At 41.0% G+C, this 72,089-nt stretch overlaps 1 protein-coding gene and 1 pseudogene across 2 annotated transcripts; one reads left to right on the top strand and one right to left on the bottom strand.

Moving 5' to 3' along the window:
* Positions 1-28,229: 28,229 nt before the first annotated feature.
* Positions 28,230-65,350, top strand: LOC114261210 (SWR1-complex protein 4). Of its 2 annotated transcripts, none has more exons than XM_028201444.2 (17): positions 28,230-28,836; positions 28,936-29,025; positions 32,004-32,069; positions 32,163-32,222; positions 32,366-32,422; positions 36,470-36,599; positions 36,766-36,833; positions 36,989-37,081; positions 37,251-37,298; positions 38,110-38,286; positions 38,561-38,671; positions 39,744-39,839; positions 64,113-64,184; positions 64,343-64,379; positions 64,526-64,560; positions 64,672-64,763; positions 65,022-65,350. In XM_028201444.2, exons 1-16 carry the CDS (start codon positions 28,723-28,725, stop codon positions 64,753-64,755), a joined length of 1,338 nt encoding a protein of 445 aa, XP_028057245.2. In that variant the 5' UTR covers positions 28,230-28,722; the 3' UTR covers positions 64,756-64,763; positions 65,022-65,350. The 2 variants fall into 2 exon arrangements, with proteins under 2 accessions (XP_028057245.2, XP_028057244.2); XM_028201443.2 differs by having other exon boundaries at positions 64,319-64,379.
* LOC114319782 (acyl carrier protein 1, chloroplastic pseudogene) lies at positions 35,360-35,954 on the bottom strand (annotated as a pseudogene).
* Positions 65,351-72,089: the final 6,739 nt, after the last annotated feature.

The following is a 72,089-nucleotide window of genomic DNA, read 5'->3' as shown; positions in this document are numbered from 1 at the left end:
GCTTATCTGTAGCCCAGAACTCTGTGAGTAACAATGTTGTAAAGATATGCTCGAAAATGAATATTTTCTGAATGATCAACTTGTCACGACCCAAACCCGCCCCTATGGGTTTAGCACCGTAACCGGCCAGTAATCCAAGATTGCCGAAGGCCTACTTAACAGTAATACAGAAATACAGAGTACAGGGGCTGGCGGAAGCCAATACATTAAATAAACAATGTACAATAAGCTGTGACAGTCTGTATGCAAAAAGACTTTCATTCAAATATATACAGTCAGACAAAACAGTATGTACATATATACAATCATTCAGTTCAGGGATCTAATCCCTATTAAACAGTGCCGTAACAGTCTATACAGTCGCACAAAACAGATACAGAAACTGACGGGGAAATTAAAAACACCCCTAAGCCGTAGCTCGACAGGCTCGGAACTTCGCAGTGAGGCACAACGGTTGGCTTGACAAAATTGGAGTTTACCCCGACGCTTCTAGCTGCGGTCTGGTGCCTGTACACCTACATATATATATGAGCAGTGAGCTAAAGCCCAGTGAATAACACAATGCGTAAAGGGGTTAAGAATGAATGTCCTTACAGTAAGAAAAATAATTCATTAAATCAGTATTTCAGTCGTTCAATCGATACAGTCATATGTGGTACATCCATTAGCATAACAGTACAGTAAACAGTAGGTCTTAAAAGACCGAACAGTAAATGATGGCCATCAATCAGTAACAGTAGTGGTTCCAACAAGGGAACCGACAGAGATCTCTGTAACAGTATCAGTAAACAGTAGGTGCTAAGGATGCCACAATACAGTTCAGAATATAGGACATACATTCATTTAGTTAACAGTAATCAGTTCGGAAAGCAGTACAGTTCAGTTGTTCAGAAGATAATCATTTTGAACATATCTTTACACAGTTGTTACTCACAGAGTTCTGGACTACAGTAAAGCTAGAGCGCGTCCCCAGTCGCCAACCCTACACAGTTACAGATTGAACACGCACTAAGCTACACAGTTGGGAAAGATAATAACTTAATCCCCAAATTGCCTCGGTGTGTTCTACATCTATATCCTCGTTAAGATGCCTTAAACTAGGCCTAATAATGCCTAGGATGAGATAAGGATGCAAAGATGTACTTTAAAAGCATTTTCAGAATTTTCAGAAAACAGGAGTCACGCTCGAGTGTATGTTACTCCGCTCGAGCGGACATGCAGACAAAGGTTTCCGCTCGAGCGTAGACTTACCCGCTCGAGCGTTCTGCAAAACAGTCAAAAGTGCTAGATAGGTGAAAATCACGCTCGATTGGGTGCTCGACACCCGCTCAAGCATGAGACACAATGTCCCGGTCGAGAGTCAATTATTCCGCTCGAGCGGAATTCAAAACAGAACAAAATACTGGGAGCACGATTTCCACGCTCGAGCGCCAGTCACCCCGCTCGAGCGTGAGTCCAAATTCTGGAAATTCCAGATTTGAACCTCAAGCTCAAAACCAAGTTTTAAACCATAAATTTCGATCCTCTTGGGCCAATTTTCCAGAAAACATCCCAAAACTCATACTTTAACATGATTCAAAGCTCAATTTGTAAAATCGAAGCCCAAGGGTATTTCAAACAAATCCAATTCAAACCAATTTCCATGAATATGAGGAATATGCAAACATGCATGAATCTAACCAATTCAAAGCTTTAAATACAAGCTCAAATGAGCTAACTCTTACAAAAACATGATGAATTCATGGTCTAATGTAAAATTATAAGCATGCATGTGGCAAATTTATGAAGACCAAGCTCTAAAATGCAAGAGTATGCCATGCATACAACAATTAAGCTTCAATTCAACAACATTGAACCAATTCTTGACTTAGCTCCTTAAACTACCATGATCCATGCTAGGAGGAACTCAAATACACAATTAAGAGGGTGGAATTCATACCTAGGTTCTCAATTGCAAGTTTAGAGGCTCAATTATACACTTAAGCTTCAATTCCTTAAGACTCAAGCCAATTCTCTATGTTGAATTCACTACTCTCACTTTCTTTCTCTCTTTGGTCGATTATGAACACAAGAATGGCTGAAGAATTTGTTTTGTCTGAGTGTATAAGGCTCAAAGATGTCCTAGGTAGTGGCCCACTCACAATGGCAATTTGGTAGGTAAGGCAACTTATGTGTTTTACATTATTTAATCTAGTTTAATCATACAAAATCAATTTTCAATTAAATACACCATAAAATCATATAAATTCTAATGATTCTAAATTATCAATCAATTTCCGGTTCGGCCGCCGATAAGGCCTTTAATTGCAGTTTAAACACAAAAATATGAACAGATAGTCAAACAGTCAAACAGATAGAAACGTATTTAAACAGATACAGTTAATCAATCAGTTTCAGATTTCAGTCAGTCAGTTCAGTGGTTTATTCAGTTCACTTATCAGTCATAATCAGTTTCAGTTTAACGGTAATCAGTGGTTATTCGGTAAAAAGTGACGAGGGTTGTTACACAACTGAACTGTTTACCGTTAACTGAATGAATGTTTGTCCTCTATTCTGAACTGTATTATGGCATCCTTAGCAACTACTATTACTGTTACTGCTACTGTTACAGAGATCTCTGTCAGTTCCTATTTTGGAACTTCTGTTTACTGTTATGATGGCCATCATTGACTGTTCGGTCTTTCAAGACCTACTATTTACTGTACTGTTCTGCTAATGGATGTACCACATATGACTGTTATGACTGAATGACTGATAAACTGGATCAATTGACTGTTTTCAATACTGAAAGGACATTCATTCTTAACCTCTTTACGCATTATGTTATTCACTGGGCTTTAGCTCACTGCTCATATATATATGTAGGTGTTCAGGCACCAGACCGGAGCTAGGAGCGTGGGTTAGACTCCCTTTTGTCAAAGCCAACCATTGTGCCTCACTGCGAGGTTCCAAGCCTGTCAAGCTAGGGCTTTTGGGGTGTTTTAGTTTCCCCTTTTTTGTATCTATTTTGTAATTACCGTATAGACTGACTGATGTTGTACTGTACTGTTCTAATAGGGATTAAGTCCCTGTCCTGAATGATTGTATATATTGTACATACTATCTTGGTACTGATTGTATATATGTATATATGAAAAGTCTTTTTGCATACAGACTGTCACAGCTCATTGGACATCTTTTAATTACTGTTTGGCTTCCGCCAGCCCCTGTACTTTGTATTACTATATTACTGTTAAGCAGGCCTTCGGTAATCTCGGCTTACTGGCTGGTTACGGTGCTAAACTCGTAGGGGCGGGTTTGGGTCGTGACAGATTTGCTTGGAAAATTGAAGAGTGGATTGTGTAATTGAGCTTCTAAACCTGAAATTGAAGACATAAGGTAGAGAATTCATCTTCTCCATTGTGATTTTGAGTTACTTCTTGCATGGTTCATGGTGAACTAGAGTTTAGACTCAAGTTTTGGTTCTAAATGTTGAATTGAGTAGGAATTCTTGCATGCATGTGTACATTGTTGAGTTTTGAGGTTGTTTTCATGAAAACTTCCACATGCATGTTCATATTATGGTTCTAGTTCATGATTTCCTCATGTTTTTTAAAGGATTGGCCCATTTGATCTTGTGTTTGGAGCTTTAGATTCATTTAAGCTCATGTTTGTTGCATGTACATCATGTTCTTGAAAGTATTGTTGAAATTGTGTTCAATTGACTTACCTTTAGGCTTGATTTTACAAATTGATCTTCAAAACATGTCATATTATGAGTTTACAAGAGTTTTCCAGAAAATTAGCCCAAAATGATCGAATTTGATGCATTAAAGTTGAGTTTTGAGCTTGAGGTTCAAATCTGGAAATTCCAGATTTTGGACTCACGCTCGAGCGTGCTCGAGCGTACACACTGAGTTCATGTAGTCCGCTCGAGCGGGAAAAGTGACGCTCGAGCGGGAAATGCGTGTATCTAGTACTTTGCATGTGTTTACAGTCGCTCGAGCGGGGTAATGCACGCTCGAGCGAGGCCTTGTGTCTCATGCTTGAGCGGGTATCGAGCGCCCATCGAGCGTGAATTTCATGCATCCAGTACTTTTACTGTAGCTTGCAGTTCGCTCGAGCGGAGTAATCCACGCTCGAGCAGATTCCTTTTGTCTGTATGTCCGCTCGAGCGTAGAAAGCCACGCTCGAGCGGGACCCCTGTTTCAGCAAAATTTTGAAAAGTGTCTTAAAGTGCATCTTTGCATCCTCATTCCATCCTAGGCATTCCTAGGCCATGTTTAAGACTCTATAGTGAGGGTAAGAGATTAGAAACACAGTAAGAGCCAATAAAATAAGTTTTGTACAATTAGAACATGTGTTTTAAGTGTGCATCTGCTATGTGTTGTGTAGGTCACGTGCCATGTACCGTTTGACCAAGTTTACGTCATCTATCTGACTCAAGGCCCACTGTGAGTAATAACTCTGTAAAGTTATGTTTAACCTAAGTATTTTCTGACTGGTATAATCTGTTTTCTGAAATGCTATCTTACTATTGATGAATGAATGTCCAATTTTCTGAAAAGTATTTGTGGCACCCTTAGTTCACGTGGCCCTCGCCCGGGGGTAATAATACCGCGGCCAATCTGTATGTGGCCCTCGCCTGGGGGTAACAATACCACGGTTAATCTGCACGTGGCCCTTGCTTGGTGGTAACAATACCATGGCTACTTGCGCGCAAGATATGAACCTTTATGGTCGTTGGTACCAACTATGTATGTGGGTCTCTGGACCAATCTGATCTGATAGCTAATGGGTGTACCACGTATGATCTTATGCAAAATTTGAATATGAAAATGTATATGAATCTGTTTCTGTTCGAAGTCTGATTATGCTCTGATTTAAATGTTGAATTCTAACTTGTGCTGGACATCATTCATATAACCCCTTTACTCTGTTATTATTCACTGGGCTTTCGCTCACAGTTTATATTATGTATGTAGGTGAGCCGGCACATGACCAGGGCCAGAGTTGACGGCCTTTTGTACTGTTTTTGTCAGCCAACCGTTGTGCCTCCCGAGGAGGTTCCGATCGAAGTCTAATGCCATGGCTGTTCTTGTTTTTGTATTTCATGCTAGTCTCTGTAACTGTTGTAAAGTCAGATCTTGGGAAGTTCACTTCTGTAATAGTTTGTAAATATTGGTGTCCTTGACTGGCATATTTATATACCTATAAGTAAGTTTTGAAATGTTCTGTCCCATGTATGTTATCACAGCTCATTGAACCTTGTCTATTTTGTATTATTGCTTCCGCAGCCCCTTATTATTTGCTAATCTGTTCAGAGGCCTTTGGTAATCCACGGGTTACTGGCCGGTTACGGTGCTAAACCTACAGGGGCGGGTTTGGGTCGTGACATGGACGTTCCCGCAACCTTTAATTTACTCCTGGGGCGGCCGTGGTTGCACCAAGTGAAGGCGGTCTCTTCCACCCTGCATCAGATACTGAAGTACCCCCATGGGAAGGGGGTGGCTATTGTTTTTGGGAATTCGTTAATCCATCCGCCGCCAGAGGTGTCTACACCAGTTTTGGAAATCGAGCATGGCACGGAGGATGTGTCCCTATCAGGATTTACCCTAGCTGAGGCCCGGGTCGTTCAGAACATCTTGGCTGTTGATAAGGGGTTGTATGTCAGCGCACAGTTAGTGTACCTCATGAACAAGCTCTAGCACATCCCTGGGATGGGACTAGGAAAAAGTGGCCGAAAGGGCATTACTGTATCGGCCGAAGTGCCGCATAACCCGCATACCTTTGGCTTAGGCTATCTGCCTACCAAAGAGGACTGGGTGAGGAAAGGCAAAGAAATGGTTGGGAGAGCCAGAGCCAAGCAGACCGGGAGGCATTTTGAGTTGATGCATCGGCCTATCCAAGGCACCCTGAAAGGACGCTTTGTCCGGGAGGGGGAAGACTTTCCATTCAGCGGCTTCCCAGAGCCATGGCTAAACGCAGAGAAGAGGCACCTGCCGGGATTCGAGATATTCTTTGACTTACAGTTGACCGGGGATGATGTTGTCGAGGAGCAGACAAACCCATCAGCTGAGGTTGGGAAGTGTAAGGAAGTGGATTCCGAGAGCACCGAGATTGAAATGGGGGTAGCACTGGCTTGTTTACTTTCAGATCCTCCGATCGTACATGAGTGCTTGGGGGATGACCTCTCAGTGTCTATGATCGGGAGTGAAACGACTGCGAGCCCACTTTCAAACATTCTGGATGCGTTCGTCGCATCCTCCCTCGTCTGGCAGTACGGGGAGGGATTCTTATCGAGCAGCACCGGGTTAGGTAGTGAGCCAGAATCTGATTCCACCGAGTCTGTAGAGTCGGAATCAGGTTCCAACTCGTCTGAGTCTAAGTCCTGTATTCCTGGGGGTGACAACCCGGATGCCACAGTCCTGTCTAGGTCGTCTTTTTCTTTTTCCTTTGAGTCTGTTATAACAGAGGAATCAGGCGACTTGGAAGTGATTAATGAGAACGGAATGGCTGTGGCTTTCGATTACTTTTCTGTGCCTTTGATTTATTGCATTAATTCAGACTTTCAAAACTTCGATGAAAACAACAAGGAAGAAATTCCTCCGATTTTGAAATATTTGCTAGATCAAGAGCATGAGAGGTTTGTAAAACCGCTGGTTGATGAAATCATCCAAATTAATGTTGGTACTGAAAAGGACCCGCGACTGGTCCAGATTGGATCCACGTTGTCTTCGGAGGAGCGCGAGCGCTTAGTCGCTTTATTAAAAGATTTCAAAGATGTTTTCGCATGGTTCTACGAAGACATGCCTGGAATCGATCCTGAGATTGTACAGCACCAGATCCCTCTTGACCCCGAGGCCCGACCTGTTAAGCAGAAACTCAGAAGGATACGCCCGGACTGGGCTATCAATATCAAAGAAGAGGTCACCAAGCAAATTGACTCAGGGTTCCTGCTGGTATCTGAATACCCAACTTAGTTGGCCAACATAGTTCCAGTGCCGAAGAAGGACGGCAAAATTTGGGTATGTATGGACTTCATGGATTTGAACAAAGCCAGTCCAAAGGACGACTTTCCTTTGCCGCAAATTGATGAATTAGTAGACTTCACCGCGGGGCATGCATTGCTTTCATTCATGGATGACTTCTCAGGCTACAATCAGATTGTAATGGCACCCGAAGACCGGGAGAAGACTGTTTTTACCACCCTGTGGGAGACCTATTGTTATAGGGTGATGCCGTTTGGGCTGAAGAATGCTGGAGCTACATATCAATGGGCTGCGACCATAATTTTGCATGACATGATCCACAAAGAGGTTGAGGTGTACGTGGACGACATGATTGTCAAGTCCAAGGAAAGAGAGGGCCACTATATCGCCTTGCAAAAGTTCTTCCAAAGGATCAAAGAATTTCGGTTGCGGCTGAATCCTCAGAAGTGTACGTTTGGTGTTACAGCAGGAAAAATGATGGGGTTCTTGATTACACAAAGGGGATCGAAGTTGACCCTTCCAAAATCAATGCCATCTTAGAAATGCCACAACCAAGGACTGAAAAGGAGGTGTGAGGCTTTTTGGATAAAGGGCAATTCATAAGACGGTTTATTGCAAAATTAACCTTGACTTGTGAACCACTCTTTGGTCTCCTGAAGAAAGGAAAGAAATTCCAATGGGATGGCTGATGCCAAGCTGCTTTTGAACAGATCAAGCAATATTTACAAAACCCACCCGTGTTGTCACCGCCTGAGCCGGGGAAACCGTTGATTTTGTACCTTTCAGTGACTGAAACTACAATGGGCTGCATGCTTGCACAGGAGTCTGAGGACAACGTGGAAAGAGCTATCTACTACCTGAGCAAGAAAATGCTGGATTACGAGACCCGCTACACTCCGTTAGAGAAGGCTTGTCTGGCCTTGGTATGGGCTACTAGGAAGCTGCGGCACTACCTGTTAGCTCACTCTGTAATACTGGTTTTGAGATTAGATCTCATCCAATATCTCTTCGAGAAATCGGCACTAACGGGTAGGCTAGCCCGTTGGTTGCTTCTGCTTTCCGAATTAGATCTAAAGTATGTGATGCGTAAGTCAGTGAAGGGAAGAGCGGTAGCGGAGTTCCTAGCCGATCACCCAGTGGAAGGGGATGAAGCAGTTGAGTACTTATTCCCAGACATGGCCATTCTACTCGTCAAAGAAGAGTTTTGGATGATGTACTTTGACGGAGCGTCAAACCAATACGGGTATGGGATAGGGGTGTTGCTGATAGCACCTGACAATTCCCGTATACCTCTAACATTCAAACTCCGGTTCAAAGTATCGAACAATCAAGCAGAGTATGAGGCGTGTATTGTTGGACTAGAAGCAGCTTTAGAACTAGGGGCAAAACGGTTGGACGTCATCGGGGACTCGAACCTTGTTGTATCTCAAGCTAAAGGAGATTGGAAAGTCAAAGAAGAAAAGATGAGAATCTACCACCAGACCTTGGATTTGCTGATTCCTTGGTTTGAGAAATTGAATTTCGCTTATCTGTTAAGAGAGAACAACAGGTTCACTGATTCACTAGCAACTCTATCTTCTATGATAGACATCCATTTTGGAGTCCGAATGCGTCCGATCATCATCGAACAGAAATTTACGCCGGCCTACGAGCTGATTGCTGCCATAGACAAGGTACAAGATGAGAACCCCTGGTATTACGATGTCTAGAACTTCTTAGAAAAAAAGGCGTATCCACCAGGGGCAAATGCCAAAGATAAAAAGGCAATTCGAAGAATGGCTGCTCAGTTCATCGTCTGCGGGGGAAAGCTGTATAAGAGAGGTCATCTCAGGATGCATAAGCTGTGTGTTGATGCCGAAGAATCGAAGCGTCTGATGGAGGCCATCCATGGAGGAGAGTGCGGAGTGCACATGAACGGGATGATGCTAGCCCGGAAAATTCTCAGACAAGGTTACTACTGGTCCACCATGGAGGAGGATTGGATTGGCTTTGTCTGGCGATGCCACAAATGTCAGATCCATGCAAACCGCATGAACATTCCGCCGTCGAAGCTGTACAACATGACTTCGCCATAGCCATTTTCAGTCTGGGGGATTGATGTGATCGGAGCTGTCACTCCGAAGGGGTCCAATGGGCATGAGTTCATTCTGGTCGCGATAGACTATTTTACAAAGTGGGTTGAGGCCCAATCTTATGCGGTGTTGAAGGCATCACATGTTGCAAAGTTCATCAGGAACAACATCATTTGTCGCTACGGGGTCCCAAACGAGATTATTTCAGATAATGGTTCCCACTTCAAGAAAGAAGTGATTGACTTGTTGGAGAAGTACAACGTGGCTTTTCATAAGTCATCTACATATCGGCCGCAAACCAACGGAGTAGTTGAGGCCGCCAACAAGAACATCAAGCGTATTTTGCAGAAGATGATGGAAACCTACCGGGACTGGCCAGATAAGCTGTCATTTGCTCTGTGGGGCTACCGAACTTCAATTCGAACTTCTACTAGGGCGACTCCGTATTCTTTGGTCTATGGGATGGAGGCCGTTCTGCCTATCGAAATTGAGGTTTCGTCATTACGAGTACTGGCTGAGTGTCAGATAGCCGAGGCAGATTGGCAGCAAAACAGGTTCGAAGAACTCATGCTCTTTGATGAAAGAGGGCTGAAAGCACTGTACCATGTTTAGGGTTACCAACGACGAATTTCCAGGGTTTTTAACAAGAAGGTTAAGTCCAGAAATTTAAAGAAAGGAGATTTAGTGCTCAAAGACAATCGAGCTCCTATCCATGACCCTAGGGGCAAGTTCAGACCTAATTGGACTGGTCCTTACATCATCAAGTCTATCTGGTCGGGTGGAGCTATCGTTCTGATGGACCTTGATGGCCTAGAGTTCTCCTAACCAATCAACATGGACAAATTGAAGAAATACTTTCCCTGAGAGGCTCGCTGGGTCGAAAACCCGAAAGGGCGACCTAGACAAAAGTTAGAGCACTGAAAATTTGAAATAATAAAAACTGAGCTCGCAAGGTTGAAAACCCAGAAAGGGCGGCTTTGACAAAAGTTAGAGCGCAAAAGGAGAGAGTTAATACACGAGTGAACCCAAGCCGAACTACGTAAGGCTTGATTCCCATCTTTGGGATAAATAGGCAACTTCATCTTGAAGTCCAGCCATAAACACTTCCCCGATCAACTTTGTCCATGTGATCATGTTTGGTCATCTTTGTCTATTCCGCATTCAGGAGCTCGGTTGTGATCTCCGGTACATTGCTATTTAGATTAGGGGCAACTATCTCAGTGATAGATCTCAGGCGTGTCCAGTTCTGATCCATATCGAAAATGGCTTTGAAAAGTTTTAATAAAAGTTGATTTTGCTCAAATTAATCTTTTTACAACTTAGACCATCTTTGGACCAAACGGAAAATTTTCAGTACCCACAACCTTCAAATACATTGATTTCAATACAGAGTTCTCATACTCTTGGATACAAATTGAAGTTGCTTTTCATTACATTCATAAAGAAAACTTGAAAGTTCTGATTAAAAGCAAATAAATCCGGGCATAGTCAGGTGTTCCTGTGTCCCCTCCCCAAGCTGGTAGAAGCCTCTGATGCCAAAGTGGGCCCTACCTGTGCCACTTCATTGAGCCAATCTATGCACTCATCAGAGAGGGTGCAACTGAAAGTGGGAGCGGGGGCCAGAAGCTCTCTCGTCCTCCATCCTGCGGCATACTAAGCTAGCTGTGTGCCTCGGACCTGAAATACAACCGGGTACTCTATCCCCTCTTCCGGACAAGTCTGATCATGTCCGAACTGGCACCGGATCCGGAACGAAAAGTAAAAGACACAGTGTGTCAAGCCAATCAACTGAATCCCGAGCTGGCGGGTCATGCTGTAGCTCATCGCCGGCAGATTAAGCCAAGGGCAGTGCCAAGCAATGTGGTCCGTGGACAAACTGCATATCTAGTTGTACCACCATCCCTCACCAGGGGCATCAACTAGACGTTGTCGGAAGAAATAGCTGCGAGCTGAATATGCCGGGCATGAGTCCACCACTCTCAATTTATCCATCAACCACACCTGAAGAGGGATGAAAAATGAGAGATTAAAGAATAGAGAGGTGTACGTTGAGAGAAAAGTGAGAAAAAAGGTTTTGAGAGAAAAATCGAGCCTGAAGGCCGAGTGATGTGAGCAATATGTATGAGATGGGATGGGAAACATTACCTGCAATAGTAGTGGACTCCCCGCAAACCTAGTCGTCTCCCGGCGATGAAAAGCGTCCAAACCCATCAACGTCTTAGCTAGTGTTATGGCGATGCAGCTCTTGCCCTCTTTTAAGCCCTCGGCAACTTCAATCAAACAGGTGCTAAACCCTCAAGAGCCTGGGGCAAACAAGAAATGAGACAGCATGCACAAGCAAAGCGCATGTCGCCGATAACCCTGCCAATGATGATCGCCGCAATCACCAGCATCAGAAAACCGACAAACCAAGCTCGAAATGTCCAGCTCTCTGTTGTGAATCAATGACCGAGCGTCGTGCAAAGTAAGGCCGCACATCCATACTAAGGCTTGGACGCGGCCGAACCGGAGCTAAGAAAAGACTTATTCATCGCGTTCGGATTCCATCAAAGCTTGGAAATCCTCAAAAGTAGGACACATCTCTTGTCCACCAAAGCTAAAGACATGTGTCACCAGATTCCAAAACCCTGCCGCGGCATGGAGAAATGAAAAATGCAGCGGGGTGCGACTCAAAGTGAATAGTGCATTTATGCTGAAGCCTTGGAAATTCAGCTTTTTCGAGCCATCCAAGTTGGCAATCCAATTAGTGAGATTTTGGACAAGAAACTCTTCCATTTGGTGCAAATCAAAGCTGAAATGAGGAAAACTACGAAGCTAAGGCTTTTGTAGAAGACAAGGTGATGAGTGAAAGACAGGTGTCAGCATTCTGGAGGTGCTTGACATTTTTGGCCGATCGGCCAAAAAGAGTGCTGACTGACCATCTTTTTTGGCCGATCGGCTAATAATGTTGGCCGATGGCCTCTCCCATTGTTCTCTGAGCTGTATATGTGTTGAATATGCTGAGAACTTGTGACTGGTTCCACTTCCAATGCCTTCCGGTGATGATTTTGCGAAGTCGCGCCTGTGTTACTGTAATTTGTTTATCGAGTTGTTGTACTTTTGCTTATCGAGTTGTATTTTGCTTTCTTTAAGTCTTTGTTTTGCTTATCGAGTTGTATTTACATTGGGTTAGCTTGTCAAGTTCTTTGTTTTACTTATCGAGTTGTTTTGTCGTTAGTTGGCTCACTACCTGATTAATTGCAATTCGATTGTTTAGTTTTCAAAACAAAGTTCAATCTCATTTACATTGTTATGTAATGTGATGCGATGCGATGCGATGCGATGCATAGAATGTACAAATGTAACACTTTTTGAACAAAACAGCTATTTCATTTCATCATATTTCTTTTGCAAAAGTACATAGTTTTGAAGAAAATAAAACCTGCCTGAAGCAGTACAATGTGCAAAACTACCAGTAAAAAGAAAAATGAAGCAAAAAAGTGAAGAAAAAGAAGAGCAGCATTTGAATCAATGTCTTGATCAGCATTAGTCGTCTCAAGTGCGGGAGTCCGTCCTGGTCCTCTTCCTGGACGAAGGTCCAGGATCGCCGCCGTCACCTCTATTGTCTGAGTCATCTCCGGCCTCACCCTGGGACAACTCTGCCTCCGCATTGGACTCATCATCATCAGGGGAAGGCTCTCGTGAGCTACTCTCAACACGAGCTCACCTGTGTCTGCCTCGGCTGTGGATCGTCATCTCCCGCCTGGCTCCCCCAGTTGCTCTGGCAGGCGCTGAAGGTCCTGCTGGAGCACCCCCTACGGCCGGTATCTGAAATGAGGCCTGAAAAGAACAAATGGCAAATGCATCAGTTATGATATGATGTGAGTAGAGTATAAATACCGAATACGGTGTATGAGTACAGTGTATGAATGTCGTGGGCAATGTTGTGAGCAGTGTATGAATATCAAATGCAGTGTATGAGTACGGTATATGAATGCCAAGTGTAGCGTATGAATGCTATGAGTACTGTATCAGTGCCGTGAGTGATATGTCAATGTAGTGTATCAAGTGCCGTGTTGATAATACGATGTATCAGATCTGTATGGAACAGATTATGCAAAGTCTTGAGACCGAGGTTGAAAGAACTCACCGGGATACCGTAGATGGTTAACAGGTCTATGCTCCTCTGAAGCATCCCCATCACTAAGGCTGTCAGCTCCAGAGACTGACTAGTGTACTTGATAGAAGCCTACAAAAGTGTTGAAATCATTAGTATTCTGCGGGATATTAAATGAAATGAAATGACTGTACAGAATGCAAAGTATGGTATATACTGGAGTCGAGCCGCGAACCCCGACAAGCTCATGATCAGCCGGAGGAGGAGCGATGGGTATCTGGTAAGTCTCTCCACCCTGTCCTCGGCATGTCATCATAGTAGGCAGGGCTGGCCACTCTACTCCCTGTCCCCTCCAGGACCCACTCCTGCTACGGGCCTAAGCCGCCCTCGATGCTCCCGCTCCTCTCACAGGCGTTGTAGGCCTCTCTCTCTCGACTCGGTGAGTACCGATCAGAGTCCGCATGAGATAAGCCTGGATGAACTCGGTGTAGTCGCCCTTATCTCTGAAGGGGTCTAAGTCTCAGCCAATCGTGTAGTCTATCATCTTCTCTAGGGTGTACCTCTTGGTGTGCCTCATATGGATGAGAGGTGGCGCCGGGACTATCTGCTCCGGTAAGCCCAAGGTCTGGCGCAGGAAGCTCTCACCCAGGTACCAAACCCGACAGATCGGGCCCTCCAGCAAAATCCTAAACCGAGCAGTCTCTCGAGTGCCCGCATACTGATCCCTCACTACCTCAGGCAACGGAGCCCAGGGCTGCCAAGTGATCTGCAAATAATGGGATATACAGTTTGTTATCTACTGTTGAAAGTACAGTGTAAAAGGAAGCTTAAATGAACTGTAAAGTTTGAAATACCTCTGCAGCGGTGATGGTGTCGAAGTATCTGCGGAAAAACAGGAACGACTCCCGTGGCCTCTGCTCGCATCTCACGTCATAGTGATAAGAATAGGGAACGCCGAGGGGGATCTCCACATCCAGCACTGGGGCAAGCCTCGAAAAGTAGGCATACACCCACAACTGCAGAGTGTAACAGGGCAAATATGAGTATGCTTATCAGATAAAGCAGAATGTAGATAAAGCAGAAATCAGAGAATGGTATACAGTGTATTGTGCAGCATGTGAAGTGTATTGTATAGTGTGTGCAGTGTACAACTGGTGTAAAGTAGATTGCGTGTGCGCAGTGTGTGTGGTGTACAGATAGTGTAAAGTAGAACTGTAAAACAGAAAGAGAAGGTATACCTCCCAGGCCCGCCAGTAGCCTCCAAGTAGATGTCCGCTGTGGCAGGAGGATGAGCTCATATATCCGTAGAGTGTGGCCAAGCCTGCGCCACCCCAGTCGTAGCGGCGGATCCGCATCACGTCCACCAATGCGCTCAGCAGATAAAGGGCAACAATGTTCGCCCGGTCGGCGAAAGTGGTGGTCCCGAGCAAGAATATGATGAATCCACGAGCGTACTGCTCCTCCTCCTCCCGGGTCGTAGATGCTTGTACCCTAAAGTGGTCCTCGAACCAAGAGTACCTTACGAACCCTGGCCGGGAGAGAGGTGGCCAAGCGCCGAGCAAAAACATCTGGGCGGCGTCCCACTCATCCATATCAGTGTCAAAGGGAATCAGATCACCCCCTACCCCGATGCCGGTGAGCATCGAGAAGTCGAAGGGAGTCATCGTCATCTCCCCTATAGCAGAAAGGTGGAAGGAATCGGTGGTGTCCCACCACCTCTCCACCAGAGCACTAAGAAGGGGTCTACTCGCAGTGAGGTGCGAAAGTCCCATGCAGAAGGTGCCGAAGCCAGCCTGATCAATGATATGGCGGACCGCATCGGACAACTCCATGTACCACCCTCGGGCAATGGTATTCTCATACCCTCGAAAGGCATGGGAATCTCCCTATGTTCAAAGACAAACAAATGCGAAGCAGCATTAGATATACAATGTTTGAATGCATTCAGTGTTGATGAATATGCAGTGTGTGTACATGTGTTCAAGTTTAAACAGATATCGCGTGTGGATGTGCTCACGGTGAACTACGCATATGATGTATCAGTGTGTTTGGGTTATTCAGTTACAGAGCAGTATCGGCTATCGAAGATATCTGAATCTACATTGCGGAAAATGAAAGAGATGGGAGAATGTACCTCAGCGGTGCCAAAGGATAGATGCGACTCTGGCTCGCATAGCAAGAGCTCCAATGGCGCACCTCGCGCGTAGCTCCGGAACTGACAGATGCTATCAGGAGGTAGTATGTGAATCGCCCGCCGGTATGTCGCCGGGTCGAATGGTCGAATGCTAAGAGGTAGGAGCTCGACCTTAAGGTCCATATCCATTTCCAGAGGAGTCCCACCTCGTGGAATGTCGTCCGCCATCTCGTGAAAGGTGCAAAAATGGCCGAGGGTGCGGAAAATAGGCAAGAATGCCAGAAGTCAACCCAAAAGTCAACCCCAAGGGGTGAAAAATGAAAAAAGAGGTCGGAGTGTGGGAAAAGGCACGAAGACCGAGGGTAACTCAGGGGAAACAAACCCTAAGTGGTGGAAATCGAGAATGTGGCACCGAAATCAAGTTTTGTTCGGTTCAAAGTGTCTAAAACGAAGAGGGTTTCGCAAATCGAACGATGTAAAAGGCTTGAAAACGGGAGAAAAGCAAGGATTGAAGGGAGAGAAATGATCTAGAGAGGTAGGGAAATGTTTTTTGAGCTTGAGGAAGTGAGGAAATGGGGTTTGAGGCCCTATATTTAAAGTCCCGAGGTGAATGGACAAAACTGCCCCGAAATTGCCATTTTTGGCCGATCGGCCAAATTGTTAGCCAATCGGCTAAATATTTGGCCGATTATCTCTTTTTGCGACCGATGGATGGCCGATGGCCTCCCCTTGTGGTCGATGCACCTCCAATGTTCTTGTTTGGGTTAGTTGTTTTAATTGGTACCCTTATCTCTCAAGGAAGTGCAAGAAAATACACTTTTGAAGCTTAACCAGCCTTCGTGTTGACCTCGAACCGTGTCTTCCGTGTGCGGCATTCGATATGCGCGAGGCGTATCCTTCTTCGTATCCTTTTGTATGTTATGAGATTCAAAAATCGCCTTGAATATGTCACATTACAATGTTTTGTCATGTTTGTAATAAGCGCGCTTGTTATATGTCTTTTCGCTCTTGCATTAAGCGTGCCTCGTCTCGTATTGAAGTTGCATCTCAACATCGCGAATAAAATGCCTCCGTCATGCTTGCATTGTCATGCACATCTCTTTCACATTGTTATGCACATACTATATGCGTTGTCACGCACGTCATGCTTGCATTGTCATGCACATCTCTATTGCATTGTTTTGCACATCTAACTTGCGCTGTCACGCACGTTACTTGCATTGTTTTGTACATCTATCTTGCGCTGTCACGCACTGTACTCGCATTGTTTTGCACCTCTTTAACTTGCGCTGTCACGCACGTTACTTGCATTGTTTTGCACATCTATCTTGCGTTGTCACACACGTTACTTGCATTGTTTTGCACATCTATCTTGCGCTGTCACGCACGTTACTCGCATTGTTTTGCACCTCTTTAACTTGAGCTGTCACGCACGTTACTGTAGACGGGCCCGAACGTCCCGGGAAAATCCCGTTTTGTTCATTTGGGCTTACAACAGTTCGGACTCAAATGTCACGGTTCTGAATCTAATCTTGCAAAGTGCAATGCAAGACTGATAAATCACCAAAGAGTCCAAATCCAGCAAATCGTTTTGGAAAACTGATTTTTATAAAAAAGTGTCAAACATGGACTGCTTTGCCAAATACAGAGTCGCCACCTAAATATTTTGTTTTGAGAAAAATTTAGAAAACCCTGACTCATGCCTAAGGCCACGTGTCCGTCATCACCAAAATTGCCTCGGCTCGGGAACTTGGGTACGAGAGGGAAAGGTCATACAATGAGCACCCCCGCTCGCCCGATCAAAGGATCGGCCTGTACTAAACATGATATCTTGTTTTTGAAAACACATGCGCTCTTATTCCGGTTATTAAGCCTAGAATTACTATGTGATGCGCACAACATACAAGTATAGACTAGATCGCCTAAGTTGGAACAAAACATTGCATATTTGTTTGTTTGAAAACAGTTTGAAGTTTGCTACTCACAAGTAGGCTAAATCGAGGATTTCAATGAATTGTTCTAATTCAAGTAATCCAACCTTCACCCACAGGCATTCAGGCAGTTATATCAAATAAGCAGTTAGCCTCATGGCAAGCATGCTATCATGGCAACACTTACACTCATGCAAGATGCTAAAGCATAAACACTCACAGTGTACTCCGAGCCAAAACAGAGAACTAGTTAGAAATCATGCATGACCCTAGTTCATGTTAAGATGGCTAATGCAACGCATACAAAAATGCATCTAAAATAGGCTCGACTATTCTAAGATGGCATGTGAAATACGACTTGATAATCATGTATTCAAGTAGGGATTGAAATACAATGCAGTTAGTATGATGCGCCGAGCCCGGTGCATACAATACAAATGAATGGATGCAAACATGCGAGCATAAGGATGCTAATTGAAACATGCGAGCATAAGGATGCTAATTGAAACATGCCCTAAAACTAACCACTGAAAGCAGATAAGTAAAAGGGAGAAAGAAATGGGGGTTGGAAGACATGCATCGCACACACGCACGCTTATTATAACAATACGCCCTCTCGACGGAGGGTCCGAATGAATATGTTAAGCTAGCTATGCTAAGCTAATCAACCAATCTAATAATCTAATTAGACTAATTATTACACAACCAAATTGAATAACTAGCTACAACTAATTATTACAAAACTTTAACTAATCAAACGAATTAATTAAATTACAACACTAAATGCTAATTAACAAGTAAAGCACTAGATCAGGCTGCCTCAGCTCTGCCTTGAACAAGGAATGATGCATGCTCTCAATTCCCGTCCCGAAAAGCTCTCCAAATGCTATTTTAGAGGCTCTGTCTGCAGGGTGTCCTTGAGAATTAGCTGCTGAATCTTACCAAAACAGTGCTGAGTGCACCAGTGGCCTACCGGCCATGAGGAGCTGCTGCCGACCCCTCTACCGACCAAGAGTGCATACTGTCGGCCACAAATGAAGATCTGCCGGCTAAAGATGGGAGGGTGCCGGCCACTGGTGTGCTGTGACACCAAGCTGCAGCAGAGCACAAAATAGAGAAAATGGAGGGTCTCCCAACGGTACGTACACACTATGCCACCCCATATCACCTCAAAACACCAAGGGAGAGGCATAATCAGATCCAAGACCATCAATCACGCGTCTCGATGCATGATGGCCAAAGATCCAACTTGTGCAAATCAATGTAGAATGAATGCACAAGAAACACATAAAGCCTAAAACTCTATCATGCGTCATTAAGAGTGTCGGCGACCGAGAATTGAGGCACGTTTCATCACTTGAAGTATGAAACGTCCCTCGTTTCTTGTGCTCGGATTAATACTTAATCCAAACAACAATGCAACACAAGCATGGCAAACACAATGCAATGTAATATGATTAACTTAACAAAGCTAATGATATGCGAACAATGTTAATGCATGCATGCACAATGCAATGCTACAAGGATAAATTAGCAACGTTTGGGACATGCATACTTAATGCAAAGCAAAATAAGCATACAAGCAACATGCAAGTGAACATACCAAATGGACTTAAACCAAAAGGGGTAAACCTCAGTCATGCCCCAGATCAGTGGCCATTAGTGCTAAAAAGATGGTATGAAAAACATGAAAAGGCAAGGCAAACATGCATGCCAATTGGCTCAAGGATCAAAGCACAAAGATGCGACTTTTAAGCACACTTAAAGAGTGACAAGCATGGATATGTGACAGCACCATAAGTTCTGAAAACATGCATGGAATGGTGCCAAACCACCCTAGTAAGACAAACAAAGCATGCAAGAAAGCTCAAAGCTCGAAACTAGTAAAGGGACTTAAACCATGGCCATGCAAAACAAGCCTCAAAGGGGCAAGGGAATCAAAAACAGTCCCAAGGCAGGTCAAGGTGAGTCTAAAAACATGCTTGAACCTAGCCATTACAAGTTAGAACAAAAGGCCAAAAACATGGAGCATGCAAGGCTACAAAAGGGGTATTACACTACACCTATTAAAACCAAACATGGCATGACTTGGACAACATAAAACAGAGTTACATCATGTCAAAATAAGCCCAAAAACCTACTGAGATGGCATCCCAAAGACCTAAGCGTAGAGGCATGCACAATGATCCATTCGTGAGGCATAAAACACCGACTCTTTAAGGCATTGAAAGCATGACAAAGGCGAGTGTATGACCATGAAATATGCACTGATATAACACTTCAAATGATGCCAAAGCATGCAAACGTCACAAGTATAGCATGGTAGGGGCCTCAAAACTCAAGACTAGCCAAAGCATTTGCACTATAGCTATACAAAACATGAGTGATATGCCCATGGCAGCCCAAAACAGTCCTAGAACAGCCCAAAATATGAATAAAATCATGCTGGAGCATAGCCAAAATATGCTAGAATGATGAGCCAAAACATCATGCATACAAGACTAGTAAGCAAGATTTACACTACAAGTACATGGAGCATGCAAGAGGTGACCACACCAGCCCAAATCAGAGTTATGAGATGTCAAATTATGGCCAAAAACCTGCTGAAATGGAGCCAACACATGCAAGGAAGACATGCTACTTTGATGAGCCACAAATGGGATTATACTACACATACAAGATGCATGCACAAGGTGACCAAACCAACTATGGACAGAGTCAAGGCAGGCCCTACAAGTCACAAAAAAGTATCTGAACCAGGCCTCGAAAATATAGAGATACATGCTCATTTGATAAGCCAATAACTCAAGCAAACAAAACAAAGAGAGAGGGGGTTACCCCCCTCTGATTTTAGGCCTCAAAACCACATGCCTACCACTGAAAATCCACTGGATTTCAGTGGCTAAAAGGCCAAACAAAGACTAACTCAAAGGCCTTAAAGCATGACACAAAACAAGGCCAAACAAGGCACACAAGAGGGTAGAACACCCTAAACACCAAAGAGGCCTTAAACAATCAACAAAAGCACTTAAATATAGAACTTTTTTCAGTTGAAAGAAAGGCCTAAAACAATATGCAAGAATGGCCAAAATGAGATACAATAAATGCTAAAAAGGGGAATATACTCACTCTTGAAGCTCAACTTCGAAACCAGCAACCTCAGGGGTTAAAAACCAATTTTCAGAGCTCAAACAACACTCCTAAGAACCTCAGTCCAAAGGTGGTGGTGTATCACTATGTGTTGTAGTGCAAAAGTGAGAGGAAAATAGACTTGAAGGCACAAAACCAACAACAATATAGAGAGAGAATGAAAAATATAGAGAGAGAGAGAGAGAGATATATCTCTTCAAAATGTGCTGAACCTCTGTAAAGGAGGGAGAGCCTCTCCTTATATAGAGGAATGAAAAGCCAAGCTTGTTAAACAAGCTTGGAAAGGGCCTCATCCCTCCATACACATGTATGGAGGAGGGATAAGTGAAAACCAGCTGGCTCAAAAGATCTGGCATGAAATCTACTGAGACAAAGGGTTCTGCCGGCCATCAATTGTGGCCGGTAGTGTCTCACTGATGGCTAGCAGGCATCATCAGTAGCAGGTAGGGGAAAGTGCATGGCCAGTAGTGCCAAACAGTGGCCGGCAGTGCCTCACAAGAAACAAGCAGAAAAGACCAACACCTGGTCCAAAAAAGGGACAGAAATGATACAGGGTTTGGAAACTCAAACCTGTGACGTTCCGCCGTGAAAGTCGAGTACTCAACGAGCAATCGAACTTGTGGCTGGATGTACCTGCAAGCACAACCAAGTCTTCAGGACGGTAAAAAATGAGATGTCTACAGTTACTTGCATTGTTTTGCACATTTTTAACCTGCGCTGTCACGCACGTTACTTGCAATGTTGTGCACCTCTCTAACTTGCGCTGTCACGCACGTTACTTGCATTGTTATGCACCTCTCTATCTTGCACTGTCACGCACGTTACTTGCATTGTTTTGCATATCTGTCTTGCGCTGTCATGCACGTTACTCGCATTGTTTTGCACCTCTTTAACTTGCACTGTCACTCATGTTACTTGCATTGTTTTGCACATCTATCTTGCGCCGTCACGCACTATACTCACATTATCATACAACTCTTTTGTCTTGCGCTGTCATGCACGTTCCACCCGTATTGTTATGCACACTCTATCTTGCGCTGTCACGCACATTACTCGCATTGTTATGTGCTTGTTTCACTTGCATTGTTATGCACGTCCTACCTACATGTGTTTCTACTATATTGTACCTGTTAAGTTTCTTTCTTTTGCAGGCACGAAATTGTATGTATGGTTCATTTGAAACTGGTGCGACCAGACGAACCAGACGGTATTGTATGTACTCCGTATGAGACGTAGCGAGAATTGTATAATTCTCTTACATCCTTTTTGCATGAAATGTAGTTTGATTCTTATTCACTTGCTTAAATTGTTGCATGTTATGCTTCATTACAGCTCTCTTTGCATGATCATAAGTTATGTTCGGCATCGTGCATGTCATTTGCATCTTGCCCCTGCCTGCGGGCGCATATCTTTGTTATCTTATAGGCTTGTCTAAGTCTTCGGCCTTGTTGAAAATGGGCCGTCTCTGGGCTTTGACATTCACTCCCGTCACCTTATGACTTTCGAGTTCTGTCAAAGAGGGGCAACTGTAGACACCCCATTTTTGACTGTCCTTAAGACTTGGACGTCATCATTTGAACACTCGATGATCATCCATGCTCGTGTTCGTTTTGAGCTCCCGAAGGTCTCGGCTGCGCGTCTTGCCTTAGGATCTCTCAACTTGTCTATTTTGTGCTTGGTTGTGGACCAAGGACTTGTGGTTTTGTTTCTGAGGGAAGAGGGTCGCTTGTTGGCCATCCCCTCAACCCATCGGCCAAAGCATGATGCCATCGGCCTTGTTTTCTTGCCATCGGCCAAAAGTGGTGGCCGATCGGCACTTTTTTTGATCGATCGATCATATTTTTGAACCGAGACCTTTCCATTTGCTTTTTGCAGATATTTTCTACCAGCTGTGATAGCTGGTAGGCATAATTCCCATCCTCCATGTGTATGGAGGGATTTGCACCTTGTTCTAGCTTCTCCAAGAAGCTTTGGAATTGAATTCCTATAAGAAGGGAGCTCCTCCTCCCTTCTTAAAGGTTCAGAAAATTGAGATATAGAAAATATATATCTCTCTCTCTACATTTCTTCCTCTCTTTCTATATTTGTGTGTATTTGTGCCTAAAAGGGTGTTTTGTCTTCACTTTTGCACTACAAAACCTAGTAATACACCATCGTTTGGTTGCTGAGATCCTTAGGAGTTGGTTTTGGTGTTCTTGGGTTGGTTTGAACTCAGAAAACCTGCTGGAGGTGTGTTCTTGAAGAGGTTCTACAAGGGTGAGCTCTTAACCTTTTAAACCCCCATTTTTGCTTAAGCTTTTGGACATACTTCCATGCTATTTTAAGCTTAGCTTTCTAATACAAAAAGTTCTAATTTTTCATGCTTGAGATGATTGTTTAAGGTCACTTTTTGGTTAGGGGTTGTCTATCCCTCTCAGGCCTTGTTTGGCCTTGTTTTGTGCCTTTCTTTTTGGCCTTTGTTTTTGCTCTTGCATGACCTTTCTACCACTGAAATCCAAAGGATTTTAAGTGGTGGAAAGGTAGGTTTAGAGTCTTGTATAGAAGAGGGACACCCCTCTCTCCTTGTCTCTCATTTGCATGTATTTATGACTCATAAGGGTAGTATGTTTTCTTAGCTTGTTGTGGCTCCATTTCAGTAAGTATTTGGTGTTATTTGGCCATGCTATATCTCTGTTTTAAGTTGGTTTTATAGCCTCTTACATGCATCATGCACTTGTCTTGCAATCCTCTCATTTGCCTTAACATGCATCATGCATTTGGAACATCATGCTTGCATATTTTGGCTTAACTCAAAAAAACTTTTACTCATATTTTACCATGTTTAAGCTCTATTTGGTGTTGTTTTAGTCATGCATGCATTGTTTTGTATAGCCTTGGTTCAATCTAGCTTGTTGGCTTTGAGTGTCCAAGTCATTAGCATGTATTACTTGGACCATTTCTATGATTTGGCATCATTTCATATGTGATTTCAGTCCATATAGAGTGGTCATACACTTGTACTTGTCACTTCTTTAATGCTTTGAAGAGTTGGTGTTTTATGCCTCATGAATGGATCATTGTGCATGCCATCATACTTGGGTCTTTGGGATGCCATCTAAGTGGGGTTTTGGGCTTATTTTGACATGTCATAACTCTGATTTTCATTGGTTAAGTCATGCCATGTTTGGTCTTAATAGGTGTAGTATAACATCCCTTGTTAGCCTTACATGCCTCACGCCTTTTGGACTTTTGTTCTAGCTTGTTTTGGCCTTGGTCCACGCATGTTTTAGACTCACTTTGATATGCTTTAGGACTGTTTTGGTTTGCTTGGGCCATTGGCTTCATGGTTTGCATAGCCTAGTGTGATCCCCTTTGCTAGTTTCGAGTTTTGAGCTTTCTTGCATGCTATGCTTAACTTGTGTGCATGATTTGGCATCATTCCTCACATGATTTCGAAGCTCATTGCATTGCCACATTATCATGTTTGTCACTCCTTGCTCATGTTTGAGAGTTGTGTCCTTGTGCCTAAGTGATAGGCCAATTGGCATGCATGCTTGTGTCGCATTTTATTCCATCATTCCTTGGCATTTTGGCCACTGTTTTTGGTATGGCTGAGGTCTGTCCATTTTCAGTATAAGTCCATAGACCATACGGTTTGTGTGTTGTTGTATGCTTATCGCATTGCATGTTGTTGCATGCTTGTTGTTGATATTGTTATTGCATGCCTATTATATTGTATGTTTGCATGTTTAGGTTGCATTGCATTTTACATGCTTGGCACATTACATGTTTGCATGTTTAAGTTGCATTGCATTGTGCATGATTGCTACATTAGCTTGTTTACATGCTTAGGTTGCATTACACGGTTTGCATGCCATTATCATTGCGTTTAATATGCTTGCATTGCATTGTGTTTGGTTTGGGGTGTCGAACCAAACACGAGGAACGAGGGACGTTTCGTACTTGAAGTGACGAAACGTGCCTCAATCCTCGGTCGCTGACACTCTTGATCCAACATGATAGAGTATGAGACATTCATGAGTTTTTGTGCATTCATTCCATATTGATTTGTGTAATTCGGCCTCTTTGGCCATCATGCATCGAAATGCGTGATTGATGGCCCGAGGATCGAACACTACACTCCTTTGAGTTCCAAACATGATAAGGGGTGTAGTTGCACAACATTTTCTTGCAAATGTATTGCCATGCCCTTGTTTGTCCTCTACTGCAGCAAAATGAGTATTATGCAGGAAGAGATGGCCGATCTGCTATCTTTAGTGCCGATCGGCTTACAATTTTTGGCCGATATCATTAATTGTGGTCGATGACCATTATTCCCTGGCCGATGGCCTCATATTTTGGCCGATGGCCTCTCACAGTGACCATGAGGTGGTTCAGAAGCATCACAGGAACTTTCACAGTTTTCAGAGGAGCACAAGTGTGCAAACAGAGGCAATATGAGACATGGCAACGGATTTCCGAGCGAGGCGATCGAGCATGCATCATTCAATCATTCCGAGGTAGAGCTGTGGCAGCCTCTTTAATCTCATACTTAGTTTGTTTTGTAACTTAATTAATTTGTTTAATTAGTTAAGAGTTTTGTAATAATTAATGGGCTAGGGTAGTTAATTAATTCGTTGGCTTGTATTATTCATTCGGACCCTCTGTCGAGAGGGCAAATTTTGTAATAAGTGTGCGTGAATGTGTAATGTCTTCTAACCCCGCGTCTTTCTCCCTTTTACTTACCTGCTTTCAGTGGTTAGTTTTAGGGTATATTTCAATTAGCATCTTTATGCTATGCATGTTTGCATTAATTCATTTATCTTGCATGCACCGGGCTCAGTGCATCATACTAACTGCATCGTATTTTAATTCCTACTTGAATACATGTTATCAAGTGTTGCATTTCATATGCTATTTTAGAATAGCCGAGCCTATTTCTAGTTGCATTTTGCATGTGTCGCATTAGCCATCTTAACATAGCTAGGATCATGCATCGATTACTAACTACCTATTGTTTTGGCTCGGAGTACTAGGTAAGCTTTTATGCTTTAGCATCTTACATGAGTGTGAGTGTTAACATGACAACATGCTTGCCATGAGGCTATTTGCTTAACTGATATAATTGCCTGAATGCTTGTGGGTGAAGGTTGGATTGCTTGAATTGGAACAATTCATTGAAATGCGAGTTTTAAGCCCACTTGAGAGTGGCAAAATCATGTTTTCTAAGCCCACTCGAGGGTGGCAAATTTACGTCTTAGCCTACTTGCGAGTAACACCTTCAAACCATTTCCAAACAAACAAACATGGGATGTTTTGTTCCAATTTAAGCGATCTAGTCTATACTTGTGTGTTGTGCGCATCACATAGTAATTATAGGCTAATAACCGGAATAAGAACGCATGTGTTTTCAAAAACAAGATATCATGTTAGTAAAGGCCGATCTTTGATCGGGCGAGCGGGGGTGCTCATTGTATGACCTTCCCCTCTCGTACCTAAGTTCTCGAGCCACGGCAACTTTGGTGATGACGGGCACGTGGGCTTAGGTAACGAGTCAAGGTTTCCTAAATTTTTCCAAAAATAAAACATTTAGGTGGCGACTCTGTATCTGGCAAAGCAGTCCATGTTTGACACTTCTTTATAAAAATCAGTTTTCCAAAACGATTTGTTGGATTTGGACTCTTTGGTGATTTATCGGTCTTGCATTGCACTTTGTGAGATTAAATTCAGAACCGTGACATTTGAGTCCGAACTGTAGTAGTCCAATGAACAAAACGGATTCTGCCCATCTCGCGCGTGGAGCCCGGGATGTTCGGGCGCATCTACACATGGCCAACATTTTAACAAGAGTCCTATTTTTATTTTTGTGTATACTTTAACATATTTATTTTTTAACTTAGTACATAGATGGTCTTATGAAGTTTGAGGTCTCAGTTTTTAATGTACAAGCTTGATATTTATTCCAGCCTTTGCTTCCACAGAAGTTGTGGAAGCAAAGGTTGGAAAAAGGTCCAGCAACATTCTCAATGGTGTTAGTTTGGGTTAATACTCTCTTGTTTGTTTTATGGGTTCTTAGATACTCTGGAATTTGTATGGTTGGTGTTATGACTTCAAGTTGATATTTTGATGAATGGACTGGATGGTGCGATGGGATTTTGATGGCCCTTGCCCAAATTTTAAATATTTTGATCAGAGCTTGTGAATAATCTATAGTGGATGATTGGAAGGTTAAACACTAGTTTTATGCTCCTAAATACATTTTCATTTTACTTGCTTATGTTGGAGATTTTAAGAGACATTGAATTAGCAGTCATTCATCATGAATTTTGGTGAATTGTGGCTATCTTTGAGGTATATGGTAAACTAAATTGTGTCATGGGATACTACTTGCAGACTAGTTTGAATAGCTGAGAAACCTACTTCTCTTTTCTGAATTGTCATAAATTGCTGAAATTTTTCATAAAAGCTCACCCTGGTTTAATTTTTAATTTTTTTCTCTTGAATTTTCTACACTTCCTGAGTTGATGTTTGGTTGCTGCATTTATGAAGTGATGCTAATCCATGAAGTATGTTATTCATTTAGTTCTGTTGTTTTCCCCCTTGTGAATTGGTACTGCTCTTGTTAAATATCATTAGAGAGTTGGTTGCAACTGTCATTGAAACCCTTAAAGTTATTATGAAGGCATGTACAATATTGCATAACATGATTGTTGAGGATGAGCGAAATGAACAAAATATAGACTGTAATTATGATGCAATCGATGAAAGTCTCCCTCCAACAGTGTCACACGAGTGCACACCCAAATTTTATGAATTCATTTAAAATCATCATCGCATTAGAGATAGACAAACTCATTCTAAACTCCAAGCATACCTAGTTACGCATTTGTGGCATCAACATGGAGATTTGTAACAAGTTGAATTAGAAATAGTTTATTTATTTTGAAGTTTATTCTTAACTTTGCTATTTATGTTTTTTTTTTCTTATTTTATTCATTGACCTTTGTAAGGTTTTTGATTAGTTAATTTGTGTTCTTTCGGTTCTTAATTTGATAAATTACAATGATTGAAGAATGTCCCTTGTATTGTTACGTTTTAAAAAATTCTTTATTGTTTTCTTTTATTTTTCCCCTCCCTTCCTCTCCCAGATGGATCCACAAAATTCATATGTTGGTATATATTCACATACTATACATTTTATAAAAAAAAATTAAATATTAATTAAAAAATATTATTTTTAAAAATATTATTGCAAATGTCACATTGACAACCATATTAACATTTGGTGCATATGTGGCATTCTATGAAAAATACAGTATATATATAGCATTTTTTATTTTGAAAATTGGTTAAGTTAGTTTGTTGAATGACTAATTAAAATAAAGAGTATGGTTGGAATACACAATAGCTAAACTAATTAGGTAAAATAAATGGTGTACTTTTTTTTATACTTTAGCTAGTGAAAAATAAAGAGTATTGTTGAAATTGCTCTTAGCTTTTTAGTTTTTTTGGTAGCTTTTTGATTTTTTACTAAAATCACCACTTGCCAAACAAGGCCTAGTCTCGTTTGGTTTTTATTTTTGACTTTTTAATTTTTGTAAGAAAAAAATATAATAATTATGATTTAAATATGACATTTTATGTTATTAACTTATGTAATTAATTCTATCTTTTATATTTTTTAAAGTCAAAACCAAATATAATTTTAGTTGTTAATTTTTCCCGACGCGGGGGGAGAGGTTAAGGGAACCGTGACCGTTAGATTGTTAATGAAAGTTGTTGCCCCTGTTAGATTTTTACATTGCCGATCGCTCTTTCCCTCGTATATATATTTATTCAATTACAAATACAAGGGGGGAGGTTAAGGGAACCGTGACCGTTAGATTGTTAATGAAGGTTGTTGCCCCTGTTAGATTTTTACATTGCCGACCGCTCTTTCCCCCGTATATATATTTATTCAATTACAAATACAAAAAAAAAATCAAAACATTTCAAATTTTCATATTCTAAAATTATTTTTAAAGTATACGACTAAATAAATTAAAAAAAAATTTAAACTCAATCCCCAATTATTTTTTAAAAAATTTAACTACCAAAATCAAACCAAACCAAACAAACCCGTTGTTTTTGTTTTCCGATCGATCTGCTTGCAAAACCAAAACTTGGCGCTCAAAAAAAAAAAAAAAAAAACCCTAACCTTCCTTGTTCGTAAAAAAATTGATCCAACAATACCTAGTAATTTCTTTGTTCGTGCGTTTGGAATTCAAGATTTTGATTGTTCGGCGTCGCGTTCTTGGCGATGAAATCTTAGTTTTTGATGTTCTGATTTGACGACCAAAAGAAAAAGACTGTGAAAGATAAAACCCCTAATAATTTAGGGATTTTGAATATGGATGCCAAGGACATTTTGGGATTGCCCAGAACGCCATTGCCTTTACCCCAGGAAAAGAAGTCAAGACCCCAGAAAGATTCTCAAAGAAAACCTGATGGCATTTCGCGTGAGGTACTTTGCTACTTTGCTCTCTCTCGCTCGTTTCATTCAATTGTTTCAAATTTTCTTGACTGGGTCTTTTTTTTTTTTTTCTTTTCCTTTGAATTTCAGGTTTACGCGCTTATTGGTGGTTTGGCTCCTCTTATGCCTTCCATTGATGTTGCTCAACTGAAGCGGCGCCCTCAATCAGAGAACGAGAAGGTTAGTTAGTGATTGTATAACTTACTTTATATTCAAATTTGGTTGAATTATTATAGAAACATGTTGGGTTGTTAGTCGCGTTTCTTTTTTTTTTTTATTTTTTTAAACAAGTTTTAGGTGAAGTTAGGGCTTAGAACGAATTAGTATTGTGTGTTAAGCGTAGGAATGGCAATGGTGGGCAATGGGGTGGATATTAATTCCCCACCCCCATTCTCCTATAATAAATTTTTCTCATTCCCCATGGGTACCACCCTCCCCATTTTTTAATGGGTTTGAATTTTCCCCAATCCATTTTAATCCTCATTTTTATTTTTTATATTTAATGTTAACCACTTTTTTTTTTTTTTTTTTTTTTTTTTTTTTTTTTTTTTTTTAAGGTTCACAACAAAAACTAAATATACCTTCAATCTTTTTTCTTTCTTTTTAAATATATTTAATGTTAATAAATTTTTTTTTTTTATTATTTTTTTTTAAGGTTCACAACAAAAGTTAAATATACCTTCAATCTTTTTTCTTTCTTTTTTAATATATTTAATGTTAACAATTTTTTTTTATTTTTTTTATTTTTTTTATTTTTTATTTAAGGTTCACAACAAAAGTTAAATATACCTTCAATCTTTTTTCTTTCTTTTTTAATATATTTAATGTTAACAACCTTCTTGTTTTTCTTTTGTCTTTTTTTATAAAGGTTTTAGCTAAATATACCTTCAATCTTTTTTCTTTCTTTTTTAATATATTTAATGTTAACAACTTATTTTTTTATTTTATTTTTTATTTTTTTAAGGTTCACAACAAAAGCTAAATATACATTCAATCTTATTTTATTTTATTTGGTTCAACAACAAAATCAAATTCACATTAATTAATTAATTAAAAAGTTTGTTTTATAATAATCAAATATATAATTTTGAGAAAATCAAAAAGTTTGTTTGAAGAAAGTATTATAAGACTCATATTAAATTGCATCAGGGCATAAATAAGGAATTGTTAGCCACGGACAATTTAGACATTAAATCATCTTTCTCTTAGCAAATTTGAACAATTCATTTTAATTTATCCAAAATCTAATTATACCTTTAACAAATCTGAACCACTCATTTTAAGATATCTATGCATTACCACACCCAATCCATCCTCCATCTTCTTCCTTTAGTCCCCCACGAATTTTGTTGTTTGTTACTTTTAAAAAACAAAAAATGTTTTTTCAATTAAATTTTTACTAATTTCACAACACCATCACCACTATTCTCACTTTCACTGTCACACTACCATCACCATAGCCACTACCATCATCACTGCCGCCATCACCCCACCACTATGTAACAATTTCTACTTTCACCTTCGTTCCATCACCACCACCACCAAATATAAAAAAATATATTTTGAATTTTTTTTATAAAAAATATTTTTCATTAAAAAATATTTTCTATCTAAATAAATGAAGCATAGCATTGGGAAACAAGCTGATTTCAGTTAAATCTGTTCGTAACTAAGAAAAATTCTTTTAATTTAAAAAAAATTATTTAGTATGACTTTGTATCCCCTTTTTGTTTTTCTAGCAAATAAATCTATGTACCCATCATTTCTAACCAATCACAACTCATGCTTGTTTTGATTATCTACAATTTCCTTATTTTCAAATACATTCATATATATATATATATATATATGTTGTATAAATTGTGTGATAACATAAAACAAATAGATTCATACTCGTTAATTGAAATTTCAGAACAAGCAAACCATTCTGAAAATTACAATACACAACAAAATAAAATAACATAGAAAAGCAAACCGAAACCTACACTAGACAATGTCCTTAATTTTTTTTAAATAAATTTAAAAAATTCTAGATATGCATAAAATTTGACAAGAATAATGTGACAATGTTAATTAATGTGTATTTGATTTTATTGTTGAGCAAAATAAAATAAAATAAGATTGAATGTATAGCTTTGGTTGTGAATCTTAAAAAAAAAAAAAAAAAAAAAAAAATGGTTGTGAACCTTAAAAAAAAAATTTAAAAAAAAGAAAAAAAAATTAAATATATATTTAGCTTTGGTTGTGAATCTTAAAAAAAAAAAAAAAATGGTTGTGAACCTTAAAAAAAATTAAAAAAAGGAAAAAAATTAAATGTATATTTAGCTTTTGTTGCGAATCTTAAAAATTAAAAAAAAAATTATTGTGAACCTTAAAAATAAAATAAAAAAAAATTGGAGGTATATTTAGCTTTGGTTGTGGATCTTAAAAATAAATAAATAAATAAATAAATAAATAAATAAATAAATAAATTGGTTGTGAACCTGAAAAAATAAATAAATAAAAAAAAAGAAAAAAGATTGAATGTATATTTAGTTTTAGTTGTGAATCTTAAAAAAAAAAAAAAAAACATATGGGGAAATTAGTGGGTACCCATCCCCAACCCATCCCCTGTGGATATTTAAAGAATATCACCTACCCTACCCAATGGATAAGAAAAAGAGGGGAAAACCCATGTATTTGGGTTGGATCTCCATGGATACCCACAGGGTAGGTTATCCATTGCCATCCCTAGTTAAGCGTACTAAATGTTGCTTTGTTAAGGTTGGGTATTCTTATATGTGACTATTATATTGCTTATATTTTAAGCATTAGGTTCTGCATCATTCCATTCTTCAAGCTTAATATAAATTTGATTTCCTAAACGTGCTTTGGGAAAATCAGGCCAAGTTGATCTTTCTGATGTATAAACATGTGGTGGAGGAACTTATGTGTTCACCTCAAATGAGTAAGTTGGTTTGCATCCCCTATAAGCTCATGCAGAGCAAAGACTGAATGAATGAATATAAATGCGGTATAACTATGTGTTGTCCTTTGATTGTTTGGGTGGCATTTCTTTACTATAAGTTTATCTTTTTCATGTTATGTCAGTTTTTTAAGTTCTGGCTTCTACTTATAGTTAGGATAATTTTATGAGAGAGTTTAGATTCTTCCTGCAGATTACTTGGCAATGGCTTCCCTTTTCAAATTCAGCTCGAAAAGATAATTTGCAGCTTTACCACTGGGTATGTTATTCTATCTGTGTTGTGTACATTTCCAAGGATCATTAGTCAGTGAGGTATTTGATTAACTTTTTTTGTGGCTCTTATATTTCTCAGGTCAGAGTTGTAAATGCTGTTCCTCCAACAGGTGACTATTCCTTTGCCAAATATAACAAGGTATACATAAGTACGCTCGTATTTGCATGTAATATTCTATAACTTGTTCTGTTTTTCCTACTGATGAATTAATCTATTGTTTATTTTGTATTCCTCTCCATTTGATACTTCAGTAATGTAATATGCTACTTTGTCTGGTGCAGTCTGTCGACATTGTCAAGTACACGGACGAGGAGTATGAAAAACATTTAACGGATCCTGTAGGTTGCATCTTGATATTGCTTCTTTCTGATTTGATTGCCACTGGGATTGAAAAAATTTCTTCTGATTATGTTGTAAATATGTATTTAAATGACATTCTTGTCAATAACATGAAAAAAGGAAGAAGTCCTTAATTTGAGTTTGTGTGTTTGTGCTTATCTAAGAATAACTTCATTCTGACTTGCATTATCATGGTTTTAAGTGAAGGGGCAATACATCAAGTGTTCCAAGTTTTTGAACATTTGATATGTCATAGGTTCTCTTTGCTCTCTTATTTTCGTGGTTGGATTTTTTTCTTTTATTTTCTTTTGAGTATGAATTGCGTCAACAACTTCATCAAGTTATTGTTTATTGTTTTGGGTCTTTAACATAGTTATGTAGAATAACCATTTTGATGTGTTTTTCGTTTTTATTTTTATTTTTTAAGAAGTATTCAACTATGTGCTTATGATACATGTTTCTTTAGCCCACCATTCTTTCAATAGTCTTATTCTTGGTATTTGATTGTATATAGTGAATATGCATAAGCTCATATTTAATGCGGAAACCAACAAGCAAAGTATTAATTATGCTGCCAAATCCTTGTTAGTCTGTTCTGACTACTGATGCCTGTTGAAATTTTCTATAGAATAAAGGCCTCTTTAAAGAAGGGTTTACCAAATCTCACAAAGTGGCCCATTCTGCATTCTTAATGTAAGAAAAATTGATGTATATTATTGATTGATGTGTATTGATTTTTGATTCTGTTACAATTGATTGATTATATAGATGTAGGTTAGGTGGTGGTAGGTGAGGAGTAGGTGAGTGTAGTAGGTGAGTGTGTGGTAGGTGATGGTAAGTGTATGGTAGGTGATGGTAAATTCTAACAGCCCCCCGCAAACTCAAGGAGGATAGAAACTAACCAACTTGAGTTTGAAGAGAGGAACAAAACAAGAAAATACATAAAAAATAAAAAAGGATAGGTGACACTGTATGGTCGTGTCAGACCATTGGTGAAGACACTGGATGGTGGTGTCATAACGTTGTAGAGGACACTGTATGGGGGTGTCATAACCATGTAGAGGACACTGTATGGTGGTGTCATAACGGTGTAGAGGACACTGGATGGCGGTGTCAGACCGATGTAGAAGACAGTTTATGGGGTCATGTCGGACCGTTGTAGCAGACACTGTGTGGTCGTGTCAGACCGATGTAGAAGACAGTTTATGGGGTCATGTCGGACCGATGTAGAAGACAGTTTACGGGGTCTTGCTGGACCCTTGTAGAAACTAACCGGAATCAATGTCGGGACAGTTTACTGAGTCTTGTCGGACCCTTGAAGGAGCTAACCGGAATAAATGTCGGGGCAGTTTACAGAGTCTTGTCGGACCCATAAAGGAGCTAACCGGAATCAATGTCGGGACAGTTTACAGAGTCGTGTCGGACCCTTAAAAAGTCGCACCCTCAAAAGGTGTGCCCAATTTTGTCAAAAGGCGTGCCATCAAAAGGCGTGCCCAATTCATCAAAAGGTGTGCCGGACATGATGGCGAGGCACGTGGGCGCCTTGGCTTGCGTGCCCGGTTGTCGGCTGGTGGCAAGAGGCACGCGATGCGCGTGGCTGCCTTGGCTATTTAACCAAGGTTGATGCTGAGGCTGAGGCAGAGAAAAGCTGCGAAAAAACTTCTGAAAAACTTCGTTGTGCTGAGAGAGAGTCTGAAAAACTCTTCGTTGTGCTGAGAGAGAGAGTCTGTAACACTCTGTTGCGAGAGATATTCTGTAACACTCTGTTGCCCAGAAAATGGCCTCGTCCTCGTCTTCCCGTGGACTGCTCACCCTCTTTCCCGACCTCAACGAGTCAACAAGAGAGAGAACTGGTGCGGTGGCACTGGAAACTCAACCAAGCGCCCCGGAGTTTGCTCCGTTGAACTTTCCGATGCGGTCGGTGGAGCAAAGAATGGCAATGCAGTCGGATGTGGAGGCCAATCAGTATACTCTGAAGGCATGTGTGGAAAGCATGACGGCGGTCACAAACTTGTCGAACCGGCTGCAGAGTAGGACAAATGAGGTGCAGCATTTAAACTCCCAGCTGGCTCTGCTCCAACGCATGTATAAGGATGCGCGAGCAGAGATAAGCGTGCTAAGGGCAGAAAACAAGGAGCTGAAGCGGAAGGCCACCGTGATGTTCCGATTTGGAGGGCCGCCATATGCGGCAGTGGAGGAGTATGGGGGAGTGAACGTGCTCGGCGGCGTGGAAAACACGGAGGCAGCACCGTCAAGGGCTTCTCAGGACGGAGGCAAGAAGAAGAGACCGGCGGCAGAGTAGAGAAGAAAAATCCTGCTTGTGGATGTGGTTGTTTTGTGTGTTTTTTTTTTTTTTTTTTTTTTTTTTATTTTTTGGTGTAAAATGCTGATCGGGGTTGATCCCGGCATGAAAAAAAATGACAAGTTTCTGGAATGAAAACTGAGGTGGGTGTGAATGGATTTTTTTTTTGTTTTTTGAAAATAATAATAATAATGATAATAAAAAATAAAACGAAGTGGTGGATCAGCAAGAGTTGTGAATCAGCAAGAGTTTTTTTTTTTTTTTGAAAATAAGAATAATCATAATAAATAAAATGAAGTGGTGGAAGCCAGTGAAATTCATGAAGGCTAGTATAATATTTGGTAGCGGAAAAACAAAAAAAATATGATGGTCTGTGCAATAAAATAAACATAGATATATATATATATATAGATATATTAAAATAAGAGAAAATGGAGTGAGGTTGATTAAAAAATGTTGGCATCAGAAAGTGCATGTGGGTCTGTCAATCCCGTGGGTGTGTGTATATTGGGTGACCTTTTACAGTGGAGTCACATGGGAGAGAGAAAAGCAACACATATGCATGTGCTCTCTCTGCCGATTTTCATAGAGCAAAATTCATGATTATAAATTGCTTTTGCTAGTGGTAGGGCCTACCAGCACAATTCATGGACCAGTCTTTTGATTATACAACATGGAGCATTCTTCTCTTGTCCTTTTTTGACCCAGTCTAGGGTATCTTCTTGTGTGAAATGAGAAAGAAAAAAAAGAACTTTCCTGCAAAGTAATTAAGCCTTCTTTTCAATGAGCTTGTCGATTAGGTCTGCTGCATCTTGAACAGTCGCAATATTCTGGGCACTTTCTTCTTCCACGCTGATCCCAAATTCCTCCTCCAGTCCCATCACAATCTCCACCGTGTCAAGAGAGTCAGCTCCAAGTGTTGCAAACTTTGAGTCTCCGGTGACTGCAGTCCCAGCTGGTAGTGCCAGCTGTTTCCTCACTATTTCACACACTTTGTCTACTGTCTCTGGTTTGGCCGCACACGAAATCCGAAATCGATGCGTCACTGGGCGCAACCTGGTTTTGCTTGAATGAGCATGAAAAGGAGGTCATTGACATCGAAGATCCAGCAACAAAAGCCATTGATGGAGATGACTGTAATGGTTGAGAGAGAGATCTGAAGCTGTGATCGAAGAAAATGAGGAGAGAGAGAGATCTTTCTGTATTTGTAGGAGATTTGGCTATGAAAATGAGAGGTCAAGGGCAACGATGGGAAGGTATGTGTAGAGGTCCGGCGGGCGGCCAAGGCGAGGCTGCCGCCCGCCGGTGAAGCAGAATTAGTAGCTTCTCAACCTTGCTCTGATACCATGTAAGAAAAATTGATGTGTATTATTGATTGATGTGTATTGATTTTTGATTCTGTTACAATTGATTGATTATATAGATGTAGGTTAGGTGGTGGTAGGTGAGGAGTAGGTGAGTGTAGTAGGTGAGTGTGTGGTAGGTGATGGTAAGTGTATGGTAGGTGATGGTAAATTCTAACACTTAACCGCACATTACATGTCTCGTTTCATCTTTTCTTTAGCCAAACCTTATTCCTACACAGATGTGATTGTGGTCAAACAGGAATAGTTATTAAATAATTTAGATACATTCTTGGATTTCAGGTTCTTTTTGATCAATTAATTTGTATTAATTCTCTCTTTGCCCCCCTTTTGATAGTTTCATGAGTACAAATCTTCTAACTTTGTATATTCTTTGTTAGATGTGGACCAAGGAAGAGACTGATCAGCTCTTTGACTTATGTGAACGGTTTGATCTCCGCTTTGTTGTGATTGCTGATAGATTCCCATCATCTCAGACTGTGGAACAACTGAAGGATCGCTATTATAGTGGTATTTTAACCATCTTCTGTTGGTTACACTTTGTTTCTATGCCGTGTGTTCATTTCATATTTTGATATTAATGGCTCAATCCGTCATTCGTTTACCATGTGATAGTCATCATAAGGTTTAAACTTCTGATTGTTGTCTTGATTAATATGGCTATCTTTGTGTGTAGCTTCTCGTGCCATCTTGATTTCTAGGGCTTCATCTCCTGGTGATGTTTCTGGACATCCTATTGTTAAGGTTTGATGGCATTATGATGAAAGTTTTTACAATGACATACTACTTTATGACTTTGTAGTTTCCCAATTTCACTTGATGTTATTTCCTCTTAGGTTATCATATCTAAGTGCTTAATTTTTGTTTCTTGGTAAGTTTAAGTTTTTTCCTTTGTGTAGGAACCGTACAATGTTTCGCAAGAGATTGAGCGCAAGCGCTCATTATCCATGGTCCTTTCTCAAACAAAACAGCAAGAGCGCAAGGATGCTGAGGTTTGAAATTTGCTCCTGTATCTTTTGACTTTGACTTTGACTTTGACTATGACTAATCAAGCATATTTGTGAACATTCTTGCATGGTCTTCATCAGCATCTGGACTGACTAGTTTATCCAATGTTCTATTTTTTTCTTCTTTTTTTTTTTTTTATAATTTTTTTTTTAGGTTCTTGCTGAAGCAAAGAAAATATCTGAGTCATGCATGGCTGCAAGGGTAAATCTTATGTTGGACTAGCTATTTTGTTTCTTAGCATTACAAATGGAAGGAGAGAAGTACTCATTTAGATAACAATGTACTCTAGTTTCATGACCTCATGCGTGTTTCGTATGATTTCTTTCTATATTCTTTCTAAAGGTGAAAATTTCACCTCTTGATATGCTTACTGTAATTTCCTGCGTTGCAGTTCCATCTACCTTCCAAACTTCTGCTCCTTGCTTCCAGTTTCTGTTTTAACTTGTTGCACTCTCCATTTTCTCTGGTTACTATCCTGTTTCTCTATGTGAAGCTATTGTAATTTGCTTATTACTTTCTCGTTTTGTGCGTCTGATGTAGGACATCACTCTGAGAAAGTTTAGAAGCTGGCTTTTGTTGACTTGTGTTCTTGTTTCTAACTTGATTGAATTGCTAAGACCCATAAATAAATACCCTGATACATAACTTGACCAATGCCACAACCCATGGGTGTCTCCTATATATAGCCCATGCCCACTAAATTTGGAAATTGCCAAAGCATCCCTGACCTAAAAGACTAATCACCAAACATAGATAATATAAGAATAAGCATAAGAAAAGACCTTACAAGGCTAAAGCATGATTATCCAAGGTCCTAAGTGGGTTGCTCATCATCCGATGCATGCTAATCAAGGTTTGGGCCTTGGAAGCATCTCTTTCATGCCTCCTCTTGTACACCTTAAGTTGTTGCCACTTGTCTCCAATGTATCTTTTAATTATGTTTCTTTTTTCAGTAAGTGTCTTTGTATGAGCACTAGAATGCATGTGTATGCTCTATTTATTGTCCTTTCAGGGTGCTGAAGAGTCAGAATTGCCAGTCACATCAAATGTTGATGCAGAAGGTACTGAAAGGGCTATTGTTCCTGTTGATACCACATCACCTTCTTCCAGTGTTCAGTTTGCTTCTGCAAATGTTGCACCTCCAACTTCAATAGCCGAGAGTGCCTCTGTTGCAACTTCTCTTCGCGTGGTTCGTTTGATAATTCAATTTTGTTTATGGTTTTTTCTTGTTTTAATCGTTTATTTTTCTATGCCCTCCCTCCCTCGTAATCTGGGAGAACATTTTTGTATGATCTCTGCTTAGCTCACATTGTTCAAAGGTTTTTCTTCTTCTTTTCTTTTCATATGTATGCTTATGTATGTTTCATTAAACAGTTGAACAAGTCATGTATATCATATCTAACTCTCTGATAGTTATATTAAAAATAATAATAAATAGCTTTACTGATTGAGAAAGTTTTCAGCTCCGGGTTTACACTAGAACATATGCACTTGATCAAATGGTACAAGCTGCAAGCTCATCTGCTGGACTTCGGACTATCAAGCGGGTTGAGCAGACTTTACAAGATCTTGGGGTATGTTTTTGCTCGTTATACTATTTATGTCTCTTGGTTGAACTTTCAGTGTCATGTGAGCATGATTTTATTTACGTAAACATAGAGATAGTCATAGTGTTGTTAATATAATTATTAAAGTTGTATTCTACCTTTACCATTGGAATTCTAGTACAAATTATTTTAGTATTTCTTTTCATTTTGTTTCAGAACAGGTTGCTTTGATGCTTTGTTTGCATGTATTTTTATGAATTGTAGGAGAACATCTTTTTGCCTGCTATATTATTCCTTTTTCAGTGTTTTGACCTAAAATGATATTACATCACTAGGCTGTTCATCTTCTTTGTTTGTCATTTATATTAGATGCTTATTAATCTGCCATATTTTTGTTTGATTTAACATTCATTCTCTACCCCCTTTTATTTTTGAGATGTAAAGTGCATATATTAGGGTTCTGCACACTTGATATTGTATTGAGATTTAATCCAACAGTGCAGTGAGGAAACATTATGGGATAGACATAGAGGGGTGGGTGGCTGGGCGGGGAGGGGAGCAAGTGATTATAAGGGTTTCTCACAATTTATATTGTAGTGAGAGTTAATCCAACAGTGACAGTGAGAAAAGATTAATATGATGGATTTTATGTATATTTGATATATATTATACTATATAATATGCTCATCGGTTTGTCTGAGGCTGCAGTTTAGGCTTGGCCTAAACTTGTAGTGTAGCTCTGGACCAAATTCGAATTTACGCTGCCTAAGTCCAAAAGTCCAAAAGCTTGAGTTGCTCAAGTTGGCCTGCTGGAGGTGCACCCCTGTTGTAAACATGCTTTCTGGTCTTCTGGGTGAAGCCTGTCAGATTATCTGTAACTTAAACTTCGGATACTTCTCCTTTTTTGTTTCCTTATTGCTCCAAAGCCTAACATAGTTTTTAAATTTTCAGGAAATAACAAAAGTATTGTTCTTCATTAGATATTTCTAAACATGAAAGGATAATGTTTCAGAATTTGCTATCTTATGGTGTCACTTCTTAGACATTTTCTTCCGTTAAAATGCTTCTTAATAAGCAATCATGCCCTTTCCTTTCGCAGGTTAATTTGAAACCAAAGGTTCCAACCAAAGCTGTATGTGCAGAGCATCTTGAGTTAAGAAAAGAAATATTGACTTTATTGAATCTTCAGAAACAGGTACTTCTACCTAAGGTTCATCTTGAATTTGTATCTTTTTTCGTTGTTCAAAGATTTATATAATTCGAGTTTGCAAATGTTCTGATGTGCTTTGACTGATATTTCAAGGTTGTGAATTTTCTTTATCATGCTTTACCTTTTTATAGTTTATGGAATCCTTAAAGTAACTTTAGGCCATGTTTGGATCTTGGATTTATTGAGGGAAAGCAAAATGAAATAATAATAAAAAAAAAATGGGAAACGACACTGAAGTGAAAGGAGTTAAATTTATTTATTTATTTTTGTTGGCTTAGAAAATTAATAAGAAATGGCTCTGTATATGTGGAAAAACTTCATTTTTTTGTTTGTTTACCCATAAAATTTGAATATATATAAGTAATTTCATTTCCCTTGACTAGTGTAAGATCCAAATATAGCATTAGCAAAACTAGAAATTGGGATAAAGTTGAGAATAAAATCTGATGGGCACAAGATACAAAAGTGTCACGACCCAAACCCGGCCCTATGGGTTTAGCACCGTAACCGGCCAGTAATCCGAGATTACCGAAGGCCTGCTTAACAGAAATACAGTAAAACAGAGTACAGGGCCTGGCGGAAGCCAATACAGTAATTAAACAATGTCCAATGAGCTGTGACAGTCTGTATGCAAAAGATTTTCCATGCATTCATACATAAACGGTACAGAACAGTATGAACAATATTCACATCCATTCAAACTAGGGACTCAACCCTACATAACAGTACAGAAAACATTCCGTCTGTACAAAACAGTACGGTCTATACAAAATTAACAGTCACACAGTACAGGGACCTAATCCCTGTATAACAGTACAGTAAACAGTCAGTCTATACAGAACAGTTAGACAGTACAGAAGACAGGTGGGGGGAACAACCAAAACACCCCCAAGCCATAGCATGGCAACTCGAAACCTCGCAGTGAGGCGCAAAGGCTGGCTTGACAAAACTGGAGTAACCCTGACGCTCCTAGCTCCGATCTGGTGCCTGTACACCTACATATATATATGAGCAGTGAGCTAAAGCCCAGTGAATAACATAAAGCGTAAAGAGGTTTAGAATGAATGTCCTTACAGTAATGAAAACAGTTCAATTCAATCAGTATTTCAGTCGTTCAGTACAGTAAACAGTCATATGTGGTACATCCATTAGCATAACAGTAACAGTAGGTCTTGAAAGACCGAACAGTAATGATGGCCATCAGTCAGTAAACAGTAGTGGCTCCACGAGGGAACCGACAGAGATCTCTGTAACAGTAACAGTAACAGTAAACCGTAGGTACTAAGGATGCCACAGTACAGTTCAGAAATAAAGGACATACATTCATTCAGTAAATAATACCAGTTCAGTAAACAGTTCAGTTCAGTATTCAAAAGATAATCAGTTGAACATATCTTTACACAATTGTTACTCACAGAGTTCTGGGCTACAGTATGCTAGAGCGTGTCTCCCCAGTTGCCAACCCTACACAGTTCACAGGTTGAACACACTAAGCTACACAGTTGGGAAATCTCATAACTTAATCCCTAATTTGCCTTGGTGTGTTCTACAATGATATCCTCATCAAGATGCCTTAAACTAGGCCTAAGAATGCCTAGGATGGGATGAGGATGCAAAAATACACTTAGAAAACATTTCGCAAAGTTTGCTGAAAATAGGAGCCTCGCTCGAGCGAGACTTTCTACGCTCGAGCGTAAGCCCAAAATCAAAGGCTTCGCTCGAGCGAGGAATCCTTCGCTCGAGCGGTCTGCAAAACAGTAAAAGTACTGGATGCTGAAATTTTACGCGCGATCGTCGCTCGATGGTCGCTCGAGCGGAGCCCTGGACAAAGGTGCTCGCTCGAGCGAGGAAGCCAAATCTGGAATTTCCAGATCTGCCTCCCAAGCTCAAACCAAGCATTCAACCACTCCAAACTCGACCTCTTGGGCCCAAATTCTGGAAAACATCATTAAATTCAATGTATAACAAGTTTCAAAGCTCAATTTATGAATTCAAGCCCCAAAGGTGAGTCAATTAAAACCACATTCAAACCCATTTTCAAGAACAACATTCAAACATGTCATGCATGAGTTTCAAACCAAATTAAATCTTCAAAGCTTGTTCAAATGGACTCATTTCTTCAAGAACATGATGAATTCATGGGGTATGACCAAAAGATGGACATGCATGTAACCTTTTGCCATGGAAACAACTCAAATATCTACATTACAAACATGCATGCCTGAAATGAGTTCCAAATCAACACAATGAACCAATTCTAGACTTGAATCACTAGAGGCTCAAGAATCTAACATGAATGAGCTCAAACACATTACAAAGAGGGGTTGAATTCCTTACCTAGAGCTTTAGTTACAAGGTGTGGAAGTTAAATTTGCAACCTATGTTCCAATTCCTTCAATTTCCAAGCAATTCACAAGGTAGAACTCAATTTCTCTCCCTCTCCCTCTCTTGGTCGGTTAAGCACAAGAAAATGGCTGAGCAAATGTGTTTTGATTCAAGTATAAGGCTCAAGTGTGTGTATATGAGATAGTGGCAAAATGATAAATATGGCAAACTCTTTAATTGGCTTATTTTAATCTAATTTAATCATACCTAATCAGTTTTCAGATAAATATACCATAAAATCACATTAATTATGAGGGTCACGGAACATCAATCGGTTTCTAATTCGGCCGCCGATAAGGCCTTCAATTAGCAGTTTAAACATGTAAACATGAACAGATAATCAGATAATCAAACAGATAGAATACAATTAACTAACATATACTCAGTCAATTCAGTTTCAATTTCAGTCAGTCATCAGTTCCGTTTAGCAGTAATCGGTGATTATCGGTAATCAATCAGTCCTTAATCAGTAAACAGTATGAGGGTTGTTACAGTCTCCCCTCCTTATAAAGAGTTTAGTCCTCTAAACTCGAGTTACCTTCATTCTGGAAGAAAACAGGATTCAGTGGAAACAGTTCAGGATATCTTTTGGCCATGTCATCTTCCCTTTCCCAAGTGGCATACACGCCACCGTGGTTTTGCCAGTCAACTTTCACTAACGGGATCTCTTTGTTCCTCAGTTTCTTGATTCGTCTGTTTACAATCTGTATAGGCCGTTCCTCGTAAGTGTAGTCATCACTCAGCACTACACGAGTAGGCTCTATTACATGGAAAGGATCCCGAAGGTAATCTCTCAACATCGAAATGTGGAAGACGTTATGCATATGCTCCATTTCAGGAGGAAGCGCAACTTGATACGCCACCGGATTGATTTTCTCAATGACCTCGTATGGTCCGACGCATCTCGGTGCTAACTTGCCTTTGACTCCAAAACGAGTCTGGCCTTTCATTGGTGTCACTTTCACAAAAACGTGATCACCCACTTCATACTCTCTGTCCCGTCTTCTGACATCTGCATAACTTTTCTGTCTACTCTGTGCAGTTTTCAGTCTTTGCTGTATCAGTTTCACTTTTTCAGTTGTTTCATACACAATCTCGGGCCCAAGCAAAGGCCCATCTCCAACTTCTGCCCAGCAAATTGGAGATCTACATTTTCTGCCATACAACGCCTCAAAAGGCGCCATACCAATACTCGAATGGTAGCTGTTGTTGTAGGCGAATTCAGCTAAGGGCAAGTGACTTTCCCAGTTTCCCTGAAAATCAAGGACACACATTCTCAATAAATCCTCCAGAGTTTGGATGGTCCTTTCTGACTGTCCGTCTGTCTGAGGATGGTAGACACTACTCAGCCTCAATTCAGTACCCAATGCAGTCTGTAGACTCTGCCAAAACCTCGATGTAAACTTCGAATCCCTGTCAGAAACAATAGACACAGGCACTCCATGCAGTCTAACAATTTCATCAATATAGATGACAGCCAATTTGTCCGCATTATAAATCGTCTTGACAGGTAAGAAGTGAGCAGATTTGGTTAGTCTATCAACAATAACCCAAATTGAATCCATACCTTTTCTGGAGCGAGGTAATCCGACGATAAAATCCATCGTGATATGCTCCCATTTCCACTCTGGTATGGGTAGGGGTTGCAATAATCCGGCAGGTCGCTGATGTTCAGCTTTGACCTGTTGGCAATGAAGACATTTGGATACAAAATCAGCAATTTCTTTCTTCATTCCCGGCCACCAGAAATTCTGTTTCAGATCTTGGTACATTTTCGTATTCCCCGGATGGATAGACAATTTCGAATTGTGGCCTTCTTGCAGAACTCTTCTTTTCAGTTCAGTATCATTTGGTACACACAGTCTTTCTTGAAATTTCAGTACATTATTCTCAAATTTGAATCCCGGTCTCGGTTTAGATTCTCTTTCTTCGATGATCTTCTTCAAGAAGTCATCCAGTTGCTGTTTCTCTTTAATCTCTTCAATCAGCGCCGGTTGAGCAGAAATAGCAGCTAAGGTTCCACCTTGTTCTCTCAAAACAATTTCTATTTCAGATTTTTCAAGGTCACAAAGCAACTCTTTCTGTCCTGTAAGTAAACAGGCTAAGTTTCCAATCGATTTCCGGCTCAATGCATCGGCAACGGTATTGGCTTTTCCCGGATGGTACAATATCTGTAGGTCATAGTCTTTAATCAGTTCCAGCCATCTCCGCTGTCTCATATTCAGTTCTTTCTGTGTGAAGAAATACTTTAAACTCTTGTGGTCGGTGTATACTTCACATGTCACCCCGTACAGATAGTGACGTCAGATTTTCAGGGCAAATACTACTGCAGCAAGTTCCAGATCATGGGTCGGGTAGTTCTTTTCATGTGGTCTCAGTTGTCGGGAAGCATAAGCAATAACCTTCCCATTCTGCATTAAAACACATCCCAAACCCTTATGAGAAGCATCACTAAATACAGTATAACCATCCGTACCTGAGGGTAAGGTAAGCACCGGTGCAGTCACTAATCGAGTTTTCAACTCCTGGAAAGCAGATTCTCTTTGGTCAGTCCAGTCAAATGATGTCCCCTTCTGAGTTAACTGAGTCAATGGTAGAGCAATTTTGGAGAAATCTTTGACAAATCTTCTGTAATATCCAGCCAATCCCAAAAAGCTTCGGACTTCAGTCACATTTGTTGGTCTAGGCCAGTTCACTACAGCTTCAATTTTCTGCGGATCAACAGAAATTCCATTTTTGCTAACAACATGCCCCAAAAACATAACATGGTCAAGCCAAAATTCACATTTAGACAGTTTAGCATACAGTTTCTGTTCTCTTAAGGTTTGCAGGGCAAGTCTCAGATGATGTTCATGTTCTTCTATACTTTTGGAGTAAATCAATATGTCATCAATAAATACAACAATAAAGTCATCAAGGTACGGTTTAAAAATTCTGTTCATGAGGTCCATAAAAGCAGCAGGGGCATTCGTGACTCCGAATGGCATAACCAAAAATTCGTAGTGTCCATACCTTGTTCTAAAAGCAGTTTTATCAATGTCTTCCGGTTTAACCTTCAGTTGATGATACCCCGATCTGAGATCAATCTTAGAAAACACTTGTGCACCCTGTAACTGATCAAATAAATCATCAATGCGTGGCAATGGGTATTTGTTCTTTACAGTTACCTTATTCAGTTCACGGTAGTCAATGCACAGTCTCAGTGAGCCATCTTTCTTCTTGACAAACAAAACAGGAGCACCCCATGGCGAAGTGCTAGGTCTGATAAACTTTTTGTCTAACAGTTCTTGCAGTTGCACTTTCAGTTCTTTCAGTTCAGTTGGAGCCATTCGGTAGGGAGCTTTAGAAACTAGTAAGAATTTATGTATTTATTGATTGTTGTTATTTATTACAATTACAAGGATTCCTATTATATAGGAGTGTGTTTGGGAGTAGGTGGAGAGTAGGTGAAGTGGAGGTGGTAGTGGTGTAGTGGGTTAGGTTTAGTGGAGTAGGTGAGGTGGTAGTGGTGGTAGGTTTATGGTAAATTCTAACAGCCCCCCGCAAACTCAAGGAGGATAGAAACTAACCAACTTGAGTTTGAAGAGAGGAACAAAACAAGAAAATACATAAAAATAAAAAAGGATAGGAGACACTGTATGGTCGTGTCAGACCATTGGTGAAGACACTGGATGGTGGTGTCATAACGTTGTAGAGGACACTGTATGGGGGTGTCATAACCATGTAAAAGACAGTTTAGGGGGTCATGTCGGACCGTTGTAGAAGACAGTTTATGGGGTCATGTCGGACCGGTGTAGAAGACAGTTTACGGGGTCATGTCGGACCGTTGTAGCAGATAGTTTACGGGGTCATGTCGGACCGTTGTAGCAGACACTATTGTGACAGTTGTGGTGACAGTTTACGGAGTCTTGCTGGACCCTTGGAGAAACTAACCGGAATCAATGTCGGGACAGTTTACAGAGTCTTGTCGGACCCGTGTAGAAACTAACCGGAATCTATGTCGGGACAGTTTACAGAGTCTTGTCGGACCCTTGTAGAAACTAACCGGAATCTATGTCGGGACAGTTTACAGAGTCTTGTCGGACCCATAAAGGAGCTAACCGGAATCAATGTCGGGACAGTTTACAGAGTCTTGTCGGACCCTTAAAAAATACACTGTATGATGGTGTATATAGGCTGCCCAAATATATATATATATATGGATATATATAGCGAGCTCTCAAAAGTCGCGCCCACTTTATCAAAAGATGTGCCATGAAAAGGCGTGCCAGTTTGTCGGGCGTCAAGAGGCGCGCGATGCGCATGGCTGCCTCGGCTATATAACCAAGACTGAACCTGAGGCTGAGGCAGACAAAAAAAAACCTGCGAAATCCTCTGAAAAATTCTTCGTTGTGCTGAGAGAGAGAGTCTGTAACACTCTGTTGCGAGAGATATTCTGTAACACTCTGTTGCCCAGAAAATGGCCTCGTCTTCCCGGAATCTGCTCACTCTCTTTCCAGACCTCAACGAGTCAACAAGAGAGAAAACTGGTGCGGTGGCACTGGAACCTCAACCAAGCGCCCCGGAGTTTGCTCCGTTGAACTTTCCGATGCGGTCTGTGGAGCAAAGAATGGCAGTGCATTCGGATGTGGAAGCCAATCAGTATACATTGAAGTCATGTGTGGAAACCATGACTGCGGTGACAAACTTGTCGAACCGGCTGCAGAGTAGGGCAAATGAGGTGCAGCAGTTAAACTCCCAGCTGGCTCTGCTCCAACGCATGTATAAGGATGCGCGAGTAGAGATAAATGTGCTAAAGGCTGAAAACAAGGAGCTGAAGCGGAAGGCCACCGTGATGTTTCGTTTTGGAGGTCCGCCATATGCTGCAGTGGAGGAGCAGGGAGTAGTGATCATGCCCAGTGGAGTGGGAAATACGGAGGCAACACCGGCAAGGGCCGCCAGGACGGAGGCAAGAAGAAAAGACCGACGGCAGAGTAGATAAGAAAAAATCCCGCCTGTGGATGTGTTGTTTGTTTTGTTTTGTTTTGTTTTGTTTTTTTTTTGTTTTTTGTTTTTTTTTTTTGTTTTTTTTTTTTGTTTTTATGTAAAACATGTGATCGAGGTTGATCCCTGAGATGAATAAAATATGGTTTGTTGTGCAAATTTGTAAATTTTTTTTTTTTTTTTTTTTTTTTTGAATGAAAAAATTATGTGTGAAAATAATATATTATAACAAACATATATATATATAGTAAAATAAAAGAAAGTGCGCTGGATTATGGCTCCAGGCCTCTTTTTGGTGAAAAGAATCAGAATATATATATATATGATTATTTTTGTATTAAAAAAAAAAAATAAGGAAAAGGCTGAAAATGTTAAAAAAACAAAAAAAATTGTGGGTGTGCTGGAGTGGGTTCAAAAGTGGACTGATAATGAGTACGAAATAAAAAAGAAAAGGAAAGTGGGGAACAAGCACCAATAAGCTTTATAATAAAAAAATTTTGGGCGGTGCGTGCATGTGGACTGTGAATGATGATTTTGGGGTGGAGCTCTAGGTGACACTGATGGCTCCTCTCCGCAATAGTCCAGCTCAGTCTGCAGGTAGGTGAGTATGGCAACAGTGTTTACTCTGGATCCTCCCTCTTGTTGTCTCAAAATCCACTGATAGAGTTTTTTCAGTCCATGGCGTTCACCAGTTTGAAAGCTGAGTTTTTGCTGGTTCATGGCCTGGGTGTAGAGCTGAGAGAGCGAGTTCGCAGCGCTACAAAACGTCGAATACATCGTTCGATCAACCTCGTCGAGGCTCGTCGCCACAGACTTCCTCTTCTTCCCCATCAAGAATCTACAAACCCCCCTTACTTTTCGATTCGATCTCCGCCAAAATCACAAAATCAAATACATGAAATTCAATTCGATAAAATCACGATTCGAATACAGATTTTGCTCTGGCAATCGGTGGGGCTGAAATCGAACTACCTAGAGGGAAACGTTTTGGAGGACAAGGAATTGGAATCCCGGTTCTGTTGTTGCACAAAGTTGGGTTCGTTGTTCCTAAATCCTTGTGCAATATGATAGTTCTGGAGGCTCCTACGAACGGGACTTGACAGAGAACGATGAGGAAGAGAACGATGCTGCTGCGGCTGCCGTTGCCGACTTGGACGACGCCGATGGAGGTGATGATTTACAGAGTGAGGTTGCAGAGACCAAGGTGAAAGGAGAGGAGGTATGTGTTGGGGTCCGGCGGGCGGTGAAGGCAAGGTTGCCGCCCGCCGGAAGATGAAGATCACCTAGAGCTAACCTATTGCTCTGATACCAAGTAAGAATTTATGTATTTATTGATTGTTGTTATTTATTACAATTACAAGGATTCCTATTATATAGGAGTGTGTTTGGGAGTAGGTGGAGAGTAGGTGAAGTGGAGGTGGTAGTGGTGTAGTGGGTTAGGTTTAGTGGAGTAGGTGAGGTGGTAGTGGTGGTAGGTTTATGGTAAATTCTAACAAAACTGGTTGTGTCCCGGGAATCACGTCAACGGTAAATTCAATCTCCCTGTCAGTCAAATCTCCTGGAAGATTATCTGGGAAAACATCTGGAAATTCTCTGACTATAGGAATGCAATTCACATCAGTTTTAACGCTATCATCAGTAGACACAGTCAGTACAGAACACAGATATCCTTTACACCCCTTTCTAATTAATTTAACAGCTTTCACTGACGAAATCAAATACGGAGGAGGTACTACTCCACTCCCATTAAACACAAATTCAGGCAAACCAGGTGGACGGAAAACAACTTGCTTGGTCACACAGTCAATAGTGGCATAATATTTTTGTAACCAATCCATCCCCAATATTACGTCAAAATGATCAATGTTCAATGGCAGTAAATCAATAAACAGATGCATATCCCCAACAATGATTTCACATGCGGGGTACATATAAGCACATGTCATGGATCCCCCTACGGGTGATGATACGGCTAGCAGATAGTTCATAGGTTCTAAGGGTCTATTCAATTTCCGTGAGAAAGCATGCGATACATAAGAATGTGTAGACCCCGAATCAATCAATACATATGCATTTTGTGTACAGATAGAGAGGATACCTGACACAACGGTCTCAGTATTTTGCACGTCTCCCGGTACTAGGGCGAACACTCGGCCCTGCCTCATGGGCTCTTTCCCGGTAGCTCTGGGGTTAGGCTTTGGTGCTACAGTTGATGCTGCTGCGCTTGGTGCAGCTTTACTACTGGCTTGTGGAGCAGAGGGGCAGTCTTTAACCATGTGGGCCACCTTGCCACACCTGTAACAGGCTCCAGATATTCTGTAGCAGACCCCCTTGTGCTTCTTGCCACACTCAGGACAGGGTGGTATGAATCCACTCCCTTGACTGGGGCTAGTTGTTGTCCCCGTATTCTGTTTCTTGTTGGCTGGGTTGTGCTTGCCTTTCTTGAATTTGAAACCCTGCCTTTTACCATGCCATTCAGTTGTTGGTGTTTCAGATTGTTTCACTGCTGCAATGTTCGACTCGGCCATCAATGCCCGGTCGAGGACACCCACAAAAGTCGGTAATTTCAAAACATTTATCCGGTCAAGTATTGCCACATTAAGGCCGCCTTCAAATTTTCTGGCCTTCTAATATTCCGTATCCACTATATGCGGTGCATATCTAGCAAGCTCGGTGAATTTCGTCTCGTATTCCGCAACAGTCATTGTGCCCTGCTTCAGCTGTTCAAATTCAGTCACTTTTCTATCCCTAACACATTGAGGGAAATACTTTTCAAAGAAGGACTCCTTGAACTGAGCCCAAGTCATAACGGTATTTGTATCACGGATTAACATCCACCACCTTCTAGCCTCTTCTTGCAGGGTGAAGGTAGCTAACAATACTTTGTTCGCTTCTGAGCACGGAAACACTTCGAATAATTTTTCTGTTTCCAGAACCCAAGCTTCAGCTTTTAACGGTTCAAGGCCTCCCTGAAAGGATGGCGGTTTCATCTTGCTGAATTTATGGGTGAGAGCAATAATATCCCCATCATCCACATTCGCATTAGGTTCCGGCTGTACCGGAGGAGGAGGAGGTGGGGGCGGTTGGTTCTGTTGTTGTTCAAGTCTAGCAGTTATCAGTTCTATCATTCTTTCCATTCTTTCCATTCTTGCCTCGGTAGACGAGGATTCAAGTTCATTTGCATTGTCCATTTCACTATAAGTAGTTATAACAGTTTTAAACATAAGCAGCCATTTGTTTAACAGTTTAACACATTAGCATGTATTCAGTCATAACATAACCACACACTTATCATGCTCATGAGATGCCCTAATAACTTTTCTAGGACACCCTATAGCTCATTTGGACACGTGTGTGCGGTATAACTTGTGGTTAAGTATCGCTCTGATACCACTCTGTCACGACCCAAACCCGGCCTTATGGGTTTAGCACCGTAACCGGCCAGTAATCCGAGATTACCGAAGGCCTGCTTAACAGAAATACAGTAAAACAGAGTACAGGGCCTGGCGGAAGCCAATACAGTAATTAAACAATGTCCAATGAGCTGTGACAGTCTGTATGTAAAAGATTTTCCATGCATTCATACATAAACGGTACAGAACAGTATGAACAATATTCACATCCATTCAAACTAGGGACTCAACCCTACATAACAGTACAGAAAACATTCCGTCTGTACAAAACAGTACGGTCTATACAAAATTAACAGTCACACAGTACAGGGACCTAATCCCTGTATAACAGTACAGTAAACAGTCAGTCTATACAGAACAGTTAGACAGTACAGAAGACAGGTGGGGGGAACAACCAAAACACCCCCAAGCCATAGCATGGCAACTCGAAACCTCGCAGTGAGGCGCAAAGGCTGGCTTGACAAAACTGGAGTAACCCTGACGCTCCTAGCTCCGATCTGGTGCCTGTACACCTACATATATATATGAGCAGTGAGCTAAAGCCCAGTGAATAACATAAAGCGTAAAGAGGTTTAGAATGAATGTCCTTACAGTAATGAAAACAGTTCAATTCAATCAGTATTTCAGTCGTTCAGTACAGTAAACAGTCATATGTGGTACATCCATTAGCATAACAGTAACAGTAGGTCTTGAAAGACCGAACAGTAATGATGGCCATCAGTCAGTAAACAGTAGTGGCTCCACGAGGGAACCGACAGAGATCTCTGTAACAGTAACAGTAACAGTAAACCGTAGGTACTAAGGATGCCACAGTACAGTTCAGAAATAAAGGACATACATTCATTCAGTAAATAATACCAGTTCAGTAAACAGTTCAGTTCAGTATTCAAAAGATAATCAGTTGAACATATCTTTACACAATTGTTACTCACAGAGTTCTGGGCTACAGTATGCTAGAGCGTGTCTCCCCAGTTGCCAACCCTACACATTTCACAGGTTGAACACACTAAGCTACACAGTTGGGAAATCTCATAACTTAATCCCTAATTTGCCTTGGTGTGTTCTACAATGATATCCTCATCAAGATGCCTTAAACTAGGCCTAAGAATGCCTAGGATGGGATGAGGATGCAAAAATACACTTAGAAAACATTTCGCAAAGTTTGCTGAAAATAGGAGCCTCGCTCGAGCGAGACTTTCTACGCTCGAGCGTAAGCCCAAAATCAAAGGCTTCGCTCGAGCGAGGAATCCTTCGCTCGAGCGGTCTGCAAAACAGTAAAAGTACTGGATGCTGAAATTTTACGTGCGATCGTCGCTCGATGGTCACTCGAGCGGAGCCCTGGACAAAGGTGCTCGCTCGAGCGGGGAATCCTTCGCTCGAGCGAGGAAGCCAAATCTGGAATTTCCAGATCTGCCTCCCAAGCTCAAACCAAGCATTCAACCACTCCAAACTCGACCTCTTGGGCCCAAATTCTGGAAAACATCATTAAATTCAATGTATAACAAGTTTCAAAGCTCAATTTATGAATTCAAGCCCCAAAGGTGAGTCAATTAAAACCACATTCAAACCCATTTTCAAGAACAACATTCAAACATGTCATGCATGAGTTTCAAACCAAATTAAATCTTCAAAGCTTGTTCAAATGGACTCATTTCTTCAAGAACATGATGAATTCATGGGGTATGACCAAAAGATGGACATGCATGTAACCTTTTGCCATGGAAACAACTCAAATATCTACATTACAAACATGCATGCCTGAAATGAGTTCCAAATCAACACAATGAACCAATTCTAGACTTGAATCACTAGAGGCTCAAGAATCTAACATGAATGAGCTCAAACACATTACAAAGAGGGGTTGAATTCCTTACCTAGAGCTTTAGTTACAAGGTGTGGAAGTTAAATTTGCAACCTATGTTCCAATTCCTTCAATTTCCAAGCAATTCACAAGGTAGAACTCAATTTCTCTCCCTCTCCCTCTCTTGGTCGGTTAAGCACAAGAAAATGGCTGAGCAAATGTGTTTTGATTCAAGTATAAGGCTCAAGTGTGTGTATATGAGATAGTGGCAAAATGATAAATATGGCAAACTCTTTAATTGGCTTATTTTAATCTAATTTAATCATACCTAATCAGTTTTCAGATAAATATACCATAAAATCACATTAATTATGAGGGTCACGGAACATCAATCGGTTTCTAATTCGGCCGCCGATAAGGCCTTCAATTAGCAGTTTAAACATGTAAACATGAACAGATAATCAGATAATCAAACAGATAGAATACAATTAACTAACATATACTCAGTCAATTCAGTTTCAATTTCAGTCAGTCATCAGTTCCGTTTAGCAGTAATCGGTGATTATCGGTAATCAATCAGTCCTTAATCAGTAAACAGTATGAGGGTTGTTACAGTCTCCCCTCCTTATAAAGAGTTTAGTCCTCTAAACTCGAGTTACCTTCATTCTGGAAGAAAACAGGATTCAGTGGAAACAGTTCAGGATATCTTTTGGCCATGTCATCTTCCCTTTCCCAAGTGGCATACACGCCACCGTGGTTTTGCCAGTCAACTTTCACTAACGGGATCTCTTTGTTCCTCAGTTTCTTGATTCGTCTGTTTACAATCTGTATAGGCCGTTCCTCGTAAGTGTAGTCATCACTCAGCACTACACGAGTAGGCTCTATTACATGGAAAGGATCCCGAAGGTAATCTCTCAACATCGAAATGTGGAAGACGTTATGCATATGCTCCATTTCAGGAGGAAGCGCAACTTGATACGCCACCGGATTGATTTTCTCAATGACCTCGTATGGTCCGACGCATCTCGGTGCTAACTTGCCTTTGACTCCAAAACGAGTCTGGCCTTTCATTGGTGTCACTTTCACAAAAACGTGATCACCCACTTCATACTCTCTGTCCCGTCTTCTGACATCTGCATAACTTTTCTGTCTACTCTGTGCAGTTTTCAGTCTTTGCTGTATCAGTTTCACTTTTTCAGTTGTTTCATACACAATCTCGGGCCCAAGCAAAGGCCCATCTCCAACTTCTGCCCAGCAAATTGGAGATCTACATTTTCTGCCATACAACGCCTCAAAAGGCGCCATACCAATACTCGAATGGTAGCTGTTGTTGTAGGCGAATTCAGCTAAGGGCAAGTGACTTTCCCAGTTTCCCTGAAAATCAAGGACACACATTCTCAATAAATCCTCCAGAGTTTGGATGGTCCTTTCTGACTGTCCGTCTGTCTGAGGATGGTAGACACTACTCAGCCTCAATTCAGTACCCAATGCAGTCTGTAGACTCTGCCAAAACCTCGATGTAAACTTCGAATCCCTGTCAGAAACAATAGACACAGGCACTCCATGCAGTCTAACAATTTCATCAATATAGATGACAGCCAATTTGTCCGCATTATAAATCGTCTTGACAGGTAAGAAGTGAGCAGATTTGGTTAGTCTATCAACAATAACCCAAATTGAATCCATACCTTTTCTGGAGCGAGGTAATCCGACGATAAAATCCATCGTGATATGCTCCCATTTCCACTCTGGTATGGGTAGGGGTTGCAATAATCCGGCAGGTCGCTGATGTTCAGCTTTGACCTGTTGGCAATGAAGACATTTGGATACAAAATCAGCAATTTCTTTCTTCATTCCCGGCCACCAGAAATTCTGTTTCAGATCTTGGTACATTTTCGTATTCCCCGGATGGATAGACAATTTCGAATTGTGGCCTTCTTGCAGAACTCTTCTTTTCAGTTCAGTATCATTTGGTACACACAGTCTTTCTTGAAATTTCAGTACATTATTCTCAAATTTGAATCCCGGTCTCGGTTTAGATTCTCTTTCTTCGATGATCTTCTTCAAGAAGTCATCCAGTTGCTGTTTCTCTTTAATCTCTTCAATCAGCGCCGGTTGAGCAGAAATAGCAGCTAAGGTTCCACCTTGTTCTCTCAAAACAATTTCTATTTCAGATTTTTCAAGGTCACAAAGCAACTCTTTCTGTCCTGTAAGTAAACAGGCTAAGTTTCCAATCGATTTCCGGCTCAATGCATCGGCAACGGTATTGGCTTTTCCCGGATGGTACAATATCTGTAGGTCATAGTCTTTAATCAGTTCCAGCCATCTCCGCTGTCTCATATTCAGTTCTTTCTGTGTGAAGAAATACTTTAAACTCTTGTGGTCGGTGTATACTTCACATGTCACCCCGTACAGATAGTGACGTCAGATTTTCAGGGCAAATACTACTGCAGCAAGTTCCAGATCATGGGTCGGGTAGTTCTTTTCATGTGGTCTCAGTTGTCGGGAAGCATAAGCAATAACCTTCCCATTCTGCATTAAAACACATCCCAAACCCTTATGAGAAGCATCACTAAATACAGTATAACCATCCGTACCTGAGGGTAAGGTAAGCACCGGTGCAGTCACTAATCGAGTTTTCAACTCCTGGAAAGCAGATTCTCTTTGGTCAGTCCAGTCAAATGATGTCCCCTTCTGAGTTAACTGAGTCAATGGTAGAGCAATTTTGGAGAAATCTTTGACAAATCTTCTGTAATATCCAGCCAATCCCAAAAAGCTTCGGACTTCAGTCACATTTGTTGGTCTAGGCCAGTTCACTACAGCTTCAATTTTCTGCGGATCAACAGAAATTCCATTTTTGCTAACAACATGCCCCAAAAACATAACATGGTCAAGCCAAAATTCACATTTAGACAGTTTAGCATACAGTTTCTGTTCTCTTAAGGTTTGCAGGGCAAGTCTCAGATGATGTTCATGTTCTTCTATACTTTTGGAGTAAATCAATATGTCATCAATAAATACAACAATAAAGTCATCAAGGTACGGTTTAAAAATTCTGTTCATGAGGTCCATAAAAGCAGCAGGGGCATTCGTGACTCCGAATGGCATAACCAAAAATTCGTAGTGTCCATACCTTGTTCTAAAAGCAGTTTTATCAATGTCTTCCGGTTTAACCTTCAGTTGATGATACCCCGATCTGAGATCAATCTTAGAAAACACTTGTGCACCCTGTAACTGATCAAATAAATCATCAATGCGTGGCAATGGGTATTTGTTCTTTACAGTTACCTTATTCAGTTCACGGTAGTCAATGCACAGTCTCAGTGAGCCATCTTTCTTCTTGACAAACAAAACAGGAGCACCCCATGGCGAAGTGCTAGGTCTGATAAACTTTTTGTCTAACAGTTCTTGCAGTTGCACTTTCAGTTCTTTCAGTTCAGTTGGAGCCATTCGGTAGGGAGCTTTAGAAACTAGTAAGAATTTATGTATTTATTGATTGTTGTTATTTATTACAATTACAAGGATTCCTATTATATAGGAGTGTGTTTGGGAGTAGGTGGAGAGTAGGTGAAGTGGAGGTGGTAGTGGTGTAGTGGGTTAGGTTTAGTGGAGTAGGTGAGGTGGTAGTGGTGGTAAGTTTATGGTAAATTCTAACAGCCCCCCGCAAACTCAAGGAGGATAGAAACTAACCAACTTGAGTTTGAAGAGAGGAACAAAACAAGAAAATACATAAAAATAAAAAAGGATAGGAGACACTGTATGGTCGTGTCAGACCATTGGTGAAGACACTGGATGGTGGTGTCATAACGTTGTAGAGGACACTGTATGGGGGTGTCATAACCATGTAAAAGACAGTTTAGGGGGTCATGTCGGACCGTTGTAGAAGACAGTTTATGGGGTCATGTCGGACCGGTGTAGAAGACAGTTTACGGGGTCATGTCGGACCGTTGTAGCAGATAGTTTACGGGGTCATGTCGGACCGTTGTAGCAGACACTATTGTGACAGTTGTGGTGACAGTTTACGGAGTCTTGCTGGACCCTTGGAGAAACTAATCGGAATCAATGTCGGGACAGTTTACAGAGTCTTGTCGGACCCGTGTAGAAACTAACCGGAATCTATGTCGGGACAGTTTACAGAGTCTTGTCGGACCCTTGTAGAAACTAACCGGAATCTATGTCGGGACAGTTTACAGAGTCTTGTCGGACCCATAAAGGAGCTAACCGGAATCAATGTCGGGACAGTTTACAGAGTCTTGTCGGACCCTTAAAAAATACACTGTATGATGGTGTATATAGGCTGCCCAAATATATATATATATATGGATATATATAGCGAGCTCTCAAAAGTCGCGCCCACTTTATCAAAAGATGTGCCATGAAAAGGCGTGCCAGTTTGTCGGGCGTCAAGAGGCGCGCGATGCGCATGGCTGCCTCGGCTATATAACCAAGACTGAACCTGAGGCTGAGGCAGACAAAAAAAAACCTGCGAAATCCTCTGAAAAATTCTTCGTTGTGCTGAGAGAGAGAGTCTGTAACACTCTGTTGCGAGAGATATTCTGTAACACTCTGTTGCCCAGAAAATGGCCTCGTCTTCCCGGAATCTGCTCACTCTCTTTCCAGACCTCAACGAGTCAACAAGAGAGAAAACTGGTGCGGTGGCACTGGAACCTCAACCAAGCGCCCCGGAGTTTGCTCCGTTGAACTTTCCGATGCGGTCTGTGGAGCAAAGAATGGCAGTGCATTCGGATGTGGAAGCCAATCAGTATACATTGAAGTCATGTGTGGAAACCATGACTGCGGTGACAAACTTGTCGAACCGGCTGCAGAGTAGGGCAAATGAGGTGCAGCAGTTAAACTCCCAGCTGGCTCTGCTCCAACGCATGTATAAGGATGCGCGAGTAGAGATAAATGTGCTAAAGGCTGAAAACAAGGAGCTGAAGCGGAAGGCCACCGTGATGTTTCGTTTTGGAGGTCCGCCATATGCTGCAGTGGAGGAGCAGGGAGTAGTGATCATGCCCAGTGGAGTGGGAAATACGGAGGCAACACCGGCAAGGGCCGCCAGGACGGAGGCAAGAAGAAAAGACCGACGGCAGAGTAGATAAGAAAAAATCCCGCCTGTGGATGTGTTGTTTGTTTTGTTTTGTTTTGTTTTGTTTTTTTTTTGTTTTTTGTTTTTTTTTTTTGTTTTTTTTTTTTGTTTTTATGTAAAACATGTGATCGAGGTTGATCCCTGAGATGAATAAAATATGGTTTGTTGTGCAAATTTGTAAATTTTTTTTTTTTTTTTTTTTTTTTTGAATGAAAAAATTATGTGTGAAAATAATATATTATAACAAACATATATATATATAGTAAAATAAAAGAAAGTGCGCTGGATTATGGCTCCAGGCCTCTTTTTGGTGAAAAGAATCAGAATATATATATATATGATTATTTTTGTATTAAAAAAAAAAAATAAGGAAAAGGCTGAAAATGTTAAAAAAACAAAAAAAATTGTGGGTGTGCTGGAGTGGGTTCAAAAGTGGACTGATAATGAGTACGAAATAAAAAAGAAAAGGAAAGTGGGGAACAAGCACCAATAAGCTTTATAATAAAAAAATTTTGGGCGGTGCGTGCATGTGGACTGTGAATGATGATTTTGGGGTGGAGCTCTAGGTGACACTGATGGCTCCTCTCCGCAATAGTCCAGCTCAGTCTGCAGGTAGGTGAGTATGGCAACAGTGTTTACTCTGGATCCTCCCTCTTGTTGTCTCAAAATCCACTGATAGAGTTTTTTCAGTCCATGGCGTTCACCAGTTTGAAAGCTGAGTTTTTGCTGGTTCATGGCCTGGGTGTAGAGCTGAGAGAGCGAGTTCGCAGCGCTACAAAACGTCGAATACATCGTTCGATCAACCTCGTCGAGGCTCGTCGCCACAGACTTCCTCTTCTTCCCCATCAAGAATCTACAAACCCCCCTTACTTTTCGATTCGATCTCCGCCAAAATCACAAAATCAAATACATGAAATTCAATTCGATAAAATCACGATTCGAATACAGATTTTGCTCTGGCAATCGGTGGGGCTGAAATCGAACTACCTAGAGGGAAACGTTTTGGAGGACAAGGAATTGGAATCCCGGTTCTGTTGTTGCACAAAGTTGGGTTCGTTGTTCCTAAATCCTTGTGCAATATGATAGTTCTGGAGGCTCCTACGAACGGGACTTGACAGAGAACGATGAGGAAGAGAACGATGCTGCTGCGGCTGCCGTTGCCGACTTGGACGACGCCGATGGAGGTGATGATTTACAGAGTGAGGTTGCAGAGACCAAGGTGAAAGGAGAGGAGGTATGTGTTGGGGTCCGGCGGGCGGTGAAGGCAAGGTTGCCGCCCGCCGGAAGATGAAGATCACCTAGAGCTAACCTATTGCTCTGATACCAAGTAAGAATTTATGTATTTATTGATTGTTGTTATTTATTACAATTACAAGGATTCCTATTATATAGGAGTGTGTTTGGGAGTAGGTGGAGAGTAGGTGAAGTGGAGGTGGTAGTGGTGTAGTGGGTTAGGTTTAGTGGAGTAGGTGAGGTGGTAGTGGTGGTAGGTTTATGGTAAATTCTAACAAAACTGGTTGTGTCCCGGGAATCACGTCAACGGTAAATTCAATCTCCCTGTCAGTCAAATCTCCTGGAAGATTATCTGGGAAAACATCTGGAAATTCTCTGACTATAGGAATGCAATTCACATCAGTTTTAACGCTATCATCAGTAGACACAGTCAGTACAGAACACAGATATCCTTTACACCCCTTTCTAATTAATTTAACAGCTTTCACTGACGAAATCAAATACGGAGGAGGTACTACTCCACTCCCATTAAACACAAATTCAGGCAAACCAGGTGGACGGAAAACAACTTGCTTGGTCACACAGTCAATAGTGGCATAATATTTTTGTAACCAATCCATCCCCAATATTACGTCAAAATGATCAATGTTCAATGGCAGTAAATCAATAAACAGATGCATATCCCCAACAATGATTTCACATGCGGGGTACATATAAGCACATGTCATGGATCCCCCTACGGGTGATGATACGGCTAGCAGATAGTTCATAGGTTCTAAGGGTCTATTCAATTTCCGTGAGAAAGCATGCGATACATAAGAATGTGTAGACCCCGAATCAATCAATACATATGCATTTTGTGTACAGATAGAGAGGATACCTGACACAACGGTCTCAGTATTTTGCACGTCTCCCGGTACTAGGGCGAACACTCGGCCCTGCCTCATGGGCTCTTTCCCGGTAGCTCTGGGGTTAGGCTTTGGTGCTACAGTTGATGCTGCTGCGCTTGGTGCAGCTTTACTACTGGCTTGTGGAGCAGAGGGGCAGTCTTTAACCATGTGGGCCACCTTGCCACACCTGTAACAGGCTCCAGATATTCTGTAGCAGACCCCCTTGTGCTTCTTGCCACACTCAGGACAGGGTGGTATGAATCCACTCCCTTGACTGGGGCTAGTTGTTGTCCCCGTATTCTGTTTCTTGTTGGCTGGGTTGTGCTTGCCTTTCTTGAATTTGAAACCCTGCCTTTTACCATGCCATTCAGTTGTTGGTGTTTCAGATTGTTTCACTGCTGCAATGTTCGACTCGGCCATCAATGCCCGGTCGAGGACACCCACAAAAGTCGGTAATTTCAAAACATTTATCCGGTCAAGTATTGCCACATTAAGGCCGCCTTCAAATTTTCTGGCCTTCTAATATTCCGTATCCACTATATGCGGTGCATATCTAGCAAGCTCGGTGAATTTCGTCTCGTATTCCGCAACAGTCATTGTGCCCTGCTTCAGCTGTTCAAATTCAGTCACTTTTCTATCCCTAACACATTGAGGGAAATACTTTTCAAAGAAGGACTCCTTGAACTGAGCCCAAGTCATAACGGTATTTGTATCACGGATTAACATCCACCACCTTCTAGCCTCTTCTTGCAGGGTGAAGGTAGCTAACAATACTTTGTTCGCTTCTGAGCACGGAAACACTTCGAATAATTTTTCTGTTTCCAGAACCCAAGCTTCAGCTTTTAACGGTTCAAGGCCTCCCTGAAAGGATGGCGGTTTCATCTTGCTGAATTTATGGGTGAGAGCAATAATATCCCCATCATCCACATTCGCATTAGGTTCCGGCTGTACCGGAGGAGGAGGAGGTGGGGGCGGTTGGTTCTGTTGTTGTTCAAGTCTAGCAGTTATCAGTTCTATCATTCTTTCCATTCTTTCCATTCTTGCCTCGGTAGACGAGGATTCAAGTTCATTTGCATTGTCCATTTCACTATAAGTAGTTATAACAGTTTTAAACATAAGCAGCCATTTGTTTAACAGTTTAACACATTAGCATGTATTCAGTCATAACATAACCACACACTTATCATGCTCATGAGATGCCCTAATAACTTTTCTAGGACACCCTATAGCTCATTTGGACACGTGTGTGCGGTATAACTTGTGGTTAAGTATCGCTCTGATACCACTCTGTCACGACCCAAACCCGGCCTTATGGGTTTAGCACCGTAACCGGCCAGTAATCCGAGATTACCGAAGGCCTGCTTAACAGAAATACAGTAAAACAGAGTACAGGGCCTGGCGGAAGCCAATACAGTAATTAAACAATGTCCAATGAGCTGTGACAGTCTGTATGTAAAAGATTTTCCATGCATTCATACATAAACGGTACAGAACAGTATGAACAATATTCACATCCATTCAAACTAGGGACTCAACCCTACATAACAGTACAGAAAACATTCCGTCTGTACAAAACAGTACGGTCTATACAAAATTAACAGTCACACAGTACAGGGACCTAATCCCTGTATAACAGTACAGTAAACAGTCAGTCTATACAGAACAGTTAGACAGTACAGAAGACAGGTGGGGGGAACAACCAAAACACCCCCAAGCCATAGCATGGCAACTCGAAACCTCGCAGTGAGGCGCAAAGGCTGGCTTGACAAAACTGGAGTAACCCTAACGCTCCTAGCTCCGATCTGGTGCCTGTACACCTACATATATATATGAGCAGTGAGCTAAAGCCCAGTGAATAACATAAAGCGTAAAGAGGTTTAGAATGAATGTCCTTACAGTAATGAAAACAGTTCAATTCAATCAGTATTTCAGTCGTTCAGTACAGTAAACAGTCATATGTGGTACATCCATTAGCATAACAGTAACAGTAGGTCTTGAAAGACCGAACAGTAATGATGGCCATCAGTCAGTAAACAGTAGTGGCTCCACGAGGGAACCGACAGAGATCTCTGTAACAGTAACAGTAACAGTAAACCGTAGGTACTAAGGATGCCACAGTACAGTTCAGAAATAAAGGACATACATTCATTCAGTAAATAATACCAGTTCAGTAAACAGTTCAGTTCAGTATTCAAAAGATAATCAGTTGAACATATCTTTACACAATTGTTACTCACAGAGTTCTGGGCTACAGTATGCTAGAGCGTGTCTCCCCAGTTGCCAACCCTACACAGTTCACAGGTTGAACACACTAAGCTACACAGTTGGGAAATCTCATAACTTAATCCCTAATTTGCCTTGGTGTGTTCTACAATGATATCCTCATCAAGATGCCTTAAACTAGGCCTAAGAATGCCTAGGATGGGATGAGGATGCAAAAATACACTTAGAAAACATTTCGCAAAGTTTGCTGAAAATAGGAGCCTCGCTCGAGCGAGACTTTCTACGCTCGAGCGTAAGCCCAAAATCAAAGGCTTCGCTCGAGCGAGGAATCCTTCGCTCGAGCGGTCTGCAAAACAGTAAAAGTACTGGATGCTGAAATTTTACGCGCGATCGTCGCTCGATGGTCACTCGAGCGGAGCCCTGGACAAAGGTGCTCGCTCGAGCGGGGAATCCTTCGCTCGAGCGAGGAAGCCAAATCTGGAATTTCCAGATCTGCCTCCCAAGCTCAAACCAAGCATTCAACCACTCCAAACTCGACCTCTTGGGCCCAAATTCTGGAAAACATCATTAAATTCAATGTATAACAAGTTTCAAAGCTCAATTTATGAATTCAAGCCCCAAAGGTGAGTCAATTAAAACCACATTCAAACCCATTTTCAAGAACAGCATTCAAACATGTCATGCATGAGTTTCAAACCAAATTAAATCTTCAAAGCTTGTTCAAATGGACTCATTTCTTCAAGAACATGATGAATTCATGGGGTATGACCAAAAGATGGACATGCATGTAACCTTTTGCCATGGAAACAACTCAAATATCTACATTACAAACATGCATGCCTGAAATGAGTTCCAAATCAACACAATGAACCAATTCTAGACTTGAATCACTAGAGGCTCAAGAATCTAACATGAATGAGCTCAAACACATTACAAAGAGGGGTTGAATTCCTTACCTAGAGCTTTAGTTACAAGGTGTGGAAGTTAAATTTGCAACCTATGTTCCAATTCCTTCAATTTCCAAGCAATTCACAAGGTAGAACTCAATTTCTCTCCCTCTCCCTCTCTTGGTCGGTTAAGCACAAGAAAATGGCTGAGCAAATGTGTTTTGATTCAAGTATAAGGCTCAAGTGTGTGTATATGAGATAGTGGCAAAATGGTAAATATGGCAAACTCTTTAATTGGCTTATTTTAATCTAATTTAATCATACCTAATCAGTTTTCAGATAAATATACCATAAAATCACATTAATTATGAGGGTCACGGAACATCAATCGGTTTCTAATTCGGCCGCCGATAAGGCCTTCAATTAGCAGTTTAAACATGTAAACATGAACAGATAATCAGACAATCAAACAGATAGAATACAATTAACTAACATATACTCAGTCAATTCAGTTTCAATTTCAGTCAGTCATCAGTTCCGTTTAGCAGTAATCGGTGATTATCGGTAATCAATCAGTCCTTAATCAGTAAACAGTATGAGGGTTGTTACAAAAAGAGTGGTCATTTTCGATGGGCCAATTATTAAGGAGGGTGTGACCTATAGCTTAGGGCAGCATGGTTAAAATGGAGAAATGCATCAAGATTGTTGTGTAATTGAAGAATTCTTATTAAGTTGAAGGAAAAAATTTGTGATGCTATAAGACCTACTATGATGTACAACATGTTGGTGGTTAAGAGAAAAACATGTTCAGAAAATGTGTAACAAATGAAAATGTTGGGATGTATGAGCGATGGAATTCCTTGTTGGCTGTCTATGAAATATTCGTTTGGCAGTAAACAGGTTCTTATATAGAACCATTCGCAGGCGCAAATGGTAGCATAGTTGTATAGTCATTTCAGCTAACGTAGCTTCCTCTGCCCCTTGGGACCAACAAGGAATAGTGGTGTTACAAGAAAAGATAATGGTTGTGTTTGGCAAGCACTAGAAATGGATTTCTGAAGCGTGGACATCCTTTTACCTAATATATATATTCTTGTTTCAGGGGATTTCTAAATTGGACTTCTAGTAGAAGTGCAGTCTCTCTCTCTCTCTCTAAACATTAACATTCCTTTCATGTGTGACCTTGGAAACGTTTATTAATACCATATGGATTCGCGAACAGGGGAATGTCCGTGTGATGACAGTAGCATCTAGAGTTTTTTTTTTTAAATAAGTTTTTTATTTCTAGTTTTCGGTGGTGTTGATGGTATTAATCATCTTTGACATCTTGGGTCCTTGTCTGTTTTGTGATCAGTTGCAAAATAAGGAGGCAGAAGGTTCTTCTTATCGTGACGGTTCATATGCTGAAACACCAAACACACCTAAGGTATGTGTGTTGTTTTAGATCCTGTTTTTCACATGTCACACACACACTCTTCCACCCAGTGTATTTGCCATCTAGTTGTGAGAATATGCTTACTTCCTATGCAATGTGAAAGTCTGGTTTCTATATGTTAACAGCGTTTCCAACGTGTTGTTGATCAGGAACGCACATTCATTCCTGAGCCCTTTAGTTTCGGAGGTAACATTTTAAGTGATAAGGGCCATTTGATCTTGGCCTTCTTTTTATTTATTGATTTATTCTCATTTTTGTTTGTCATATTCAATTTTTCGGATGAAATCAATCTATATATTTCTCCATTAATTTCGATGTCATTGAAATTGCAGGGGAAAGAGTTGGTAAAAGGGACCAGAAGCGGAAGGTACACACCTATTCTGTGTATTTCATTTCAGGCATCTCAATGTATTTTATGTCTGGTTCTTTTCTTCAGAATTGGGGAATGTTAACTTTCTTGACAATATTGGTTTTCTAGGCACCTGGAAGGTTGTCCGATGCTCCATCATCACCAGCTCAGTCTAATAAAAGGCCTCGAAAGTTAAAGGCTTCTGATGGATAAATTGGAAGGTAATTTTCTTGGTCACACACTATCAATTTATTACTATTACTATTATTATTATTATTTTTTTTTTTTTCAAGCTCCATGATTCAGTGAGTCATCAAATGTCAGTTAAATGATCAGTCTAGCATTTCTATGATTCTTTAATTCAAATACATATGTTTGGAAATTATACTTGAAATAATTGCTTTGCTCTGTGCAAGTATTTTTTACTACTATTGAATTGAAGGAGTGTTGTATGTGCTTTTATAATGTTGCAAGGGCAGGCTCAAGATTAGCCCAAAGCCTCTTGTGGGTTCAACTTAAATAGGCAAGTTTCAGGCGGCAGCATTGGTCTTAGGGCATGTGAGCATGTCATAGCCTGGCGGAATGAGAAGCATGGACAAAGAGGCCTCTGCTGTTGCAAGATTAGAAATCTCACAATGTGAATGATTGATGATCTGTGTTGTACAAAGCACCACCAGAAACTGTTAGAATGGTCAACTACTTCCATTCCTACCTCCTCCACTTCCATTCCTACCTCCTCCAGTTCATTAGTTGTGTATGGCATTAACTTAAAATAGTTTAATCTTAATACATTCTGTTTGTGAACAAATTTGGTTTTTACCAGAAAATTATGTTGTGATTTCTGACGCCTTTTATTGAACTCGTTTTACTAATTAACTCGGGGCAGTAATTTTCTCAGCTAAAATGGTTGGACCTATTGCCCGTCCCTCTCCAAGACAGGGAGTCTGCACCTGTCATGTGAAAATAATAATAAGAGAGTTGATGATTTGCACACAGTTGTTTTTGGTTCTTTGGTTCCGTCCCATGGCAGCCTATGTGTTCCTCTTTTACCATGCATATTAGGAAAGGCATGGCATCTAACAGGTTGTTCACATATTGGCTTGGGAAGGGATTTGGCTACTATTGCAAAGAACCAAAGCCTCGGGCCAGAGGTCAATTGGAGTACCAAGTCAGCTCTAGGCAGTTTTGCAGTAAGGGGTGGTAAGCGAGTCAGTCTAACACAATTGTGGATTGTTTAAATTTAATTTAATTTTTTAATCAATTTTTAAAATGTATTTAAATATGTTTATTTTATAATTTGGGAGTCAGATTTGAGTAGAATAATGGGTTCTTAATATGATAATTTAACAAATTTTTTAATAATGTATTTAAATTTAATTTATTTATATTTTGAGTTGATTGTAAATAAAGTTAAATCAGTTTGACTATAAAATGAGTGCGATAAGATTGATTTTTTTGGTATTGTTCTAAAAAATTTTTTTACAAAAATATGATAAGTAATTTTTTTTTTAATGTATTAATGATAAGACTTAAAGGTTAGTTTGGTTTGATTTTGTTAATTTTCTGTTTTTTTTTTTTTTTTTGATAAATAAATTTTCTGTTATTTCTCTCACTGTTGAGTGATTTTTTCCCAAGTTAAAAGCATTTCTCTCTCTTTATATATATATATTAATAAGAAAAATGATTGAGAATTCTAATAAAGGAGTTTTACAACTCTGCTACGTAGTTCGAAAATGAGTTGGCTCGAATGGCTTGAGGTGCCAAAAAGACGTCGTTTTGGCACTTTTTTTTTTTTTTTTTTTTTCTCTCTCTTTTGTCTTCGAAGCATGGGAGATTTGGTAGAGAGAGGACAGAGAATCCATTGATGAACAAAAACCAAAAAAACAACACAGAGAGAGAAGAAGAGAAGGAGACAGATCATACACACAGAGGAGGGTTGCAAGCGACGGTGATGGCAACTAAAATCGAGTTTCTCGTCGGTGGCGCCGCCGTCACAGATAGTCCCGCCTCCGCTGCATTTTCACACACCCTTTTATTGACAAAACTAGGAAAAGGAAAGGCTTATCAGAAGAGGAAAAAAAGAACCCAAAACGAGCAAACCCTTGAAAATCACTTACTACCAAGCAACAAAAAACAATAGTATTCTTTGAGGCACATCATGAAGAGTTTTACACTCTTTTATCTCTCTCTCTTTCTCTTTTTATTTCTCTCTCATTGACAATTACAATCAACAATAGACATCAAAGGGGACATCTTTTCTTCAAGACTGCTTTTTATTTTTTATTTTTTTGCTTTACCTGATCACTTTATCTGGTCATTTGCATCATCATCACGACCTAACACATCATGAACATGTAATCTTCTTCTCTAATACCAAAGCTCACTTCCTCTTGAAGCTCAAAAAGAGTGAAATCATTCAAACTTATACGGGAAAGAAATAAAACTTCTCGTATAATCCTGTTGATCAAGTTCGCGTTCCTCCAAACGTTGTCGCTTTACTCCCTGAAAACACAAATGTGAGCTAACCGGCGGATGTGTGCCGGAAACCCCTCCGATACCTAAGTCGGCAAAATAGACAAGTAGACAAAAGCTCTGTGTATTCAAGAATCAAAGTTGTGTTACCTCTCCATAGGTGATGTTGGTGAGCTTTTATAGGTTTCGTGTGGCACAATCCAAGTAGGACTCTTACTCCTCCATGTAGAGTCCTCGTAGGATTCATATTCCTGAAAGATAATGTCTATCCTTCAACACCCCCTCACTATTTAAACCAAGTGAGATGGTTTTAGCATGGTCGGACTCCAATGTGGCCGAGGTACGCATGGCTATGCTTAGCTGTAGAACAGACCGAACTATCCTTAGTTTGGTTCGTCCTTTTACTGCCCTTACCTCAGTTCCTCCTGTACAAACCGTGGTAGGTCTAAACCGAGCTAACTTTTAGCAAGGTTTAGATCGAGCTAACCATACTACGCCATAACCGGTATAAGTTTTAGTATGGTGGCCGAGTTAACCTCCTTGGGACCGGAGTAACTTTACACTTCTCTTGGGCCGGAGTAACTTTACACCTCTCTTGGGCCGGAATAACTTCATGGCCTTTTTACTCAGCCCTTCGCACTGTGGCCCATAACGGCCCATTACCCAGCTAGGCCCAATTTTCATATAAATTACCCTCTCAATTGCCCCTTAATTCCATCTGCGCAGCATGATAGGGATTACCAGTACCCAGCCGAGCTAAAAAAGTTTTTGCCTTTTCAGCCGAACTAAACCCTTTTAGTCCTTCCAGCCGAGTTAAAAACTTTTAAGCTCTTCAACCGAACTAAATTCCATACCGGGCTCAGCTTGTCCGGTCAAAACGTCCCGTCAATCACAGCAACTGAATCGATTCTCATTTCAATGACACATGGCACGTTCTGATTAGCTAAAGGCAGCTGTCACGCCACCCTCGTACCTCGCGTAATTTGAACAGTTCCCGCCTTGTCCCATTGTATCAAAACAAAAACTCTTCATTCGGATCAAGCACTGCACTTATTCACTTCCTCTTCTCTCCCTCTCGTTCCTGAGCTTCTGAGCTTGCTGAGTTCTTCGATCTGTTTTCGAAGAAGCTTCGTGGTGGTGCTGCCGTTTTTCTCATCCTTTCTTGTCTTGGTAAGCTTACTCAAACCTACCTTGTTTTTGTTGTTTGTCGTATTTGCTTTCACAACACATGTATTTTGTGTGTTTTTTCAAAACATATTCCCTTCTTTTGGGTAATAAAACTTCTGGTTTGTCACGAATAAACTGAAAAATATTGATTTTGATCCAAATCATAGTATAACCGAACTAAAAAGTCGTTTGTAGTTGATATTAGTCTAGCCTTGAAAATCGTAACTACACCCGAGCTGAATCTAGGGGCTAAACCAGCCTTCCAAGTTCAGACCGAACTGAGAAAGTTGCCCCTTGAGGCTTAACCGGGCTATCAAACACCTTGCTGGAACCGGGATAATAAATCCCCTTGAACACACCGAACTATTGAGTACCTTGCCTAAACCGGGATAACAAAGCACTCTTGCAAAAACCGAGCTAAGACACGTAGCGTTTCACATAGCCGGGCTAGGACTTAATGTATTTTTGCCTTTATTTCTCTTTAGCACGGTCCAATGGTCTGTGCTTAACACCTTTGTTCTCTCTTTTTTTCACTTTTGCAGACTTAGGTTGCCCAGGCACTCCTTTGAGCGCTCAACCGAGCTACTCAGCACAAATCTTCGACCGATCTAACACTTGGCTTTAATTTATTTATAACTTAAGGTATAAATGGGGAAGTATAGATTCTTAGTAGAGACACCTGGTGGTTTGGCCGAATTCCGAAAGGAGTATAACATTCCTGACGACGTCCATCTCACCTTAGCCGAACAAGATATCGTACCCTGGGGAAACCCTGGTTTTGTTCCCTTCACCCCCCTTTCCATTGTAGAAACCGGCCTAAGATTCCCTGTACAGCCCTTACTTTGTGAATTCCTTAAGCAAACTAGGATATGTCCCACCCAGCTTTCTACTAATTCATACCGCATAATAAATGGTATAGCCGAGCTAAACCGCCGGGCTGGTATTAACCTCGGCTTAGCCAAACTGTTCCACCAATACTCCATAGGATCAAAAGAAGATGGCTGGGTCTATTATCTAAGAATATGCCGCCGCCGAGAGAAAATAATATAGGATACACCGGACAAAGACTTGAATGATGATGATTTTTTCTGGGTATCTGGGAATTTCGAAGACCAAGAAGCCCAGATTCCTAGTGACCGAATAAACTGGAATAAAGGGACCCCCAGTATAATTACCTCGGTTTCTTTGCATGCTTCTGTTTTGTTTTGGTATCCTATTCCTTAACCGGACTGACAGTTGTCTTCTTTATGCAGATTCAGCCCACCTCAAGTCACTGTATAGTTACCCCAACCTAAACACACTTCGCGCCGCACTTCGGTATTTCGAAAGAAGTTGGGCCAAGCTACTGAATTTTGAGCCGACGTACAGATACAGCGGCCGACGTAAAGCCAGAGTAACAGACTTTTTACTGGAAGCCTTTCCCGAACTGGACCCCAACTTGCCACAAATTAGGCTGGTTCGCACTACCGAAGAAGAAGCAATGGCGAAGTGAAATACAGTGAAGGCCCTCTTAACCGAAACCAACCGAGCCGAAGTACCACCATCTAACCAGACTCAGGAAACAGTGGTGGCCATTCCATCTCAACAACCTTCTTCATCACGCCCAAGCAAACGCGCCCGGACTACCCAAACCGAGCAACGCCTTGTCGATGAGGACGAAACCATGCTTCCACTGAGCCCTCCACTGAGCCCTCTCAACCAAAACCAACCGGAGGGCTCTAACCGGGCTAGCTCCTCCAAGTGGGCACCCAAACTTACATTTCAAAACCGAGATATACAAGACACAGACTCAGTGGTCACTGAGAAAGATCACTTAATGGCGTTTAACCTTGCCAAGAGTGTCTGCCTTCTAGCAGACATGGAACATCACAAAAATTTGTCCGAGCTAAAGGTCATCCGCTCAGCCACCAAATCCATGGTGCTTGTAAGTAGCATCTTCTGTTAACCTTTTTAATTTGCACAACTTTTATCTCGGTTTGATTACAAGTCTTTCATTTTTGTGCAGGCCATGCAGAAGAGCCACATCGCCCATAAGCGTATGCTAGAGCTTCGCAAAACAAGGCAAGCCATGGCCGAAGTTGAAGAAAAAACCACCGAGCTAAAAGAATCCAAACAGAAGACAGCCGAGCTAGAGGCCGAGGTAGCTCGTCTAACCGGACTAGTTACCTCGGCTAATGCTGATAAACAGAAGGCGCTGACTGTAATGAAGGATAAGTACCTTCGCGAGCTAGTCAAGCTCGAAGGAAAGAAAAATGCAGAGATTTCCGAGCTATCAAAAAAGGTGAACGATGCAAATGCTGAAGGCTTCAAGGAGGGGGAGGCCCTCTACATGCGACAATGTGAGGCCGCTAAAGATCTTTTCTTTAAATGCGGTTGAAGGGCAGCCGTGCTGCAGCTCGGTTGTGAACCTGAGACCGAAGTCTATAATCCTCCTCAGTACTTCATACCGAGCTCGCTGGCGGAGTACGCTGCATCCGTCCAACAACAGTTTCTTGAGGGTTCAGATGATGATGAAGACACCGAGACCAATAATACCCCGGCCGTCAATGATCAGGCCAACGATTAATCAGCTCGGTTGGAGCCAACGGTTGAAGACCTGACGGCTGAAACTGTGCTTCCAATAGACACCGAGCTACCAACCACGACCGATCTACCGCCCGAAACCGGTCTTCGTATTGACATTGATGCTGATCTTGATGATTTGTTCAACTGATTCTGTACTTTCTTTTCTTATTTACTTGTTTTCAGTATTTTTTTTCTTTCCTTTTGGTCTTGTAACCGGGCTGAGGCCCCTCCTTTGTATTTTGCTTTGAATTTGATCAATGAAAATCATATTTTGTATTCGACACTTATTCCGGTTTTGATCTGTATGCTTGCACTTGTAATGAGTTTTTCGATGAATTCTTTTGCTCCAACTGTTATCTCGGTTTACTTTTCTGTTTGTACTTGCTTTCTAACTGCAATTTGAACGAAACATAATATTTTTCGGCCGAGAGACTTTATTCCGGTCTCAGCTGAGCAATCTGACTGAGCTTACTAGCCAACCATTCTTTAGCCGATATCCTTACTTCGGTTGAAGAGTAATGAGGGTTTAATGCAGCCATCCTCTAAGTTGGTTTTTTTCCAGCCAACCACTCTTTAGCCGATGTCCTTACTTCGGCTAAAGAGTACTAGGAGTTGGTTTAGTCCAGCCAACCACTTTTTAGCCGATGTCCTTACTTCGGCTAAAGAGTACTAAGAGTTGGTTTAATCCAGCCAACCACTCTTTAACCGATGTCCTTACTTCGGCTAAAGAGTACTAAGAGTTGGTTTAATCCAGCCAACCTCTAAATTGGTTATTCTTGCCAAGTTAGAATAAAATGTTTGGTTATTCTGACCAAACGTCCTGCAGCCGGGATCCTTATCCTGGGCTTAGGAGGGGTGTTGGTTTTTCCAGCCAACCTTTAGATTGGTTTTTCCAGCCAACCTAAAATAAAGTGTTTGGTTTATTCCGACCAAACGTCCTACAGCCTGGATCCTTATTCTGGGCTTAGGAGGGGTGTTGATTTTTTCAGCCAACCTTTAGATTGGTTTTTCTAGCCAACCTAAAGTAAAGTGTTTGGTTTATTCCGACCAAACGTCCTGCAGCTTGAATCATTATCCTGGGCTTAGTAGGGGTGTTGGTTTTTTTAGCCAACCTTTAGATTGGTTTTTCCAGCCAACCTAAAGTAAAGTGTTTGGTTTATTCCGACCAAACGTCCTGCAGCCTGAATCCTTATCCTGGGCTTAGGAGGGGTGTTGGTTTTTCTAGCCAACCATGTTTTTAATATCCCTAACTTACCAAAATAATTTTTACAGAATAAAACTTTTATGTTGAAAAGAAAACTACTTGTTTTATTGGGGAAAAAAGAAAATTACAAGTATTTTGA

Source organism: Camellia sinensis, chromosome 14, assembly GCF_055761805.1.
Source record: "Camellia sinensis isolate YWXY chromosome 14, ASM5576180v1, whole genome shotgun sequence".
Lineage (NCBI taxonomy): Eukaryota > Viridiplantae > Streptophyta > Magnoliopsida > Ericales > Theaceae > Camellia > Camellia sinensis.
This window is presented reverse-complemented; position numbering and strand designations above follow the sequence as displayed.

What these genes read in the sequence shown, in the direction of transcription:
- LOC114261210 (XM_028201443.2), top strand. Translation starts at nt 28,723, where the DNA reads ATGGATGCCAAGGACATTTTGGGATTGCCCAGAACGCCATTGCCTTTA. An exon ending in CTCAATCAGAGAACGAGAAG is followed by an intron (nt 29,026 to 32,003) that starts GTTAGTTAGTGA and finishes TTCTTCCTGCAG; the next exon opens with ATTACTTGGCAATGGCTTCC. An exon ending in AGACTTTACAAGATCTTGGG is followed by an intron (nt 38,672 to 39,743) that starts GTATGTTTTTGC and finishes TTCCTTTCGCAG; the next exon opens with GTTAATTTGAAACCAAAGGT.